Below are 71,021 nucleotides of genomic sequence, written 5' to 3' on the forward strand. Positions count from 1 at the left end.
AATTGTCTATCAGTTCGTATAGCATTCAGTTGCACGAGGTAACTAATCAATCTGAAAAAACTGAAGAGCTAGTTCAGACGAAAATATGTTATCAACGTCAAAGTTTGACATCCAATTCGACGAGATCCTCTGAAGTCGGTCTCCGTGACTGCTGCCGGCAGTCACTCCATCGCTGTCGTTCAATGCCATCCGACGGAGCAGCTGAGCCCAGGCAATACCTCCTTTTTGCACGTGCATGTTTTGGCCCAATAACACGGCCTGCTAAGCGGAAAAAGCAGCCGGCGGCGTTCCTCCTTTTTTGGCGTGACAGCTCGCTGTTTTGGCGCGAAGGCGGCTTGTTTTGGCGCGAGGGCGGGAGCCGGGAGGACCGAGGCGAGGCGGCAATCATCTACTGCTCGTGCTATGCTGCCATTGATGCGATCCATTGGTGGAGTACTCTGCACTCCTAGATCTTTCTCTCTCCTAAGATTTTTCTGTTAATCTAATCTAGTTATCGTTGGCATCCCTAGATGTGTTGATATGGGTTGAAAGAAGTTCTTTGTCTGCGTGAAAACAAAACCTGCATGTTTCAGATGGCAGAAAATAGGTGTGTAATCATGATTGTTTATTTGCATCATTAGATTAGATTAGTGGCTTCACACAAGTATAGAGTCTCCATTTTAGTTGCTTAGTTTAGCACCAAATCATTTTTTTTTGTTGTAGGGAGAGTTTGATTCCTGGTTTATTACCTCAAGTTGGCATGGAGTTCAGTACCATAGAAGCGGCCTGGATGTTTTGGGTTATCTTTGGAGGTCAAAAAGGCTTTGAGGTTAAAAAAAAGTATGCAAACAAAAGAAAATCTGATGAAAAAGTTAGATCTTGTAGATATATTTGTGCAAATAAAGGTCATAGAGTGCAAGATAAAAGAGATCATCTCACAAAGTGTTCAAGAGCTGAAACTAGAACTGATTGTCAAGTCCGCATAGGTCTCATACTAGACCGAGAGAAGGAAAATTATAAAGTAATTGATCTGATTTTGGAACACGATCACACCCTTCAATTGCCGCAAACCTCACACTTGATGGACACGGAAAGCACGCAGTGGGACAATACAAGACAACCAAGGCCGAAACATAATAGAGAATCCAAAATTAGATGATATGCTTCGCTACAAAAAATATGACTCAAATTTCTCAATTTGGCTCGTCGAGTTGCTAGTCATCCAAGATGCACCTTATTAGTGAACAACACACTTAACATGCTTAGCAAGCAAGCCGAAGAAGAAATCAATGGTTTTTCTAGTGCCATGGATCCAGTCACTGTCCCCACAAATGTTGCTCCCACATTGATTTGGTGAGTACAACAAGCCTAAAGAAAAAGAAGGTCGAAACAAAAACCTCGAAGCGCAAAAGAAATTGGCTTGACAAGAAGCACAAGGTAGCAAAAAGGGAGACAATAAAAAGGAAAAAGGTTGAAAGGTATGTAATAACACAAAATATAATTGATTATCTTCAGTTGTATTCAATTGAAACATGTTTAGTTTTTTTTATTTGAAGGAACAAGAAACTGAAAAAATGCCAGAGAACAGCAAAACAATAGTCGATGATGGCGTAATGGTTCAAAATATTTCTCCTAGTACTTCTTTGCCCAAGGAAGGAATGTTTGAACCATACATGGCCATCAATACCTTCTCTCAACTATTCACGATAATATTTCAAAGTAATAGACTGTTTCTCCAATCACAGATGTCTGAACCATACATGTCTGAAACATACATGTCTAAACCTTTTATTTTGCAGGGGACAATCACAAATGATGTCATTGCTGAATTCTAGTAGTATGAGTATTTGTAGTAGGAAGAATATTTTTTGCCTCCTGAAACATAGATTGTTTTGGAGTAGCTTTTGCATCTATGGTTGAAGTATAAAGTAGAGGGAATTGTAAAGCTCATATGACCAGCATCAAGGTCATATACACATGCCGGATGCCAGAGAACAACAGAACATTTTATGCATCTTTGAATTTGCACCACTCAGCAATACTTTTTATTCAATTTTAGGACAATTTACAACAAAATGACAATCTATAAATTTTGCATGATTTTGATGCTTTGGATACAACCACAAAGTTACACAGTTAGCTCTTACACAAAATACTGCAGACTGTACTTAGAGCATTAGAGATTGAGAGAGCTTCTGGATAATAGTTGTGCTGCAGCTAGTTGAGCTCCTGGACAGCTCCTGGACGAGGTGGAAACGTTGCAGGCCGGCAACGTCTAGGACGACGACGGCGCTCGGCAAGGGACGGCGACAGGGAGACGCGCGGCTCTGGGCGAGGGGATGGCGACGGCGCGGCTCTCCACGATGGGATGGCGACGGCACGACGCTCGAGCAGAAGACGGCGGACGCGATATTCCTATCCATGGGGAGCTCTCGGTAGGGGCTGCCCGTTGCTTTTTAGGCTTAACAGGCCGTGTTATTGGACCACCCCAACGTGCGAACGAGGCAGAGTGCTTGGACTCAGCTGCTCCATTGGATGGCAACGGACGGTTGCGATGGAGTGACTACCGGGAGCTGTCGCAAAGACTGACTTCCGACGATCTCGTTCCTCCAATTCATTGCTCGGTGAGCTCTTTACGCTGTAAGACTGCCCACAATGTATCGTTTTACCGGTGCTTGAAGAGGAGAGAGAAGGTCCAAGCACCGGTGCCGACCATTGCGAGCGATGCCGAGTTCCCAGAAAAATTGGTCACCGAGTCATGTAGAAGCATCGATGCTTCAAACCTCTCTCTGGCAACATGCATGTACATGAGAGAGAGAAATGTGCACAAAGAGAGAGGAAAGCTGTCTACAGTTGTTGCTTTTTACTGTTTAGTGGGTCCTACACGATGCCTGCCTATTGCAGCTTGTCTCCACCGATGCTGAGTTTCTGCTTTTAGTTTTGGGCATCGATGCACACACTGTGGCCAGTCTAAGGGGAGAGCATGAAAAATCTACACCTAAAATAGCACCAACTTTTTTACTCAAAGATTGGAGGACTCAACCTGAAATTTGCCAGTTTCCAGGGGACAATTTCGAAATATACGCTTGTCTAGCGACCAATCTGACAGGTGCACGGTTCAATTTGGCATTGCCACTACGGCACTGCCCAACGTGGCCATCACTTGAGCAGTTGAGATGACATGGCATGCTCTGACACGGGGCAAATATCATCACTAAACATACCTTAACAGCCTTCAAAATGTAGCATTTCTTAACTAGGACTGCAATCTGGGTGGTCCTGCACTACAAGTTCAACCAATAGAATAGTTTGGCTGCACATTATTTTAGAACAAAACAATGGCACTTATCTTCGACTAAAGGAGAACATCATATTTTAAAAAAGAAAATGTGTAGTACTTGTACTTCTCATACATTTTCTTTTATTTGTTGATGAACTGCACTGCACGAGTTGCTCTCATCTGTACCCGCCGTTTTCGGCTGCTGAGGTATCATTTTTCCGAAGCTGCTGATGACACATCATGCGCACATCAACCAGAGACGGTCGCATTACCTTGCATTGCACTCATCGCCATGGCTCGTCACCACTCACCACCATAATCGTACAAAGACACGCCGATCTCGACGTGCTGTCTCTCCACGACAGTACACACAAACAACCACCCCCCCTGCATCTACATTGCATTTGCATGGCTTCAGTTTAGCTTAACCTATGGCGCCTATTGTCGTCTCGTCTAGGGGGGCCAAAAACGGCCGGTTTCCTGCAGGAAGAAAGCGTGTAGTTGGCTGCAGCAAGGCATCAGCAGACGTGCGGCCAATCACCGATTCACCGGCGGACCAGGCGCGGCCAGTGATTAGCTCCCGCGTCGCTGTTGGTGTAGGCTGTGAGGCAGGGGAAGGGAACAACACCAGCCCACCAACCGTTGGAGACTAGCCCAGCCAGCCCAACGTGCTCGTCGCGTCCCTCTTCCTTTTTTCGGCAGCTTCTCCAGGGGATTTCAGAGCAGAACTACCTGGCCGCCGTGCTGCGTGGGTTAAAGGGTTCGCAGCTGGAGGCTGGAGCTGGTCAAGTCACTGCGCCCGGACAGCAATGGTCGTCAGGGAAAAAAGGGCAGTGTTGTTTTGTTGTGTTCACATTGTAGACTTCAGCCCCATTTGGCACGGCTCATCCAAAATGGCTTCACCGGTGAAGCCAAAGCCGGTGAAGCAGAAAAACTGGCTTTTTCCGGCTTCTAGTTCATTTTAACCCTAACTTACAAAACGGCTTCACGCTACAGTACCTTAATTTGCGTAAAATAGATGAAGCCGAAGCCGGCATAAGCCGTGCCGAAGAGGCCCTTCTAGTCTACTCTTCATGTCCAGAACAGGGAAAAAAACGATCCATTTCTACTTCTGGAGACCAGAACGACGACATGTGTGTTGCGGTCGGTTGCACTGCATTGTTGCAACCTCTGAAGGATGGCCGATCGCAGTCTTGACTGCAAGTCTGATCTGCACTGCACCAAGTGATCCGCCAAAAATGCTCCACCTCTGATCTCGAACGCGAATGACATATGCTCTGCTGTAGCCTGTAGTGGTGCCTCTGAAGATGGTCCAGCAGAGTCTTGTAATGCAAATGCAAATGCCCATCCTAAACCTGGGAGAGCTTCAAGATTGCCCGCTGGTGAACAGTCACCACTGGCCTAGAGTTGCTGTTCACCATTCACCAGCCAGGAGATGAGAAGTGCCAGGACCATTACCTGCCAATTAGTACCTCTATTTTTTTTTTTGAAAACAATGGCAGGAGCTCTGCCTTTCAGTTAAGACGAATGAAGTTTATATACAAGCAAATGTAGCCAAGCGTGGCGCCAAACACCACGAAAGGCTAGCCCACGCACGCAACGCGGTAGAGTACACACTACCATAAGTCATCGTTGCCGAGCATGGTTGCAAGGTAGCCAGCAGCTCCGACTTCCCATGGCAAAACACCAACGACCCATCCTAAGATGTCAGACCAACGGGCCCGAAGCAGGAGGCAGCAACAGATCATCGTTGCTGAGCTCAACGGCTTCGCGAAGAGGAGCTCTGACTTCCTGCCTTGATCCCACGCCCCGCCCGCAGCGATTGCCGAGGCCTCTAAAGCTAAAACCCAGCCATCGGAGAAGGAGGGTTCGACCCGCGTCATCGTTGCCGAGCTACATCCCCTGATGCAGCAGCTCCGACTTCACGATGCAGAACTTGTCGTCTCGCGTCAACCGGGTCCCGAGAGGCGGGGGACATCCGCCAAAGGAGACATCACGTCCAAGATGAATTTCTACAGTGACGCCAAAGGGTACGACGACTTGACTATAACCTCTATTATTGCTCACACTTCCCTTTTAACTCGACAGTTTCTCAGGTTTCTTCACATGAGTGAACAATACTAGTTCAATAGTAAAAAAAAACACAACTGCAGTCTCAATCCTGCTGCTCTTCCCAAGTGGGTCATTAAGGAGAAGTCAAGGTGAAGCTGCCTCCTGTCCCCATTTTTTTACTGTCAAAAAAGTTGCCACTAACACTGCAATCAAGCAGTAATTAAATTGAAAGTCAGCAAGTCAGTGGGTCAGTGGCGAGGAGGGGGGAGCCACGAGTAAATAAAGAAGGTAACGTGGGAGCAATTGGACAAGGGACTTCATCTGTACCTATATCTAACTCCAGCCCTGCACCTTTCCACCTTCCCTCCTCTCACCCCCCTCCCCTCCCTCTCCGAAAACTGGAGAGGAAGGAGATCCATTGCTTGCGATGGGTGCCTCCCGTCTCTGACCTCCGACCTCTGCTGCCTTCTCCCCACTACCTGACAGCTACTCCTGATCGGATTCAGGCTAGGTCACAGCCCTCCTCTGAAACTCAGGTACTTAGTTTCTGCTCCTCTGTTCCCTGGTCCTGGGCTTCCTTCCCTTCTTCTTCTTGGTCTGGTTCTGCTCTGGGTTTACGAGGGGTGCCTGCTTTCTCTGTCCTCCGATGGATGAACAGAGGATTCGATGAGCAGCCATGGGCTTTTTCCCCTGGGGTTTGGTCTTCTTGGTCAGGTTAGAAGGAGAAAGCCGCAACCTTTCTTGCAGGAACCTTACCAGTTGTGAAAGATTTCAGAGGGTTCTTGAGTTCCGTTTTATTACTCATCTTTTCGATTTAACTTGGGTGTCCATTCTTGTTCAATTTGACCAAGTGCCTGTCTCAATACGGTTTTCTGGAGATTGTCACCAAAAGAAAGTTCATGTCTCATGGTTATTAGTAATTTTCTTGTAGATATTCAGAATCAGAAATACTTTGACTGCTTGTTTACTTCAAGAAGTTTTTGCTTTTTTACTCAAGGCATAGAATCAGAGTTTTAGAGAGATTCAGAACGAGGCTCTAGACTTGCTTCATCTGTAATTATTTTCTGCGCTGTGACTGTGGTCAACGCATGTTGCACCATCACGTGGAGTCATTATTCTTTTGAAAAAAATTTAAACAAAACATACTAGCTAATTTATTCCCCTTCGTTTTCCTTGTGATCTAAGCAAGCGGACCTGAATACGAATTGATCTCTGTGGTGCAACCAGCAACCCCGTTGAAGCCATGGGGTCTGGGGACTGGTTCAAGACGATCATCAGCAAGAAAAAATCGAAACGGGCAAAGTCAAAGCACGCAAAGGTACACTCCATCATCCTCCTTCCTTTCTTTGCCAGACTCGAGAAATTAAAAAAAAGGTAGCCTTTCTAACCCATTTTCCAAGCCCCTCCTGTCCTGGATGTCCTGTACACCAGCTTGCCTTGCATGCCCTCCAAGCAACCTGAAAAGTGATGCCATTCATTCCATTCCATCATTAGGAATGGCCAGGGCAAGTGGACACACTATCATCTGAGCCAACTAGGTGTACTGTTGCTGTGCTTGTGCTAATCATAATTAGAAAGTTGGGCTGTAAGGAAAGCTTGGTTTGTTGGTACTTGGTAGCAATAATGGAAGGTTAATGATGCTGACTTGTTAGAGTTAGCCAGTTAGGTGCTACCTTCAGGATAAGACCTTTCTGCATATATGGATGTACTTGGTTGCTCCTAATTGGGCCCATCAACTGACAGCAGGAAATCATAAATCTTCTACTTGGAATGACTAATTGTATATGCTAAATATCAAAGCATTCTTTTTCCTTGAATAGTTGAATTGTTTACTAGGCAGTGCCATAACCCATTGCTTGTTTTCTCCGGTATTGCTTTAGGATGTGATCTGGCATTTGACAACGTTTTCGGTTTGATTCAGTTGCTGAAATTCAGTAAGATGTGTTATCTTTAAGTCTCACCTTTGAATCTGAATTGGCCATTCGGAATAATTTGACTAATGAATCGATCTGTGATGCAATTTCTAATTGTCATTTTTTCCTACATAAAAATTTGGAGATCAGAAATTTTTACTTGGGTAATGATTAATTGAATATGCTAAATATATTTTCTCTTTGAATAGTTGAGTTGTTTACTGGTTATGTCACGGTTTCTTGTTTTCTTCTATGTTGCTTTGTGTGGTCTGCATGGCACCCTATAAGAACCCGTGTTTATCATTTATTAGGAATGTCTGCAGTTTTTGTTTGATTCTACCAAAGTCCACTGAGAGTTGTTATGTTCAACTCTTTTTGGACTTGGACTGGCTAGCCAAAGTAATTTTTACAACTGAACTGATCCTTCATGACTCTTTCTGCCTATATCAATATTCAGAGGTCAGGTGACCTAATGAAACTTTACTAGTCCTACTAGTTGACACGATGGTTTATTTTTTGTTGCTACCTAAGAATTATATGCACCCATAGCTACATTAACTGACGAATATTGTTCAATGAGTGTGTTGAGAGAATATTGTGCCAATGATTATTAACTTCCAGCCGTTTTGTTCCATCAAAAAAAAAACTTCCAGCCGTTTTCATATATTTCCTTTTGCCAATGAAGCTCTCTGGTCACGTAACAAATGGAGGCAACCAGACAAATCAGAAGTTAAATGGCCCTTCTTCCAGTAGTGACGACCATGAAGACAATGCAGCACTAGAGGAATGGGCTGCTACTCGCATTCAGAATGCGTTTCGGAAATACAGGGTAACATGAATCATGGATAATATGGATTGCACTACCGTTACATTGACTACTGAATTGAGATATTTTGCAAACAAATTGTTTACCTTTTATGGTACTGCTCATTACTTACATGCAGGCAAGGAAGACCCTGCGTTGTCTCAGGGGAGTCAAAAGATTGCGTGTTGTCGGTCAGGCGAAACCGGTTAAGAAGCAGACTGCTGCCACGCTGAGTTACATACAGTCTTGGAACAAGTTGCAGTCAGAGATAAGAAACCAGCGTGCTTTCATGGTCACCGAAGGGCGCAACAGGAAGAAGAAGCAGGAGAACCAAATGAAACTTGAGGCAAAACTCCATAATTTGCAGGTGAGTTTTAAGTTTTAAGCCCAAGAGCCATTTTCCTTGTAAATTATTTTTGCTTACCCTTTCATCAAGTAACTATACTAGAGAAACTAATCATTTTTATCTGATGACATTGCATTTTATTCGTTTGTTCCCATCTTTTATTAGGTTGAATGGAATGGAGGTTCAGATACTATGGATGAAATACTTGCTAGGATACAACAACGGGAAGAAGCAGCAGTGAAACGTGAGCGAGCCATGGCGTACGCGTTCAACCATCAGGTTTAAACTTACTAATTCAGTAATTCTGGTGTTGTAACTCATTCTATTATAGAAAACCACATTTAAGATTCAAATTAATATATAATAATCAATTTTCCATTTAAAATGTGGACGCATGGCTTAACTCTGAACCCATTCATAATTTGTTAAGAGAAGAGCAGCATTATGAGTGCACCTAACAGTGTGAAGACAATGATGTACTTTACCCTTTGACAGTGGAGAGCAAGGTCTGCCACAAGTCTTGGAAACTTCAGCTATGAAGTCGGCAAGGGTGGCTGGGGCTGGAGTTGGATGGACCGCTGGATCGCAGCACGACCATGGGAGCCGCGATCCTTGGTCCATCCTGAGAACCCGAAGAAAGCGCAGGCAAAGAAGGAGAACAGCAGCACAAACCCATCAGCTCTCAAGCTGCAAGGCTCTATTACCCTAAGCAACAATATCAATGACCGGAAAGCCCCTAAAAAGAAGCCATTGCCTTCACCTTCTCCTACTGATCAGAAGAAGCCATCACCGTCGCCTCCTTCTGATCAGAAGAAACCAGTACCGAAGGAGCATAGAGCAAAGGCAGGTGGCACTCCTCCAAAACCAAAGCCCAAGGATATGAAGGGGAGCCAAGAGAAAAAGCCGCAGCAGAAAGTGGCTCCTTCGGTCAGCGCATGAAGCTTGCTGCTGTGAAAATGGTTAGTGATCATGTAAGATACTACATCTTGTGAAGTCCTCTCGTGTTTATCACTCATACTTGTATGTCTTCGTTTTTGTTTTATGGTGATATGGGACGAGGAGTGTCCAATCTAGAATGTGCTTGGTTTGAGCGATTGCGCACATACAACATATCTGATGAGAATTGTTTTGGTTAGGACTAGGATCTCTGTTATTCATTGTTGTGCTGTTGTAATAAGACTTGCCTGGCTATCTGCTTGAATGGAAGGTCTTGTTGGAACAAAATGTAAGTTCGTTCTCTGTCCATAACATTAGGATCAAATGGAAATCAGTCGTATGTATATTTGATAACTATTTATTCAATCCAGATTAGGATTAAATTCAAATTTGATGCAGATAATTATGTTTCCCGTATCTCTAACAAGTTCACAGCTTTCCCGCTGAGCTCTGCTGCTGCGGCTGCAACAGCAGCTCCTGCATTTCCTCTCTGAAACCAGCTACCGCCGTGCGTTGCAGCGCGATGAACACCTTGAACCCTCCCCGCCGCCGCTCATCCCCCGCGCCGTAGGGCAGCAGGAAACATGGCTCCGTGCTTCCGAGGATCCTCCACGAGAGCGGCAGCACGGAGTCGGGCCCGCCCCACCCGAAGTCCACCTCCCCGTGGCCGAGCCGCCGCCAGTCCGTGAACGCACTCACGGTGCCCGCCGTGATCCCGTCGTGGCGGTGCAGCTCCTGGAAGTCGACGTAGGATCGCACGTACTCGTCGTCCACGTCCTGCTTGCTCTTCCTTATCAGGGCGGCGGTTGCCGCCAGTGGCTGGGCGACGAGGTCGCAGGCGGCCAGGGCGACGTACACCGGGACGCACACGTTGCCCCAGTACCCGTCGGGGAGCGGCGGGTCGACGAGCTTGCTGATGTTCATGGAGTACACCATCTTCACCACCTCGCCAGAGCTGGTACCGTTTGCCTTGACCCTGGTCGCCGATCCACGAGCACGGTGAGCATCTTGCTGCGATCTGAATTCTCCGACAGGTGGTGGAGGTGTGCTTACCTGGCGCGCCAGATGAACGCGGCGACAACCTCGAAGGTCGTCAGCTTGACGCCAGCCTCGTCGGCGATCCGCGCTCTGAGCGCCTCCACGCGCGCGTCGCTCACGTGGAAGCATTCCCTCGTGAGCTGCCGCTGCTGTTCGCGCCACTCCCCCTCGGCTCCGTACGGCCCACACCGCGCGACGCCACCGTCGAGCGCGAGGACGCGGTCGAACACCTGCGTCGCGACGCGCGGCGGGTGCCTCGGCCCCAGCAGCTCCCGCCGCTCCCACACCGGCGCGACCTCCGGCGGCCCCTGCCCCCGCGCGAACAGCGCCGCGGCGGCGAGGAACTTGGTGGCGCCCACGCCGTCGCAGAGCGCGTGCGCCACCCTCATCCCTAGCGCGACGCCGCCGCACGCGAACCGCGTGGCCTGGAGCGCGAGCGCCGGGGTACCCGCGGCGCCGTCCTCCGGCGGCGCGAGGCGGTCGAGCAGCGGCGAGCCGGGGCAGTCGGTGTCGACGTCGGCCGCCGACAGACCGGACTCCGCGAGGACGATGGGCACGGTGCCAGCGCCGACCACGACGTGGCCATCGCGGAGGCGGCCCGCGAGGGCCGGGAAGAGACCGAGCGCGGCCTCGAACGCGGGCGGGAGGACCGCGTGGGGGTCGATGGACGGCGGGGGAGGTGGGAAGAAGCGGAGCGTGCGGAAGGTGACGTCGAGCGCGTTGCGGTCGGCGTCGAGGCCGGAGAGCGGGAGGGCCGCGTGCTGCGCCGGGGCCGGTGGCGGCGACAGGCACACGGTGTCCAGAATTCGCAGTCGCAGTTGCTGTGGCTCCATGGGAGGAGCGCGCTTGAGCCGCCGTTCGAGCTGGAGAGCGACTGCGTCAGTGCAGCGACAGACTGACGAGTGCTGTACGGTTCGGCGGCCGTGTGAGAGTTGGATCGTGCGCCGCGGCAATGAAGACGACGACGAGCAGCAGGAGCTGTCGATGTTTAAAGCTGTCAAAACATGGAGGAAGTAGTAGGTGGCATGGCAGATTGGCAAGATTTTGGTGAAATGTTTTGCGGTTTCACAAGGAGAAGCGACGTGGAAGCACAAGCGCCAGTAGTCCAACAGCAATGGCGGACCTCAGGCAATTCGTTTCCATGCGTTCTCTGTCCCCTCGATCTCGGTACAGTGTCGAAGGAAAAGGGAAAAAAATCCATTTTACTTAAGTACTATTGTCATTTTTTTCCCTTAGAAGAGACCGCAAAAGCTTTGCCGTGATTTATATTAGACGAAGAAAATAAAAAACAAAAGTTATCCTCTTTTTTTTAGCGAAGACAGGACCCAAAAAACACCAACTGAAAAAGTGCACCACTCGACTACATGCTCAACCTTGAGCCAACTTGATAAAAAAAGACCCTACTAGCAACTTGACTATCTGACAACTTCAGCAACTACTATAATGCTCAGGGACGGGGCGTTCATCCGATGGGACGCCGCCTTCCTAGGCCTATGTGGCCCACCAAGCCAGCCTCTTCCTCCTTACGTCTCACTCTCTCAAAAATATCTACCAACTTCTGAAAGGTCCTAATGGCTAGTGGGGAGGTGAATAGCCTAATAAAATTTCTATAACAACATTTAACAAAATAGTTAGACAATTATAAGACGAAGCAAATGTTGCGTTAGCCTACTCAAAATGCAAGCCACCTACCACAATTCTAGTTTAGATAGTGTCGAATCACACAAGAGCTATGACACTACCCTATGTTAGTGTGCTCTCAAACGCTAACTAAAGAGCCACACCAACCAAGCAAGCAAACTCTCATAACTAGCTACACTAAAGAGCTTGTCAACTAGTTTGCGGTAAAGTAAAGAGAGTGATCAAGAGGGTTATACCGTCGTGTAGATGAAAGAACCAATCAATCACAAGGATGAATAACAATGAAGACCAATCACCTCGGAATCAATGATGAACATAATGATTTTTACCGAGGTTCACTTGCTTGCCAGCAAGCTAGTCCTCGTTATGGCGATTCACTCACTTGGAGGTTCACGCGCTAATTGGCTTCACACGTCAAACCCTCAATAGGGTGCCGCACAACCAACACAAGATGAGGATCACACAAACCACGAGCAATCCACTAGAGTACCTTTTGGCTCTCCGCCGGGGAAAGGTCAAGAACCCCTCACAATCACCACGATCAGAGCCGAAGACAATCACCACCCTCCTCTCAACGATCCTCGCTACTCTAAGCCGTCTAGGTGACAGCAACCACCAAGAATAACAAGCGAAATCCACAGCGAAACACAAACACCAAGTGCCTCTAGATGCAAACACTCAAGCAATGCACTTGGATTCTCTCCCAATCTCACAAAGATGATGAATCAATGATGGAGATGAGTGGAAGGGCTTTGGCTAAGCTCACAGGTTTCTATGTCAATGAAAATAGCCAAAGGTGTGAGCTTCAACCGGCCATAGGGCTTAAATAGACGTCCCCATGAAATAGAGCCGTTGTACTCCTTCACTGGACACAACACGGGCTGACCGGACGCTGAGCCCCCAGCGTCCGGTCGCTCGCAGTCAGCCACGTGTCCTGACTTCAACGGTCATCAGTCTTGACCGGACATAGCGCTTGAGTTGACTGGACGCTGAACACCAGTGTCCGGTCATTTACAGTAAGGTTCCAAAACCAACTTTTACTGACCGGACGCGTCCGGTCATGCTCGACCGGACCCTGCCAGCGTTCGGTCACACTGTGACTACTTACTGTGTTGACCGACAATACGACCGGACGTAGCCCTTCAGCGTCCGTCGCTGAGCGACCCAGCGTTCGGTCAGTTGACCGACGCCAGCATCTTTGTGACCAACTCCATTTCACCTCTAACTTCTTCACCCTTGCTCAAATGTGTCAACCACCAAATGTATCACCTTGTGCACATGTATTAGCATATTTTCACAAATATTTTTAAGGGTGTTAGTTCTCCACTAGATCCTAAATGCATATGTAATGAGTTAAAGCATCTAGTGGCACTTTGATAACCGCATTCCGACACGAGTTTCACTCCTCCTAATAGTACGGCTATCAAACCTAAATGTGATCATACTCTCTAAGTGTTTTGATCACTAAAACAAAATAGCTCCTATGGTTTATACCTTTGCCTTGAGCTTTTTGTTTTTCTCTTTCTTCTATCCAAGTCCAAGCACTTGATCATCACCATGGCATCATCTTCATCATGCTATGATCTTTGTTTGCTTCGCAACTTGGAGTGTGCTACCTATCTCATGATCACTTGATAAATTAGGTTAGCACTTAGGGTTTCATCAATTCACCAAAACCAAACTAGAGTTTTCAATCTCCTCTTTTTAGGTAATTGATGACAACCCTTATACAAAGATATGAATTGAAATTGAATTGAATCCATGTTGCTTTCCCAAGCATATTTACCATATGTAAAAGGATATGGACAAGTTTCATAAACCCCAAATGGTAGCAATTGCTCCCCCTACACATGTGCTAAGAGTTTGAATTATAGCTTGCACATATGCTTAGATAGGAAATATAGGAGTCAATGTCTACCACATGATGCTAAGGTATAAAAGATGGACATTTGAAGCGTGATACCAATCGGAGTGCACCAATATACCATCTTTAGCACCATGGTTAGCTCAATACCACTTAGAAATATTTGGAAATAAAATCACTAGATATCCTATGCATGCTAGTTTTCATTTCATTATTCAAACCGACAACTAGCATACACCACATAAGCATAGATATGGAATTTTAAGACTTGTGCCATGCAAACAAACATATGAAATGCACATTCAAATACACCATACAAGTTCATGAGCTTGCTCCCCCTACTTGTGTGCTCAAAATTTTAGTTGATCCATTTCTTTTGTCATATCTCTTCCTTTATGATATTTCTCCTCCTTTTTCACTATCTTTACTACTATCTTTGTTTCTCTCCCCCTTTGTCATCAATGACCATAAAGGTTCAAAATATAGATAGTATTACTTGTAGGGTCGAGATTATCAATGTCAATCAATGGGGTGAGGAGCAAAGTTCCGAATTTGGTTCAAACTAGAATATATGCCAAAGATATTTAACTCGGTTTGATCCAAGGACAAGATTCTTCATACCTCCAAATGAGGGTTATCTTATACCATGTTGAGTTAAATATTTAGAGCTCATTTTCTAGATTAAACACTAGGTTTACAAGCCCATTAACATGACATATGCTATCACTAGATCAAGTCAAACATAGAAGCAATAGTGATATCATATAAACATCAAATTCATTTGATTTTCATGAATGGGCCTAATAAAATAGAGAGATGTCTAGATGCACTAAACATGTCCTTAGTAAGGATATATGCCATGCCAATCAACTTTTACCTTGGATAGCTCGAAGGAGAGGCATGTCATATAAGTGGGGGGGTGCATCAACACATAGTTGAGAAATCAAATATGTTCAACTCATTCCTTAGCTTGCAAAACCTTTTCTCATCCAATGGCTTGGTGAATATATCGGCAAGTTGATCTTTGGTGCCTACACTCTCAATGCAAGTGTCCCCTTTTTATTGGTGATCTCTTATAAAATAGTGGCGAACATATATGTGCTTAGTTCTTGCATGTTGAACTGAATTGTTGGTTAGCTTGATTGCACTCTCATTGTCACATAGCAATGGTACTTTCTTGAATTTGATTTCAAAGTCACCCAAAGTGGCCTTCATCCAAAGTATTTGTGCACAACAACTACCGGCGGATATGTATTCGGCTTCGGCGGTTGATAATGCAACACTATTTTGCTTCTTTGATGACCATGAAACAAGTGATCTTTCCAACAATTAACATGTGCCCGAGGTGCTCTTCCTTTCAACCTTCCATCCCGCATAATCTGAGTCAGAGTAACCAACTAGCTCAAACTTTGCTCCTTTGGGATACCACAAACCAACATTTGGTGTATGCTTCAAGTACATCAATATTCTCTTTGTAGCCTTCAAATGACTTTCTCTTGGTGAGGTTTGAAATCTTGCACACATGCATACACTAAATATGACATCCGGCCTTGATGCGGTCACTAGAGTAGGCTTCCAATCATAGACCGATATAATTTTTGATCCACCATATTGCCACTTGCATCACTATCCAAGTTGTCATTTGTTCCCATTGGTGTGCTGATGACTTTGCTATCAATCATGCTAAACTTCTTGATCATGTCCTTGATATACTTGCCTTGACTCACAAATGTACCATTCTTTAATTGCTTGATTTGAAGACCAAGGAAGTGACTCAATTCTCCAATCATGGACATCTCAAACTCATTAGCCATCATCTTTCCAAACTCATCACAAAATTCTTGATTTGTTGATCCAAATATGATGTCATCAACATAGATTTGCAATATAAATAGATCTTTTCCAATCTTCTTGATAAAAAGAGTGGTGTCAACTTTGCCCATTGTGAACCCTTTAGAGAGTAGGAAATCCCTCAATATCTTATATCATGCTCTAGGTGCTTGCTTTAAGCCATACAATGCCTTTTTCAACTTGTACACATGGTTGGGCTTCTTATCATCTTCAAAACCGAGAGGTTGCTCAACATATACTTCTTCATTGATGTAGCCATTGAGAAATACACTCTTAACATCCATTTGATAGAGCTTAATGTTGTGGGCACAAGCATAGGCTAGCAAGATTCTAATTGCTTCCAATCTAGCAACCGGGGTATATGTTTCTCCAAAGTCAAGATCTTCAACTTGAGTATAGCCTTGTGCTACCAATCTTGCTTTGTTCCTTACTACTATCCCATCTTGATCTTGCTTGTTTCTAAAGACCCATTTGGTTCCAATCACATTGTGTCCCTTTGGTCTTTCTACTAATTCCCATACTTAATTTTTTGTGAAGTTATTCAATTCTTCATGCATAGCATTCACCCAATCAACATCCTTCAATGCTTCATCTATCTTCTTTGGTTCAATGGATGACACAAATGAGAAGTGTTCACAAAATAATACCAATCTTGATCTTATTTGTACACCTCTAGAAATATCACCTATGATAGTGTCCAATGGGTGATCTCTTGCAATATTGGTTGGTTAGAGTATTGGAACTTGATTGCTTGCACTTGCTTGATCATTAGGTTGAGATGATGTACTAGCCACTTGATCTTGTTCATTGTCATGAGATCCACTTGCACTAACTTGATTTGTATCATCTTGCACATTTGAATTAGAGAGCACTTGCACTTGATCATCTTTATCATCATTCACTTGCCTAGGCCTCAATTCATCAACATCCATGTTCTTTATGGCATTTGAAAGTTGAATGCCTCTAACATCTTTTAAGTTCTCATTCTCTATTTGTGAACCCTTGGTTTTATCAAATTCAACATCATGAACTTCCTCAAGAGTACCATTATTTAAATTCCAAACTCAATATGCTTTGCTTGTGGTGGAATAGCCAAGTAGGAATCATTCATCACATTTCTTGTCAAACTTGCCCAATCTTGTGCCTTTCTTCAAGATATAGCATTTATAACCAAATACCCGAAAATATGCAATGTTGGGCTTTCTACCATTCAAGAGCTCATATGGTGTCTTCTCTTTCAATGGGTGACAATAGAGGCGGTTGCTACAATAGCAAGCCGTGTTGATAGCTTCGGCCCAAAAGGATTGACTCATATTGTACTCACTAAGCATAGACCTTGCCATATCAATGAGTGTTCTATTCTTCCTCTCAACAAGGCCATTTGATTGTGGAGTGTACTTGGCTGAGAATTGATGTCTGATTCCAAATTCATCACATAACTCATCAATTCTAGTGTTCTTGAACTCACTACCATTGTCACATCTAACTCTCTTGATGGTTGTTTCAAACTCATTGTGAATGCCCTTGACAAATGATTTGAATATTGCAAATACATCACTTTTGTCCACTAGAAAGAATGCCCATGTGTATCTAGTGTAATCATCCACTATCACAAAGCCATATTTATTTCCACCAATGCTAGTGTATTATGTTGGCCTAAACAAGTCCATGTGCAATAACTCAAATGCTTTACTAGTGCTCATCATGCTTTTCTTAGGATGGGTGTTTTCAACTTGTTTGCCGGCTTGACAAGAGCTATAAAGTTTATCCTTCTCAAACACATCTTTCAAGCCTTTAACTAAGTCATGCTTAACCAATCTATTCAATTGTTTTATTCCAACATAACCAAGCCTTCTATGCCATAACCAACCTATGCTAGACTTAGTGAATAAGCATGTGGACAATCTAGCTTCACTAGCATTGAAATCAACCAAGTATAGATTCTCATATCTAAAGCCTTTGAAGATCAAATTAGAGCCATCTACACTTATGATTTCTACATCATCTACCCCAAATATATATTTGAATCCAAGATCACATAATTGAGCCACGGATAGCAAGCAAATTGAAATTCAAGCTCTCTACTAGCAACACATTAGATATGCTCATGTCATTAGATATTGCAATCTTACCAAGCCCCTTAACCTTGCCTTTGTCATTGTCACCAAATGTGATACTATCATAACCATCATTGCCATTGGTGTTGATTGAGTTGAACATTCTTCCATCACTGGTCATGTGTTGAGTGCACCCACTATCAAGAACCCAATGTCTTCCTCTAGCTTTGTAATTGACCTACAAAAGAAGATTAATTCTTTTTAGGTACCCAAACTTGTTTGGGTCCTTAAAGGTTAGTCACTAAGCTCTTTGGTACCTAAATGGCTTTCTTCTTTGAGCCCATCTATGGTTTACCAATGAACTTAGCCTTCACACCATTTGTACTCTTAGTAAGCATATAGCATGAATCAAGCTTAAGGGAGGATACATTAGTATTTTTGCTCTTGTTTTTGCACTCTTGCTCTTTATGACCAACTTGCTTGCAACTAGTGCAAAACTGACCATTGTTCTTCACAAAACTAGTCTTGTGAGAAGTAAAGGCCGTCTTGTCTTTCTTGGGGTTATAGCCCAATTCCTCTTTATAGAGAGAAGCTCTTTGGCTATCCAAGCACATAAGCAAGCGGTCCTCACCACCATAGGCTTTAGCCAAAGTGTGAGTGGGCTTAGTGACCTCTTTCTTGAGGTTCTCATTCTCAACCATTAGTGAGGCATCACAAGTGAGACCATCACTACTAGATGAGGTGGAAGTAGATGTACTACAAGAAGGGTTAGTAGGAGCAACAATGATAGACATAGATAGTGATTCATCAATTATGTCATAAGTTAAACCTACATTGCAAGTTTTAACATGCTTCTTTTTATTTTGCTCATCAAGCAAAGATGAATAAGCCTTTTCAAGCTTTTTGTGAGCTTTTCCAAGCTTCTCATTGGCTTCCTCTAGCCTCTCATGAGATGCATTGAGCTCATCAAAGGCTTGCTTAAGGGCTATAAGTTCCTTACGCAAGCTTTTGTATTCCCTTTCTCTTGATGTCAAAGTGTTCTTTAGCATCTTCTAGCATGTCAATTAATTCATCCTTAGTAGATTCATCATCATCACTATCACTATCATTTTCATTTTCATTTTCATGTTCATTATCATCAACATGTTCTTCATCACTTTCATCACCACAAGATTGTACCTTAGTGGCCTTAGCCATGAAGCATGATGAAGATTTGAAGAGAGAAGGCTTCTCATTGATAGCAATGCTTGCAAGAACCTTCTTCTTGTTGGTCTTGTTATCATCACTATCATCATCATCATCACTTGAGGAAGCATCACTATCCCAAGTGACTACATATGAACCACCCTTCTTCTTGAATGCCATCTTGTCCTTCTTCTCTTTCTTTTCCTTCTTGTCCTTCTTTTTGTTCTTCTTGTTGTCATCATCATTGTCGCTATTGTATGGGCATTGAGCAACAAGATGATCTTTGCTTCCACACTTGAAGCACCTTCTTGACTCTTCTTTTTTCTTGGATGAAGACTTCTTCCTTCTATCATGGTAGCCCTTCTTCACCATGAACTTGCCAAATCTCTTGACAAAGAGAGCCATCTTCTCATCATCATCATCATCATCCCAAGATTCATCTTCTTCACTTGATGTCTCTAGCTTAGCTTTGCCCTTTGATGATGTGGCTTTGAATGCCATGCTCTTCTTCTTGTCATCCTTCTTGCCTTCTTTCTTCTCCTTCTTTTCTTCCTTCTCATCATCATCTCTATAAGTATCATCGGTCATTATATCTCTCAATACTTGGTTTGGTGCCATGGTGTCCAAATCGCTTCTTACTAGAATAGTGACCAATGTGCCAAATCTTAAAGGTAAGCACCTCAAGAACTTATGGGAGAAGTCCTTGTCCTTCACCTCTTCTCCAAGTGCTTTGAGATCATTGACAAGCACTTAAAGCCTATGGAACATCTATAGCACACTCTCATCCTCCTTCATCTTAAAGCTTGTAAACTTTTCTTTGAGGATGTATGCCTTAGCACCCTTTACGGCTTGAGTGCCCTCAAATGATTCTTCCAACTTCTTCCAAGCTTCATGTGCCATCTCAATATTCTTGATTTGCTCAAATGTTCTTTCATCAATTGCATCATGAATAACACTTAGAGCAATATCATTGTTTTAGAGAAGCACTTCTTCGGCCATGGTGGGATTCTCCAGATCTTCAATCTCAATTTTGGTTTCTACCACCTTCCACACTCTTCTATTATTTGACTTGATATGTATGGTCATCTTTGACTTCCAATATGGATAATTTATGCCATCAAATTGAGGTGGCTTCTTGGTGTTGTTGATTTAAGTCATTTTAACACCGAAGGTTGTTAAGCCTCAAATAACGATGACCTCGACTCTGATACCACTTGAAAGGTCCTAATGGCTAGAGGGGGGGGGGTAAATAGCCTAATAAAATTTCTACAACAACACTTAACAAATTAGTTAGATAATTATGAGGTGAAGCAAGTGTTGCGCTAGCCTACTCAAAATGCAAGCCACCTACCACAATTCTAGTTTAGATAGTGTTGAATCACACAAGAGCTATGACACTACCCTATGTTAGTGTGCTCTCAAACGCCAACTAAAGAGCCACACCAACCAAGCAAGGAAGCTCTCACAACTAGCTACACTAAAGAGCTTGTCAACTAGTTTGCGGTAAAGTAAAAAGAGTGATCAAGAGGGTTATACCGCCGTGTAGATGAAAGAACCAATCAATCATAAGGATGAATAATAATGAAGACCAATCACCTCGGAATCAATGATGAACACAATGATTTTTACCGAGGTTTACTTGCTTGCCGACAAGCTAGTCCTCGTTGTGGTGATTCACTCACTTGGAGGTTCACGCGCTAATTGGCTTCACACGCCAAACCCTCAATAGAGTGCCATACAACCAACACAAGATGAGGATCACACAAGCTACGAGCAATCCACTAGAGTACATTTTGGCTCTTCGCCGGGGAAAGGTCAAGAACCCCTCACAATCACCACGATTGGAGCCGAAGACAGTTACCACCCTCCGCTCAACGATTCTCGCTGCTCCAAGCCGTCTAGGTGGCGGCAACCACCAAGAATAACAAGCAAAATACACAGCGAAACACAAACACCAAGTGCCTCTAGATGCAAACACTCAAGTAATGCACTTGGATTCTCTCCCAATCTCACAAAGATGATGAATCAATGATGGAGATGAGTGGGAGGGCTTTGGCTAAGCTCACAAGGTTGCTATGTCAATGAAAATAGTCAAAGGTGTAAGCTTCAACTGGCCATGGGGCTTAAATAGTTGTCCCCACGAAATAGAGTCGTTGTACCCCTTCACTAGGCACAACGCGGGCTGATCGGACGCTCCGGTCAGTTGACCGGACGCTGAGCCCCCAATGTCTGGTCGCTCGCAGTCTGCCATGTGTCCTAACTTCAACGATCATCAGCCTTAACCGGACACAGCGCTTGAGTTGACCAGACGCTGAACACCAGCGTCCGGTCATTTACAGTAAGGTTCCAAAACCAACTTTTGCTGACCGGACATGTCCGGTCATGCTCAACCGGACCCTGCCAGCGTCCGGTCACACTGTGACTACTTACTGTGCTGACCAACAATACGACCGGACATAGCCCTTCAGCGTCCGGTCAGTTGATCGACGCCAGCATCTTTGCGACCAACTCCATTTCACCTCTAACTTCTTCACCCTTGCTCAAATGTGCCAACCACCAAGTGTATCACCTTATGCACATGTGTTAGCATATTTTCACAAACATTTTCAAGGGTGTTAGTTCTTCACTAGATCCTAAATGTATATTGCAATGAGTTAAAGCATCTAGTGGCACTTTGATAACCGTATTTCGACACGAGTTTCACTCCTCCTAATAGTATGGCTATCAAACCTAAATGTGATCACACTCTCTAAGTGTCTTGATCACTAAAACAAAATAGCTCCTATGGTTTATACCTTTGCCTTGAGCTTTTTGTTTTTCTCTTTCTTCTATCCAAGTCCAAGCACTTGATCATCATCATGGCATCATCTTCATCATGCTATGATCTTTGTTTGCTTCGCAACTTGGAGTGTGCTACCTATCTCATGATCACTTGATAAACTAGGTTAGCACTTAGGGTTTCATCAATTCACCAAAACCAAACTAGAGCTTTCAACTTCCTCGCCATTGCATGCTTCACGGTGTCGCGCGCCTGTCCCTCTGCTCCACTCCACATTTGCCACCGGAGCCATCTCGTTGCACACGGGCCACCCCGTGTTGTTCGTTTCTCGCTCTTGCTTATCGCACGCACCCACCCGCACCTCTCGCTCCTTGCTCTCGCAGTCCCACCCGTGCTACTCACTCCTGCACCATCGGGTGCACCACCTGTCTGTTGGTGCTCATGGTACCGTCACGCGCCTCAGGTCGATCCTAGGCTGAGCCAAGGGCACCCATGAGCGTGACTCGTACTGGTGGTGCTCATACCCCAATGCCAGAATCAACCAGCCCCAATCTCCCCTCTTATATGTTGCAAATATATGTTTCAAGTGTTTCACATGTTTCAGAGGTATGTTGTAGGTGTTTCGTATGGATGTTGTAAAAGTAGATCGTTGCAAATGTTTCAAGTGTTTTAGAGACATGTTGCAAGTGTTTTATAGACATGTTGCAAGCGTTTGTTCGAAATGTTTTATTTGTTTCAGACTTATGTTGCAAGCATTTTTTTATCTGGATGTTATACATGTTTCACACCTACGTTGTAAGAGTATGTTCAAAATGTTGCAGTTGTTTTAGTCTTATGTTGGAATAAGTGTTTTCATGTTGCAATTTGCAAGTGTTTTATCTGGATGTTATATATGTTTTACACACATATTGCAATTTTATGTTCCAAATGTTTCATGTTTCAGAGGTGGAGAGTCCTTGGCACCGGGGGATGGGGCGAGGCGAGCCGTGGGCCGCTGGTCGGGGTGCACAGCGCATCTAAGATCCTATGAACGGGGTGTGCCTGTCCTCATGCCGTCTCTCGGGTCCCGCCCGCCCAGAGATAGAGGAGAGGATCAGGGGCAAGGAACGATGAGCGTGATGTTTCCCGCAAGTGCGTAGGCGTCTAGACTCATGGTCGCGAAGAGAGGGGAAAGGGGGCCAGACGAAGGAGCAACAGGCGCGGCCTTTTTGCGGACGCGCATGATAAAGGTGGCGTGGGCATCCGGACACGCGCTTTGGTCTGGACGTCCGGGCGCTAGTTGTAACACCCTGGTGTTACATTGTAATGTTTTGCTGAAACATTTCGTAAGCATCTGAATTATGTGCATTTGTGTATGATAGGCTTTATAAGCAATGTTTGGCATTGAAACATTTTTACGAAATGGGAAAGCAAATGTTATGTTTCGTGTCACATAACATGTTTATTATCTTAATCGAATTCTTGTTAAAACAAAATGTTATTAAACGTTTTGTGAACGGCGATAAGAATGTGCGGTCGAGGATAGGGATGGCTAGCGAGTACGTCCCGGAGGTCGGGTTTGGGATTCAACGCGAAACCATTCAAATCGACGTCTTTCGCGTAATGTTTTAGAAGAGGTCGACGGAGCCACCTTTGGCAATATTTGTAGAACGATTGGCTTAAGGAGTAGAACAATGTCGCGACTGTGGGTGATGGCTCGGTGTACCCCTTTTCGCATCGAGCAATTAGCTTAGCGTTTGGAGCATGGCGTACACGTTTTCTAGCTGCTTTAAATATCATGCATGCCACCTGGCTGAGCACTGGGCGCGGTCACCACCCCCCTGGTTGGCTTGCCAACGCGCTCTGCCGCGCGGGCCAGAGCCCACTGCCGCGCCGTGCACGCGCATGACCTGCGTGTCTTGGCCGCCTGCCCCGCTGTTGCCCGCTTGCGACCTCTGCCCCGCTGCTGCTCGCCTCGCCAGCTGACGCGTGCGCCCTGGCCGCCAGCCATGCTCTGCCAGCGCCTTGCCCTACCCCACTGTGGCCATTGTCGCCACCAGGTCCCGCGTTCGCATCGCCAACGGCTACACCGATACCGTGCCTTTGACTTCCTTGGCCGCTTGCGCGCTGGACAACTGCCTGCTTCGCCGTCACCTCGTCATCATGTCGCGGTGCCCGTTGGCTAGCACTACCCGCTGCGGCGCCATGACGCGTCTCGTTGTTTGCTGCAGCGGCCGTGCGGACGGCTGTCTGGAGCACGTCCTGATGCTCCCCATGGCCAAGCATGTCGGTACCTTGCGTTGACATCCGCAGACGAGCCATGCCACGCCGTGAGTTCCCCTGTCTCTGCTGTCACCGTGACTGGCGGGGCTAGTTCTCTAATTCGCCGTGGTAAATGAACCGTGCCTCAATTGGCCATGCCCACAGCTCCATTGGGTAGCCGGTCACCCATCCCGCCCCACATAGCCGCTGGTAGCTCAGTCCTGTGCGCCAATTTTGAAGGGCCAAGCTTTCGGGTCCTTAAGACCAGGAGTGCCTGCGCCGTCGGCTATCCTCGCCACGAAAGCAGCTCGGTCAAATTCCTCGCGCCACTAGCCTCCCCTTCAGTCGGTTGTCACCATGCTCGCCACATCCTAGACCCTACCGCCGTAGAGCAGTCCCTGACACAGCCGTGCCTTTGTCGTGCTCCGCCGCACCGCATCGCGCGCTCGTGGCCGGCTCGGTCTAAGCCATCTCCGGTCGATTCATCGCGCCTCTCGGTTACGTGGTGAGTCGCTAGTGCTCGTATGATACTTGATTTACCCCGACCATGCTGACGTTCACCGGAACGACGTCGCCGTACTTGCAGGGTGTCCACCGTCGTGGTCCAAAACCGCTGCGATGTCCCGGTGCGTGTGTCTCCGCTCTGCACTTCGCGTTCGCGCATAGGTGAGTGTCGGCTCGTTGTTTTGGGATAGGGAGGCCTGGGATGGCCGGCGTGGGTCGCCGGTGCCACACCATCGCGTCTGTGTGCGCACGAGTGATGGGAGGGACTTCGCCATGGTGAAGGAGGAGAAAGGGGGGGGTGCTTCTGTAAAAGAGTAGACTGACGAAATAGTGACCTTGAGCTTGATGCGAATTCATTATAGAACGGGGGTGTCTGTGCATAACTACCATCACGCGCGGGCCTCTCCCGTCGTGGGCTATGGTCGGCTGGGCCGCGCGTGCGCGCATGGGCCACGCTGCTCGGGTGTGTGTGCCGCATAGTCGTGGGCCGAGGCCGCGCGTTTTGGGCCGCGAAGCCAAGTTTCGGTTTCCTCTATTTTAGTGTATTGGAATTTGTTTATTTATTTAGGTTGTGAACTGAACTTCAATAATTAGTAGTAAATTGCATGGTTGTCCAAATATAGCGAAACTAAGTTTGTTAGGTTCACAAAAATGTCATCTACCTGTTAGTACAGTTAGTTCACCATTAACTGTTAGGATGGTAGGCTCATAAGATTGAAGTAGAGAGCTTAGCGGTATATCGATCTTTAATTGCAGGATTTGTTGTGGTAAACCGACAATAGTTTTAGCTTCGAAATTGTTATGGTAGGGTCCTTAGACCTTTACATACTTGCTGTAAAATGGGTATCCGTAGAGTGAGTCGCTTAATGGCGTAGTTATTATCCTTACTTTAGGGTATGTATCGTAAACTGGCATTAGGAGTAGGAATATCCGTAGTCACCGCAAGAATATATGACACGTTCATACTTGTTAGTAGTGCTGGTACGTAGCTTAGACTTTAGTGGGTAAATCTCACTTAGTAATTTAATAGGGGTACTTTTGCATTGAGAATTGCTGTTGCTATAGTGTTAATCATTGCATCGTCATTTCATGTAGATCACGAATAGGTAGACTTCGTACCCGTCGGTGATCCGGAGTACGATGAGGTGATTGAGTACGAGGAGGAGCTCTTTGCATAGGAGGGAGCCCAGGAGCCTGTTGGTACTGACCTTGCTGACCCGGCATCTGCCTAAGGCAAGCCCCGGTGCATAACCCCTATTTTTAAATGATCACTGAATATATTTATATGATATACATTTACGTTACAGGCATTTTATGGAAACTACATGCATAAATATATCCACAATGAGTCCTACTAGTACAGGTCGAGTAGCTGCTATGCTCAGGATGTCGGTAGCGTGAGTAACCTATCGTTACTCGCAAATAGGTGATTAAACTATGATATCATGATGAAATAATGGAAAGGAAAATGGTGACCGGATAGGGATATGGATTTGGTACTGGTGGGTGTGAGGGGTTGTGTCCTGCGGCCAACAGGGCATAGCCCGGTTACACTTTTTTCCCTGTCTGTGTCGATTAAGGACCGGTCGTTGCATATGACTCTAGGCAAGTCACAGATTATTGTCCCGAGCACATACTTGGATATGGACACAGGGAAGACTTGCTGCTCTCTTGTCGTGGATCTGGCTCTTTTCGGACCGACTGATGGGAAGAGGAGGTGGTGGAGGTCCTTGCACCGCACTGAGTCCGGAACTCAGAGGCGGGGGCTTAGAGTCCAAGTTTGGACGGGGACCTGGACACCCGGGACAGGAGAGTGGTGGGTTAGTCCTACTTGTGCCTGGGGTACAAGCGGGGCGTGTGTCTTCGGGGCACCCAGCTAGGCACATTGATTCACGAATCGCCAGGTTATCCGGTACGGCTTGTCTGCGGTTTAGCACCGTAGTAAGAACTGGAAGTGGAAAAGGAGAAGGAACAGTATCGATTGCTCAACCCTTGCTTGAAAGTAGAACAGGTGCTTATATAGATTGACTAGATGAAAACTTAATACAGCTGATGATAATAATGTATCAATAAGGACTCACTTTTAGTATTGCTTTTTGCTAAAAAGAGAACCAGCAAACCATAAAGCCTAGCATATTCCTTGGAGTCGGGAAAGTATTCCCACTGGTCGGATAAGTCTTGCGAGTACATTGTGTACTCAGGGTTTATTTACCCCTGTTGCAGGTGATACTTGAGGAGTATCTTGTGTGGAGGATTCTTCTAGTGGGCTCAGACGAAATCCTCGTTATCTTATCGCTAGATGTTATCTTTTAATATTCCGCCGTTTATCATTCCGCACTCTGTATTTGGTATTGTAATAATGTACTTTTTAAGAAACTCTAATGTATGAGATGGACTTGTGTTGTAACTCGTTTTCATTATTGGATCCTTGAGAAAAATGTGGATCTTTTGGGTTCTCCCTCGGGGTGTGTCCGACGGACATTGCTCGTTGTAGTTGCTTTCGGGGTGCTCAGTGTTTGGTGGAAGACGAGCGCCTCCGTAAGTACGCTATTTCGGGTGGTTCTGCCACACTAGTATCTCTCGAGCAACTAAGTAAGGCTCCAACTAAGGAGGGAAATGACTTGGAGCACCGAGCACCGCCACCCTTGGAGAAGCGCCATGGTAGACGACAAAAGATCAACAATGGAAACTGGATAGCCTAGTAGAGCCTTTAATAAGGAAACAACCCCAAGAGCGTCGACAAGCTAGCCCGACGAGGGAATGTTTTCACCTGCAAAATCGGTAGGAGGAGAGGTACAAAAGGACACCTCCAAGAAGGGAACATCGTTCGCAGACGTCCTCATCGAAGATTTTGTCCCCACCACATGCAACCTCCACACTACCGCCATCGGAGACCAACCCTACCAGGGAGGTAGGATGCGGCGAGGGGTCAGCAGTAGCCCCACCCCGCCGCCGCGCCTAGGAACACCGTCCGGGAGAAGTCTGGCGGAGAGTGCGCCCCTCTGCCGGAACCGGTAAATTTTGTCATGTTCTAATTTCCGTCGGCATTTTGACCTTCATTTACTTCAATCTTGTGCAGAGTCGCTTGCACAGAGTCAACTCTCGACGGATCACGAGTCACGACTATTAGCAAATCAAAGCATAGTCGTAGTTCAGAAAATGCCAGAAGTCACGACTTGGTTCACACAATATGGTTCACGAGACATCAATTGGCGGTGGGGTTGCTTCCTTCGATAGTTCTTAAGCTTTTAGGCACAGTTTCTTGTGACTCTAGTTCCTCTTGCAACAACAATTGTAACAACACTAATAACTGTTTTTCTCTTTTTTCACCAAATGAATTTATAAGTTAGAAGAAGCCATGTTTTGTAGCTCTTTCGTCTCCAACTCTGGCTACTAATGTAGGATGAAACCTGAGAGGAAGTCCTACCTAAAAGTACCGCAAATAACTTATACAAAATGGTATAATTTCGGTATGATTGTACGCGATTCCCACAGGCCACACACGTGATGACTCCAATCAAGAAGACGCCTGGCGACGTAGGCCTTCTTTGGATGCATGTGTATTCAACTTAATTCACATGTACTGGGGTGGAATGGAATGAAATTTAGTCCAATTCCACTCCAATCCACTTCAACATATATGAATTGAGACGAATACGTGCGCATCCAAACAAGGGAAAATTAGCATTCAACTGTTTTGCCGTGGCGTGATCTAACCCGTCCAGTCACGCAATCGAACGGTGGCGATCGAGGAGCGAGGTGTAGCTGCGGCTCTGATAACGGTATTTTTCTCGCACAACCAGTCAGCATCATCATTACTCATTAGCATTTTTCAGCCATCCGAACATGCCGCAAACTGAAACCGAAACAACGGCTCCCCATCGCAAACGCTCTCCCTCCACTCCGTCCCGTCGTCCGCTCCGGCCGCGCCCCACGCCGATGCCGCCCCCGCCGCCGCTCCACCTCCGCCTCCGTCTCTCCCTTGTTCCGCCCCACCCTATCTCTCCTTCTCGCCGCTATGCCTCCCGCTCACCCTCGGTCGCGTCCTGCCCTCTTGCGGTGCGCCCCCTAGCCCAACGCCGCGGTGGGCGCCCACGCCCCCTCTGCGCCGCGCGGGGCGAGGCCGAGGCGTGGCCGGATGGGTCCGAGGAGGAGCTGCGGCGGCTCCTGGAGCTGCTCCCTGGGGAGCTGAGGCGGCGGGTGGAGACCCACCCGGAGCTCCCGGCGCTCGTGGAGGTGGTCATGGACCTTGGCCGGCCCCCGCTCGCGCGCTTCCCGTCCGGAGACTTCCTCCTCTCCCACCGCCCCATCTCCTTTGACGACCTCCGCCATGCCACCTCCCAGGTCCAGCCCAAACCACTGCGCTTATAATCTGTTAAGCGTGGCGAGTTAGCTTGCTTGATTAGAGTGATAATGTGCCTTGTGCTAGGTTGGGGACTTTGGAGCGGATAATCGTGCTGGAATCAGCCAGACGCTACACCGGATCAGCGCTATTCGGAACCGGAAGGGCGTCATTGTAGGCCTCACTTGCCGTGTTGGGCGTGCAGTGCCCGGGAGCGCCAATTTGCTTCAGGATTTGGTTAACGATGGTGGCTCATTGCTGCTCATTGGCCCACCTGGGGTGGGGAAGACTACTGTCATAAGGTAGGATCGGGCCGGCAAACTGGATTTCGATGTTGATTGAGTAGTTGTGATTGAGAAATACTATACGATCACAGAGGTTTTATGTGACAGAGTACCAGACTACCAGTATCTACCCATTTTAGCATCATGTTGTTGTCTTGTCATGCAGAGAAATTGCCCGAATGTTAGCTGATGACTATAAGAAGCGGGTTATGATTGTCGACACATCTAATGAGATTGGTGGGGATGGTGATATTCCTCACCCTGGAATAGGCAATGCACGCAGGTTGCAAGTGCCTAACCAAGACATGCAGCATAAGGTCTGTTACCTGTACCTGAAATAAGCTGTTTGGTCCTATATATACAGGATGAATAAAACTGTAGGCCTATAAATTAGTATTCTTCTTAACTGTGCTTCCAGTCAAGTAAGTTATATATTCTGTATTGTATATGCCATAGTGTAACTCAAAAGTCTGTCTCTGTCACCCACCCCAGATGCAAAAGGGGTTTTACAGTGCCTGGCAATATTTGAAAATCTATCCATACTCCTATAAGGATTAGGGAATACCCCCTCCCGGCGGCTTTTGCTTGTATAATCAGAACTCGTCTATGGTTTAAGAGGGTCACTGGACCAATTTATTTGTGCATTAGACACTGGCGTGCTTTTTAGTTCAACACTTACCGTGTGTGCTGATTCGTTTATTCAATATCAATCAGGTACTGATAGAAGCTGTGGAAAACCATATGCCTCAGGCAATTGTTATTGATGAAATTGGAACTAAACTAGAGGCCATGGCTGCAAGCACCATTGCACAGAGGGGCATACAGCTTGTTGCAACTGCCCATGGGGTAACAATAGAGAATCTGATCATGAACCCATCACTAGAGATGCTTGTGGGAGGAATACAGGTAAGGATGTTCTGCATCATCCTATTTCCTGTTCCCAAAATATTGTCTTTGCATGCCACAGTAAAAATTAACAGTTCTACTAGGTGAGAAGACAAGAGGATAGGATCATCTTAGTTAAACTTGTCATTAGTGATATGGTCTTAAATGTAATTAGTGCGTATGCCCCCAAAGTAGGCCATGATGAGAGTGCTAAGCGGCTTTTCTGGGAAGACTTAGATCGCTTGGTTAGAGCTGTCCCTAGTAGCGAGAAGCTCTTTACAGGAGGTGATCTTAATGGCCATGTAGGTACATCAAGTGCAAGTTTCGAGGCGGTTCATGGGGGTTTCGGATATGGTAGTAGGAACCAAGAGGGAGAGGAAGTCTTAGACTTCGCCATAGCTTTTGATCTGATGATAGCTAACACTTTCTTTCGTAAGAGACAGTCTCATTTAGTGACCTTTAGTAGCGGCCAGTACTCTAGTCAAATCGACTTTGTCCTTACAAAGAGGGATAGACGAACATGCGAGGACTGTAAGGTAATACCTAGAGAATGTGTGGTCGCTCAACACAAGCTAGTGGTAGCTGACTTCCGCTTTCTGGTGCAAGCTCGTGGGAACAAACAAGCTAGGGTTGTTAGAACAAAGTGGTGGAAATTAGAAGGGGAGGCATTAAAGGTCTTTAAGGAAAAGGTCATTGAAGAGGGCCCTTGGAAGGATGAAGACGATGCAAACAGCATGTGGGAGAAGATGGCAACATGCGTTCGGAAGGTTGCTTCAGAGGTGCTTGGAGTGACCAAAGAGAGCGGATGCGACTCGAAAGACACTTGGTGGTGGAATGAAGATGTGCAAAAGGCTATTAAGGAAAAGAAGGAGTGCTATAAACGCTTGTATTATGACAGGTGTGCAGACAACATAGAGAAGAACAAGGTGGCAAAGAAGACTGCAAAACGAGCGGTGAGTGAGGCAAAGGGGCGGGCCTATGAGGACCTTTACCGACGTTTGAGTATGAAGGAAGGAGAGAAGGACATTTATAGGATGGCTAGGGCTCGCGATAGGAAGACAAGGGACTTCAACCAAGTCAAGTGCATAAAGGATGAGAGGGAGCAGCTCTTGGTGAAGGAGGATGAGATCAGACATAGATGGCAAGAGTATTTTGATAAATTGTTCAATGGTGAGAACGAGAACACCACCGTTCATCTGGACGACTCGTTCGATGACACGAACAGGCGCTTTATGCAGAGGATTCAAGAATCGAAGGTCAGAGAAGCCTTGAAAAGGATGAAAGGGGCAAAGCGATGGACCCTGATGGTATCCCAATCAAGGTGTGGAGATTTCTCGGGGATATAGCTATAGTATGGCTAACCAAGATATTCAACAATATCTTCCGATCGAACAAGATGCCTGAGCAGTGGATAAGAAGCATATTGGTACCAATCTACAAGAACAAGAGAGATATCCAAAATTGTACTAATTATCGGGGAATTAAGTTGATGAGCCACACTATATAGTTATGGGAGAGAGTCATCGAGCAGCGCCTGCGAGGAACGACGCAGATATTAACAAACCAATTTGGTTTCATGCCCGAAAGGTCAACCATAGAAGCAATCTTCTTAATAAGACAAGTTATGGAGCGGTTTAGAGAGCGGAGGAATGACCTCCACATGGTTTTCATTGACATGGAGAAGGCTTATGACAAGATACCAAAAAATGTTATGTGGTGGGCTTTAGACAAACATAAAGTTCCATCAAAGTACGTGATCCTCATCAAGGACATGTACAACAATATTGTGACTAGTGTTCGAACAAACGATGGTAGCATAGATTACTTCCCGATTAAAATTGGACTTCATCAAGGGCTAGCCTTAAGCCCGCATCTCTTTGCCCTGGTAATGGATGAGGTTACCAGGAACATTCAAGGGGATATCTCTTGGTGTATATTGTTCGCTGATGATGTAGTGTTAGTGGAAGAAAGCCAGACGGTAGTAAATAGGAAACTAGAGTTATGGCGGCAGACCCTGTCTAAAGGTTTTAAATTGAGCAGAACTAAAACCGAATACATGAGATGCGACTTTGGTGAAGCTGCACAAGAGGAAGGAGATGTGAGTTTGGAAGGTCAAGTAGTGCCTAAGAATGATACATTTCGGTATCTGGGATCGATGCTTCAGAGGGATGGAGATATTGATGTGGACGTTAGCCATAGAATCAAAGTAGGGTGGATCAAGTGGCGACAAGCTTTTGGCACTCTCTGTGACAAGAGGGTACCATAAAAGTTAAAAAACAAGTTTTATAGACCGGCTATGTTGTATGGAGCAGAATGTTGGCCTACAAAGATTCGACATGTTCAACAATTGAGTGTTGCAAAAATGCGTATGTTGCGATGGATTTGTGGTCACACAAGAATGGACCGAGTTCAGAACGATGATATACGTGATCGCCTAGGAGTAGCACCAATTGAAGAAAAGCTTGTACAACATCGGTTGAGGTGGTTTGGCCATGTCCAAAGGAGACCTCCAAAGACACCTATGCATTGTGGAGTCCTAAGCCAAGCTAATAATATGAGGAGAGATAGAGGAAGACCGAAATTGACATGGGGGAGGCAATAAAAAGAGATTTGAAAGCTTGGGATATACCTAGAGATCTATGTTTGAATAGGAGTGCTTGGAAATCAGCTATTGAAGTGCCTGAACCGTGACTTGGGGCTCTTGGTGGGTTTAACTCTAGCCTACCTCAACTTGTTTGGGACTGAAAGGCTATGTTGTTGTTGTATTAGGTAAAAACAATGAAAAATAACAGTGTACCTCTATAACTGCATTACCTGACTCGATTATTGACTTGGAAATCTTTCAGAAATCCATTCAAAGATGTAGTTCTGCTGTTTCCTGGCTCTTGCTGCTTGAAATGGCACATCGAATTATTCAATCAAACATTGCTTGTAACAATTCCATGATCCAATATAAGAGATGAACACATGGCAAGATTGTTATTAATCGGCATATCACTGCTTTCTTGATGACAAGAAAGTTTTCAGAAATAGTTGCTGAGTACTAGAAATGGAATAGGTAAAAAATATTGAGAGAAACTTGACTTTATTCGTAAATTAAGTTGTGTGCCTTGTGTACTCATTATTGATCATGACATAGGCCATGTACTGATTTATCTGTACCGTGTCTGAGTACGTGTGACTTTTCAGTTCTTAAAGTTTGCTTTGCTGAAGGTTTTTTCTATGCTTCCCAAAGGAAGATTTCATATAGAGAGAAAAAAAATTGTCAAATGGTTGAGTGCAACCTAGCAACTAATTGTTATAGCAGAAGCCTAGCTTTCTTCTCGGAAAGCACAGAAGCACCTTATGTGCAGTTTTTGTGTGTCTCTTTACTTTTTGGTCAAAAGAAAAAAGAAGATTTCTAATCATTCCCTTTCTTATCTAAAAGAGTGTCACACTTGGTGATGAAGAAGCTAACCGGAGAGGAGTTCAAAAAACTGTCCTAGAGCGCAAGGGCCCATCAACATTTACATGTGCTGCAGAGATCGTCTCGAAAAAAGAATTACGTGTCCATCGTAGTCTGGAAGCCACAGTAGATGCTCTACTCGCAGGTTCTCACCGATTTCTCTATTACATAGCTGCATTATCATGTTAAATTTGATGATGTTATTTATGATATTGAACATGGAAATGTGTAGATCTGATGTCACAATGATTCATCTTGCACTTTTGTTGGTGCAGGCAAGCTGCCTAATGTTGAAATTCGGAAGTTGGGTTCAAAGGGATTGATGCAGGAAGTTTCTGTGCAAAAGGAACAATCACATCTTGGTATCTATGATGCAACTGAATTTGACGGTGACTCTCTAAGGAATGCCAGAAGAAGCTTGGACACTGCATTTAATCTTGACTCTGCTGAAGGGCATATAGAGAGGACAGATGGAGCTGATTCAAGCTTGAATCTATATGCATATGGGGTACGGATGTCTTCAATAGCTCATTCTTTTGATGTCCTAGTTTTCTGAGCAGTGCGCCCCTTTACATCATGTAGTTTCTCTGCATTATGATTTTGTATACAAAGTGCTGAGTGCGGCAAAGTGCTACCCCCTCCCCCCTTACTATAGTTGCATCATTTGATATGAACCATTAGGGTATGGTAGGTATGTTGGTTATATAAAACAGAACTATTAAGGTACGGTAAGTATCTACCACTCAAAAGTATGATTATCTGGTCAGTTACTTCAAGGCCTGTATGATATGGATCTTTGCTGTTTTGTTATGTGTAGTAGCACTATTAGGGTAAGGTAGGTATGTTCCATTGAAAAGGATTCTGAACTGGTGAGTTGCCCATAAGCCTCTATGATATTTAATCATCCCTGAACCCTGATGATCTTTTTTCTGGAATGGTGTGGGAAGCCAAGTTGTCTTGTTACTTACTATAATCTGCATGCCTACATTTTAAAATTTGTGATTCCTTTTATTTGGGTACACAGAATTGCAAATACCTAATTCAGTAACTTACTATAATCTGTTTGCATACCCGCTCCTGTCACTGCAACAATAGTGGTTATAGCATTTGGCCACAGAGTTTTGTTCCAAAGCTTTTTTTGTTAAGTTTTCCGAACTTAGTCTGTAACTTATTGGATAGGCTGTTCTAGATCTCCGAGTCGACTGCCTTGCAAGCCATTCAACAGCTGGAGTTGGAGGACATTGTTACCTTAACTTATAATATCAGTGAAGCTGATGCAGTGATCGCGTTACATTCAAAGCTCAAGAAGAATTCTCAGATTCAGGCTGTGGTGAAATCTCAAGATATACCGGTTTTCTTCGTGAAGGTTTGCCTCCACACTTGCCATTTACAGGACACTGTTAATATTCAAGTTCCAGGAATTCTTATTCATTGTATTGGCTCTCTGTTCTTCGCAGACAAACTCCCTGTCTCAAATCACCCGGGCACTTCGTGCTCTTGTTGACGATCACATGGACGAAGTGATAGACTACGATGGACACGATGGTAAGGAAGAAGCAAGATCATCAGAGGAAACTGATGCTCTGGAGGTACGCTATCATCCCTGCGCATCTACACTCCTTTTCTTTTCGGCATATTCCTGACCGCCTTCACCGTAACATCGTTACTCGTCCTGAACGAGGCATCCAATGGTTGTTTCCCGATGTTCAGGAGGCAAGGCTGGCAATCGAGCAAGTAGTGATCCCGAAAGGCGAGAGCGTGCAGCTACTGCCGAGGCCATCAAGCATCATCTCATCCCAAGTGGATCTCGTCGAAAGCTTCAGCCTCCAGTGGGAGGTCATCGGCCAGGAGCCTAACGCGTACGTGAGGATCCTTCCGCACTTCGCGCCAAAAGAAGCTGAAGCTACTATCCAGAAAGAAACCCCAGCGGGGCTCGCCGATTCAGAGAGCTCCGATGACTTGGATCATACCCAGAATGGCATCACGAGGCTACCTTTCCTACCCGATTAGCGCCTGGCCTATCATTTCGGTTCTTCGTGCCCCTGCCGTTGTACCTGCCTGTGTATATATATTTCATTTATTTATCTGGGTAACTTTCACCAGAAAGCACTTGCGAGGTTGCGTCTACAAAAGTGGCTAGTGCTCTTCTTCGCGTACAGTGGTCTGTTGTGGACGGTACAGTCATATTCATGGATGTCTGTTCCACCTTTTTACATGCTCTGCCAATTCACAAAGTACATGTCCGTTCTAATCTACTGAACAAGATAAGCATGCGTAATCCGATCGTTGCATTTCTGCCGTTAACTAGTGTGTACCAGGTCACTGGTCGTGCATGCCTTTTCATTTCCTCCTCGTTCCATAAAACATAGTACTCCGTACGTGCAGCATTTTGTGGGTACGAGCCATGACGGCAGAAACAAAAGCTGCCAATGGCCGGCGACGTTGGTGGCCGCCTGGCCGGCCGGATGTGACGCATTGGGGGTCCACATGATGGTAGTTGAGCATAGACGACGATCGAGTCGAGGAGCCACGCATGCGTAGGGACCATGGCGCGGTCACGCACCAAGAGTCGAGGCGCCATTGCTCCGTCCGTCCGGCGAATAGGATGTGATGCAGAAGGCAGTGGAAACTGACACGGATCGCGGCCTAATGAAGCCATCGTGCGTGCATGAACGAATATACAATAATAACCATTAGGGCTGGATATCGAGGGAACTCGGTTCGGCTCGATCCAACTCGAGCTGGCTCGTTAGGCTAACAAGCCAGCTCAGCTCAGCTCGTTATATTATGAGCTAGAGGGACAGCTTAGCTCGGCTCGTTAGCGAGCTCGAGCTGGCTCGTTTAGCTCGTGAGCTACTACAAAAAAAAAATAGGACACACATATTTATAATGTTTATGCTACATTAATTCTAGAAGGTCACGTCCACTATTATGCAACATAGTTAGTCCATCCATGATCCATGTAGTTTCAACATACTTACTAGTTGCTTGCCACCACAGACTTAGAAAAGTCCATAAATTCAATATCAGCATCATCATCTTCTCCCTGAAAAATAATCCATAAATCAACATTTAAGTACGACGACAATTATAAAATCACAATCCATATGAAACAGCTGAAAATATGGATTACATACTAATAAAATCGGTTGACATTTTTAGGTCAGCATCATTATATTTTGGATTCATGGTCATGGACTGATAGGCCTCAGCTCGTGAGTTCATGAGCTGACTCGTTAAAACAGCGAGCTAGACTTCTAGCTCAGCTCGTGAAAAAATTAAAACGAACCGAGTCGAACCGAGCCCGCCTCAAGTCGAGCAAGTTGGCAAACCGAGTATTTTGTCCAGCACTAATAACAATGGCGCAGGAGAAGGTAGAAAGGCATGGAATCTTCAAAGAGGTAGAAAGGCATGCAGAGCGGAGGAGGAGAGGAGCTAGCCCAACGGTATGTGCGTAGGTACCACTACTGTACTCGATCGCCTACAAGGCTGTCACTGTAGCTAGCTATAGGTTGCTTACTTTTTGTTGCATCGCCACCTTTGCCGTACGCCAGAGGGAGTAGAAACGAAACGAACGAACTAGCATTACTAGAAAGTGCCTCTTTTCCAAAGGGAGTTCGTTCGACACTTCGACATGAGATCTCCTTCGACAACGAAAAGGCAATGCCGAATTGGTCACGTCCTTGTTAAGAAGTTAGCCAGTTAATGGTGCATCGGAATACGTGGAGGGCTCTTGTGTTACTCGTTAGCAAATGATCGTAGAGCAGGACCACACATAAAGTTCATATATGTCCAGATTACGGTGCCTGTTAATTCGTCCGAGGTGATCTCCGATCTGGCTACCAGTTAGCTCCATAACTGTCTCCAACAGGAGGATCCAAACCCAAAATACGTCCCTTATAGTGCTTTGTCTACCTCAAAACACCCTCTAACGGGTGACCCAAACACAAGACTCATTTTGCGTACCAGCCCAAACAATACGCAAAAAAGTATCGCCTCTCTCCTCGCCACGCAAATCTCCGATGGGGGTGCGCATGCCTCCGCCTCTCACCCGCGCACGCCTCTTGTCGGTTCAGAAAGTGACCAACTAGTAAATATTTATAGTTTTGTTGTACATTGTGATCGGATGTGACCTAGCACTCAATGACACAGGATTTATACTGGTTCGGGCAACGTGCCCTACGTCAAGTCAGGGTCGGTTGGTGACTTTATTCCTGAGTCTAGGTGCTCGAAGTCTATAGTGGGGTTACAAACGAGAAGGAGAAAGGTGAGGGTATACAAGAAGTTCGGTTGGCTCCGACCGAAAGGGTTGGAGTTGGAACTTGGTGGTCCTACGGTTGTAAGGTGTTGATGTCGATCTAGTAAGTCTGAGCTTCGTGAAGTTGATCCCCCTCTCGTTGGAGGGAGCGCATCCCCTTTTATAGATGAAGGGGATGACTTTACAGGTGAGAGAGGGAGAGTACAGATATTTCTAAGCCTCGCTGCCTACGGTGATGAAAACTAGATAATGGTTGACGTCCCCCAATACTGTCGATGTCGCTGTAGGATGTCAGATGTGCACGGGGGGTCGAGCTATCTTCTTCAGAAAGGATGGACGCTGGTACCTGCAAATACTTCTTGATGCCTAGTGGTATGTGAGGAGCCATGCTATGTTCATCCGGTATGGCAAATCATGAAGCCCATACTGCGATCGATGTCCAGAGACACGCGGGGGCTTACCATATGGGAGTTTCTAGCGACCCCTAAAATACTTTGTGTCAGGGTGGCTGCAGAGCACTGTTTCGCGTAGGGTATGGTACCTGGTACAGTGGTTTTGACTTATGAGCCATGCCTTGCCTTTCTCCGCACGTCTTCTGGTTTCTTCTGAACGGAGAGCCCCCGGTTGGATGGCTCTAGTCGGCTCTTAGTGCGCCGGTTGGAGAAGAGCGGTGAGCAGGCTTCCTACGAGCCCCGGTCGCGGGGTCAGAGTAAGAAGCAGCGTTTTTGGTCAAGCCTTCCGATTGGAGAGACTGCTTGGAGACGGCTCATGCTGAAGCGAGTGCTCCGGTCGGTGAGGTGGCCTGAAGAAGTTGAAGAGCGGGTGCCTGCTTTTAAGGGTAGACCTTTCGGTCAACGACCGGACACCCTACCGGCCCGCTGCGTTTTTAGTTTTTTTGGGACGGCCCATGAAATATATGTTGTTTTCCTGGGTCAAGCCCGGTCGTGGAAGCCAATCCTCAAGGGACCCTAGGTTTATGAACCCGACAGGAGCCCCCGAGCCCCCGGACGATTCGAGCCGAATTGTTTGGGGGATTTTTTGTCTCGCTGGCGGGTGCGCGCGAGCGCATCCGCGGGTGTAGCCCCTGAGCCCCCGGGTGGTTTGGGTGGAACTGGCTAGGGGGTTCTTTGTGTTGTGTCTATGGGTGCGCGTGCTTCGAGTTTTAAGACATAATTTTATTTAACCATGGCGTCGTTGTGCAGTCGAGGTGTTTTTTGAGACGGATTTTTGTTTAACCACGGTGCCGTTGCGCGCCGTGGGATTGGGCGAGTCAGAGTTGTGAATGGACCATGGCGTCGGTGCGTGCCGTGGATAGGATCGAGGTGGAATTGCGAGTAGACCTAGGCGTCAGTGCGCGCCGTGGATCAAGAGAGTTAGTTTTAGTTAGTGAAGCCGTTATGCAAGTTTAGGAGTCGCGGTCCCAGAAGCCATAGCCGGATGTCGCCGATCCTGTCGACGTGAGTTTGGGGTCACGGTCCCAGGGTTTCTTTGGAGCACAGTGAAGCCGTCTGAAGCCGTTTATGAAGACGTTGTTAGTTTAGTTAAAGATTGGACGAGGCGGTGCTCGCGGGTCCATGCGTCGGTGCGCGCCGAGAACCGGGCGAGTCATAGTCATGGATCTAGCGAGTTCAAGGTCGCCGTCCTTGGCATTTTTCTTGAGCCCCCAAGCCCTGTCGGGCCTTCGTAGGGGTCGATGTGAGTTTATGTGCGTTTACCCCATTGAAAGGTCCTTGTTTGGTTTTGGTAATTGAGTGACAACCTAGGTGGACTAATTGTGTTTATGTGAGATACACAGGTGATTAGTCCACATGTACATGTGTATGAGCAACATATGCCATGAAGGTGAAAATGGCTTGGAGATGTTGCAAAGCTCACACATGTGATGATGAAGGAGCTCATTACACATGAGACATGACATTGAGTCATGTGATCAAGGTGGAGAAGATCAAGACAAGACTTGGCTTGATGGACCGGTTGCAAGCGTGAAGGGCAAGTCGGAGGCTTTGGAGCGATGGACCGTGTGGCGGTGAAGCTTGAGCAAGACTTGGCGCCTATGGACGAAGGCAATGGTGAAAAGCAAGTGATGTCAAGATCGATGAACCAATATGATCACGTGATGATATGAAGTGGATCATATCATTGTTGATCATGTTGGTGCCTGTGTTGCATCAACATTGGAGATAGAATGGAATATGCAAGGCAAAGGTATAACCTAGGGCATTTCATTTCACCAGTCATAGGTGTGTAGAGAAGTTTGTGACCGGGTTTAGGATAGATGGCCGTACTATCAAGAGGAGCAAACTTGTTTGCATATCGGTCATCTATGTGCCACTCGAGTGATCTAACTTTGCATCGTCGCTAGGATTGAGTGGCGTGACAAGTTGAGTGGCTAACCCTTTGGGAAATGATTGTGAAAAGCTAACACACATACACATGGTGGTGTACACTTGGTGGTGTTGGCACATTTACAAAGGAGATGAAGTTGGAGTTGATGTGGATCAACTCAGTGAAGAAACGGAGATGAGAAAGGTCCCACAGAGTGGATCGGACTCTGGTCACGTAGTGACCGGATGCTAAGGCTCAGCGTCCGGTCAGTTGTGGCAGTCAGCGTGCAGCGTCGGTCAGTCGACCGGACGCTGGCTCTGAAAGTGACCGGACGCTGGAGGCAGTGTCCGGTCCTGTTGTCGGACGAAGCAGTGTCACTGGAGAGTGACCGGACACTGGGGCTGCGTCCGATCACGTACGACCAGATGCGTCCGGTCAGGGTCGGTACCTTACTGTAAACGACCGGACGCTGAGGGTCCAGCGTCCGGTCAGTTGAAGCTACTGCGTTCGGTCGACAGATGACCATTGAGATCGGAAGAATGCCGTTGAACGCTGGTGACACGTGGCTATCATCGAGCGACCGGACGCTGTGGTCCAGCGTCCGGTCAACACGACCGGAGCGTCCGGTCGGCCTGATTTTTGCCCAGTGAAGGGGTAACAGCTAGTTTAGCCCTTGGGGCTATAAATAGAAGTGGCCTTCGGCCATGGCTGGTGCTGAGCACCTTGGGGGACTTTGTGTCCATGCTTGAGAGTGCTTAGGAGCCCTCCATCTCACACATACTTGATAGTGATCATCTGATTGTGTGAGTGAGCGATTCTAGTGCGATTGCATCGTGAGGTTGCATCGAGTGGCACTAGGTGATCGAGTTGCAAGCCAGTGGTGCTTGTTACTCTTGGAGGTTGCCACCTCCTAGACGGCTTGGTGGTGGTCTCCGTGGAAGCCCGCAAGAAGCTTATGTGGCGCTCTGGAGAAGAGCTTGTGAGGGGCATTGTGCTCGCCCCATGGGAGTCGCGAAGAGCAACTTTAGTAAAGCGTGTCATTGAGCTACCCTCACCTTTGGGGTAGGTTCTTGCGGCGCCCGACGTGCAGGCTTGGCGGGTGATGCCAATTAGCCGCTGAATCACCAAGTGAGCGGTCAACACAACGGGGACTAGCGTGTTGGCAAACACATGAACCTTAGGAGAAAAATCATCATGTCAACCTTGTTCTTCCCGTTGGTGTGCATTCCTGTTACACAAGCTTGCGATTACTTTCATATACATTGAGCTTGTGTTGTTGCTTTTGTAATTAGTTAGCTTGTATAGCTTGCTAGTTACCTTCTTGCTTGTGTGGCATAGAAGTAGCTCCCTTACGTGGCTAATTTGGTTTGTGTAACCTTGTTAGTCATATTGCTTAGTTTGTATAGCTAAGTAATTGCGCTCTCTAATTTAGTATTGGTTGCCTTGTTATTGAGCATTGCTAGTGAGTATTAGGTGGCTTTGTGCTTTTGCTTACTAGCATGTCTAGGAGCTTCCTTGTTGCTTAAAGTACTAGTGGCATAGGTTTGTGTGACCTTGCTCCTAGAATTGGTTAGGTGAGCTTTAGCTAGCCCGACACCTTTGTTGCTTGATTAGTATCTTTAGAAGGTGCTAGAGAACATAGATAGAGGGGTGTAGTCTTAGCTAGACCGATAGTTATAATTTCGCACTTGTTTTGGTTAGCCGACGCAATTAATTTTAGAAGGGACTATTCACCCCCCTCTAGTTGCCATCTCGACCCTTTCACCCATCCTTGGTTCCTCACAACCAGAGGGGCTGAGTTTCGTCTCCTATCCCGATCGCTCAGGCTCAAAAGACTAGCTCGGTGAGTTGTTAATGGGTGTGATCGAGTGGAATCTGGGTCCGTCGTTCGTGATGGGGTCGGCATAGCCCTCTTGTGACATTCCACTACTCCTTTACATGCAACCCGACAGATGCCTAGGTCATTCTGAAGACCAACCTGGGTGGCCTTTTGACCTCCCCTCGATGGAGATTCTGTGGGCTTGGCGAGAGGTTTAGGATTGAATGAGAAGGTTGAGATGACCTAGTCTGCCAAACCTGGTGAGGGCCACACGGGGCTCATCTGTGGTTTTCTCCCCTGGCTCTGTTTTGGTTGCTCATATCGAATGAGGCAACCACCGCTTCGTGACGCAATCACAGAACGTTTTGATGCATTTCGCTGCATGTGCGATGCTTAGTTCCCGAGCCCCCGGGCGGTTCATGCCCTAATTGTCCGGGGTGTTCAGGCATATGGTATGAAATGCGCGTATGGATGTATGAAATGATTATGAAGAAATAGAGGGGGTTTTATAGTGTTTACCTTTGATAGTTTTGAGTGATAGGGCTCGGAGAGCTTCAGTCAAAAATGTTCGACTGGGACCCACGCTCGTCGTTCATGATGGAGTCAGCATGGCCCACATGGGGCATCCCTTTGCTTCCTACCTATGTCCCAGTGCTTATCCTGAGTGAATCAATCGACATAGGAGGCCGGTTGATCTCTCTTGGTGGAGATCTCACTGTTGGATCTCTCCAGGTCTGGCCTTGACGACTAGAGTGATGGGGTTTAGAGAGCTCTAGTCAGAGACGTCTGATCGGGACCTGCGCTTGTCAATCGTAGGTTAGCCCTTGTGTGAACTATTTGTATTAATGAACACATGCTCACCTTGGTGACCTGAGAGACGGGGTTTAGATAGCTTCAGTCGAAAAAGTCCAACCGAGACCTGTATCTCAGGTGTTTATTCTGAGTGAATTGATCGACTCAGAAGGCCGGTTGGTCTCTTAGCGAAGATTTCGTGTGGTGGTGCCTCCAGCCAGGGGCTCCATGTTCTTCTGCTGAGGACGCCCTGAAGGTTTTTATCACGTTCGTCAAAGTGGAAGGAGCGGAGATGAGCAGGTCCCCGGTGGTTGCATCTGGTTTCTTCTTTGGCCACCAAGCGACGTCGTTGAGCGACCGTGGTAGTATTTGTAGCAGCAGAGAATGCAATAGTTTAGGTTTGTGGGTGAATCCCCGTGTGAATAGTTTTCCATATTAACGAATACATCCGTGCTGTCCTTGTGACATCACCACAATATTTGTTCCCTATGTTTATCTTAGCAAAACTTTTGTTTTTTATCCTTTCTTTCTCGTACCTGCCTATTTGTTCCGTAGGCTGCGACCTTGTGAGCCCGGGGCGTGGCCTGTGAGGCTCAGCTGTTCGTAACCGTAGGAAAAGGTGGGGTGCGTTTGGTTGGGAACAAGAACAGAGTTACGTAAGGAAAACACAGGGAATGGAATGTGCTTCTGTTTGGGGATACAGTTGCTTTATCATGTGATAGTAAAAGAGAGAGGTAATATTTTAGTATTGTACATGGAGCCCCCGAGCGACCCGGGCTGAAAGTGTTTCAGGCAGGGGTGCTCTTACGGGAGCGTGTTCTAACAAAAAAGTGGTTTAGACCAAATTTAGGGGAAAACGACGTAGTTGTTCAATGTTCCAAGTATTGTTGAGAAGGTTGCCGTCATTGTCGTCCAGTCGGTAGGTGCCTGGTCGGACTACTTTGGTTACCGTATAGGGTCCTTCCCATGGTGGAGAGGGCTTGTGTTTTTCCTTCATTGATTGGGTCCTACGGAGTACGAGGTCACCAACTTCGAGAATCCTTCCTCTGATCTTCCTTTCATGGTACCTGCGGAGGGTTTGTTGGTAGCGAGCGGAGCGGATGACGGTTGCTTCACGGGCCTCTTCGAGTAGGTCGACTACGTCTTGTTGGGCCTCCACGGCTCGGTCGTGGTCGAAAGCCTTCACTCTTGGTGCGCTATGGTCGAGGTCGGAGGGCAACACGGCCTCGACTCCGTAGGCTAGGAAGAAGGGTGTGAATCCCGTGGATCGGTTTGGGATCATTCGTAGGCTCCAGAGGATCGCTGGGACCTCCGCAACCCATCTCCCGACATATTAGTTGAGTCGGTTGAAGATGCGTGACTTAAGTCCTTGGAGGACCATGCCATTGGCGTGTTCGACCTAACCATTGGTTCATGGATGTCCGACCGAGGCCCAGTCGATCCTGATGCTGTATCCGACGCTGAAGTATAGGAACTTTTTCCCGGTGAAGTTAGTCCTGTGGTCAGTGATGATACAGTTGGGAACGTCGAATCGGTAGATGATGTCAAGGAAGAACTTGACTGCTTCTTCCGACTGGATGTTGGTGATGGGTTTGGCCTCTATCCACTTGGTGAATTTGTTGACTGCTACGAGTAGGTGAGTGAAACCGCCCGAGGCCTTTTTGAGGGGTCCTACCATGTCGAGGCCCCAGACCGTGAATGGCCAGGTGATAGGGATGGTTTAGAGCTCTTGTGCCAGCAAATGGGTTTGCCAGGCGTAGAGCTGGCATCCCTCACACCTGCAAACGACTTCCTCTGCATCTCGTAGTGCGGTGGGCTAGTAAAAATCTTGGCGGAAGGCTTTTCCAACCAATGACCTTGGGGCCGCGTGATGCCCGCAAATGTCGGCATGAACCTCGAGGAGGAGATCCTTCCCTTGGCTAGTGAGGATACACTTCATGAGTACCCCTGATGGGCTCTGCTTGTAGAGCTCGTCACCGAGTGCGATGAAGGTTTTGGTGCGTCGAGCGATTCATCGGGCCTCTGTCCTTTCGGGCGGGAGAACCTCTTCGAGGATGTAGGTGAGTAGTGGTACTCGCTAATCGGTTTGATCGGGCGCTAATACAGCGACGCTTGCTGGTGGTGTAGAGGTACTGGGGTCGGAGCCCCCAGGCGCTGGTTGGGCGTTGGGGTGCGTCCGGGTTGGATCTTCCAAGATGCGAGCGGATGGCTCATGGATGTCATTGATGAAGACCCCTCTTGGGGTCAGATCCCTCCTAGCGGCCAGTTTTGCGAGGAAATCAGCGACATCGTTGTCCCTTTGAGGTATGTGATGCAGTTCGATCCCCTAGAATTTGTCCTCGAGCTTGCGCACCTCTTGACAGTATGCCGTCATGAGGGGGCTTTTGCAGGAGGACTCTTTCATGACCTGAACAACGACTAGTTCTGAGTCACCACGGACGTAGAGTCGCATAGCGCCGAGCTCGATGGCGATGCGGAGTCCATTGATAAGGGCCTCGTATTCCGTGGTGTTGTTTGAAGCTAAGAAATGTAGGCAGATGGCGTAATGGAGCCTACTCCCATCTAGGGAGATCAGAACCACTCTAGCTCCCGAGCCGAGCGCCATTACGGACCCGTCGAAGTACATTGTCCAGTATTCGTGGGTGACGTCCAGAATTGGTAGCTGGACCTCCATCAATTCGGTGACAAAGTCCATGAGAGCCTGAGACTTAATAGCGGTGCGGGGAGTATATCTGATGTCATGGCCCATGAGTTCAAGAGCCCACTTGGAGATTTGTCCCACGGTGTCACGGTTGTGGACGATGTCTCCAAGGGGGTATGAAGTGATGACTGTGACTTTGTGATCGGTGAAGTAGTGTAGGAGCTTCCTGGTTGCCATTAGTACGGCGTATAGGAGTTTCTACACCTGGGGGTACCGGACCTTAGGGTCGGTAAGCACTTTGAAAGCATCTAGGCCCCTAGTTGAGTTTCGGTGATTAATGACAATACAAGATTACTATGACTAATGTGTGTTTTGTAGATGCAATTAAGTTAGGTCATGGTAATGAAGATCGATCGGGCAATCAAAGTTGTCATGCCCCTACGATGGAAATCGTTTCGGTTTTCAAAGGATTGACGACAAGGTTAAGGATGACTAGTTCTAAGTGTCGATTGGAGTTGGAGAGACACTTAGAGTAGTTTAGGACTTTGTTTTTCCTTTGGCCATACTATTAAGGGGGGTATGAACGGGTAGCTTGACCTAGTTAAGACTAGTGAGTTAGGTGTGGTGCACACTTGTTAAAACTAGCTCTAGGTAGCTCCTATGAATGCCTAAGATCCTTTGGAGCAAACTTCGTTCACATATGTTCGAGAGTTGTAAGTGAATGGAGGGTCAAATACTAACCGGACGCTGGCTCCGGTGCGACCGGACGCTGGCCGCAGGGTTCGGTCAGTTCATTTGATCAAGAAGACAGCGTTCGGTGTGACCGAACGCTGGATCGGTTAAGTGACCGGACGCTGAGAGGCAGCGTCCGGTCGACTCCAGTAAGGTTCTAGAGAAGGGAATCTTCGACCGGACGTGTCCGGTCAGTACTGACCGGACCTTGAGTATCCAGCGTCCGGTCAAGTCCAGTAAGGTTCCAGTAAGGGTTTTATGCGACTGGACACGTCCGGTCAGAGCTGACCGGACCCTGCCAGCGTCCGGTCAACTCATTACTACTGGTTCATGGGTTGAACTGACCGAAGCATCCGATCAACACGACCGGAGCGTCCGGTCACCCCGTAGAAGCTCATAACGGTTCGTTTTTCAGGCTGCCTTATAAATAGAAGCTTCACTCGTGTGTGCAGTTACTTTTGCTCATTCCAATAGCTGAGAAACACGTTTGTGAGTGCCAAGAAGAGCAAGGTCCTAGTGAGGTGTTTGTGATTTGAGAATCCAAGAGTGTAGCCTCACTAGCAAATCAAGAGTAGCAAAGTGTGCATCCATCTTCTCATTAGGCTTCGCGTGGTCAAGTGAGAGTTCATGCTTGTTACTCTTGGTGATCACCATCACCTAGACGGCTTGGTGGTGATTGGGAGCTTGGTGTTCACCCGGCGGAGCTTGTGGGTGACCCAACTCAAGTTGTGAGCGGCTTTGGGTGATTCGCCGCGATGGAGTGTCGAAGAATCAACCCATAGAGAGCACTTGATCCTTGCGCAGATCAAGGGGGAGCTACACCCTTGCGTGGGTGCTCCAACGAGAACTAGTGGGGAGTGGTGACTCTCTGATACCTCGGCAAAACATCGCCGCGTTCCTCTCTCCATTTACTTTGAGCATTTACTTTAAGTATTTACTTTGAGCAATTCAATACTTGTCTTTATATTCATAGAATTGCCATGCTAGAGTAAGTTTGGAACATAGGTTGCAAGTCTTTTGTGCGTTAATATGATAGAAACACTTTTCTAGGCACAAGGGGTTAATTGGGCTATCCATAGGATTTAATTATTGCAAGTAAAATTAAAATTAGCCCAATTCACCCCCCCTCTTGGGTATCTTGATCCTTTCAATTAGTATCAGAGCCTCGTGCTCATGTTTTTAAGCTTAACCGCTTAGAGTAAGATGTCTCATGGGATGGACCTCCTCCTATCTTCGAGGGGGATGATTTTCCATATTGGAAATTTCGCATGGAGGCTTACCTAGAAGCTCTAGACGTTGGAATACTTAGAGCCGCCTCTCAAGGGTTCCCAACACCTAAGAATGCCGCACAACTTCAAGGCGATGAAGTAAACTATGAAAAATGGAATGCAAAGGCTCGCAACACCATCTTTAGAGGCCTTTGCAAAGATGTGTTCAATCGTGTAAGGAACCACAAAGACGCCCATGCACTATGGTCGGACGTTTGTGCGCTCCATGAGGGAACTAAGAGTGAGTGTGAGGAACGCTATCATCTTGTAATTAAAAAGCTAAATTCTTTTGAGATGCTTCCCAAAGAAAGTGCTAATGAAATGTATTCTCGTTTAAATATTCTTGTAGAGAAAGTCAATGGGCTTGGACTTACTCAAATGTCACCATCCGACGTTGTGAGAAAGATCTTGAGTGTCCTCCCCATTGACAAATATGGGCACATTGTGACCGTGCTGCATCAAGGTGATCTTTCTGCTACTACACCAACACAAATCTTGGGAAAGATCAATGCTCATGAGATGTATATGCACATCACGCCACAAGATGGCTCATCCTCTACAAAGAAGAAAGAGAAAGACTTAGCATTCAAAGCTAGCCAAGATAAGGGCAAGGCAAGACTTGAGTATGAGAGCTCAAGTGATGAAGATGATGAAGAAAGTCTTGCTCTCATGGTGAAGAAGACCGCCAAGATGCTAAAAAAGCTAAACAAGAGTGGCATCAAGTTTGATGGCAAAAAGAAGAAGTTCTTCACTAGCTCAAGAAGAAAGCCAATCTCCAAGATGGATTGCTACAATTGTGGCAAACTTGGCCATCTAGCTCATCAATGTACAAAGCCCAAGAAAGACAAGTTCAAGAACAAGGGCAAGAAAGATGATTCAAGCAATGAAGATGAAGATGAGAAGAAAAAGAACAAGCCATACAAGAAAAGAGATGGCAAAAAGAGAGACTTCTACAAGAAGAAGAAGAGTGGCAAGGCCTACATTGTTGGTGATTGGCTCACGGATATTGATTCATCAAGTGGATCATCCGATGATGATAGTGACAATGAGAAGGTGGCCGCCATTGCTATTGATCTTGCATCCTCACCGCCACCATCGCCATCATCCTCTACACACCTATGCCTTATGGCCAAGGGTGAACGCAAGGTAACTAAGAGTGATGATAGTAGTGATGATGAACATGCCAGTGATGATGATAGTGATAGCGATGATGATGACTCACCTACATATGATGATCTTGTCAAAATACTAAGAAAATACACTAAGATCATTAGAAAGAGTAGAGCTACAAATGAAAAACTTGATGCTAAAAATGATTCACTCTTAGCTAAGTGTGATACATTGGAAAAGGCTAATGATGAGCTCAAAGAAACAAATGATTCTATATCATCCAAACTCAAGGAGCTCAAATCTTCTAAGAAAGAGCTTAAAGATAAACATGATAGACTTGAGTGGGTGCACAATGAGCTTATCACTAGTCACAACAAGCTAAAAGATGAATATACAACTCTAAAGATCAATTATGATACCCTTGTTATTGCACAAGAATTCTTACCAAATGAGCCACATGATGCTACTAACCATGTTGTTAAGATTGATATAGCTACCTCATGTGACGATTTAATTGATGAAAGCATTGAGCATGGATCTAGTAGCAAAGGCAAGCAAGTGGTTGAGTGCAATGACTATGATGAGTATGTCAAGCTCAAGAGTGACAATGAGAAGCTCATGAAAGATCTTGAAGAGATGAAAAGTCACAACACTATTGTGCTAGAAATTCTTGACCATGACAAAGAATTGATCCTTGAGAATGAGAAGCTCAAAGAAGAAAACAAGAAACTCAAGGAAGAGAAGAACAATGATATTCTCAAGGAAGAGAACAAGAAGCTCAAGATGGAGAAAGAGCATCTCAAGGTGGGATTGAGCAAGTTTGCTAGAGGCAAGCATCTCCAAAATGAGCTACTCATGAATACCATCATGAAGATGGATAGAAGTGGCATTGGATATATGGCAAGTGTAGAGAAGAAGAAGGCCCAAGCTCAACACCAACAATCAAAGCCAAAACCAAAGCCAAAGAGATGTTTTGAGTGTGGACAAGAAGGTCACTTTGCTCATGAGTGTCAAACTCCACCACCACAACCCTTGCCCAAGCATGCTAGACCCTTTGCTTTCAATGCTCACTACATGCTTAGAAAAGATTCTAGTGGAAAGATGAAAGTCATGTTCTTAGGACCCCCCAACAAGAGTAAGCCTTAGAAGATTTGGGTGGCTAAGTCACTTGTTGAGAAGGTGAAGGGCCCTCAACAAGTTTGGATTCCTAAAGTTTGAATCTCATGTATGTAGGTGAACTACAAGACTAGTGGAAGTCATTGGGTTATTGATAATGATTGCACTCAACATATGACCAGTGATCCTCGTATGTTCACCTCACTAGATGAAGAGGTAGATGGACAAGAGAAAATAACATTTGGAGATAATTCAAAGGGCAAGGTTAAAGGATTGGGCAAAGTGGCAATATCAAATGATCATTCTATCTCCAATGTGCTCTATGTTGCTTCATTGAGCTTCAACTTGCTATCCGTTGGGCAATTGTGTGATCTTGGCTTTCAATGCTTATTCACTGAGAAGGAGGTTGTTGTATCCAAGGTATATGGCAATCAAGTGATATTCAATGGATTTAGATACAACAACTTATATCTAGTTGACTTCACCTCCGAAGATGTAAACTTGAAGACTTGCCTATTCACCAAAACAACACTTGGGTGGCTATGGCATAGAAGACTTGCTCATGTTGGGATGAGCTCACTCAAGAAGCTTATGAAGAATGATTTGGTGAGAGGGTTGAAGGATGTGAAGTTTGAGAAGGACAAGCTTTGTAGTGCATGTCAAGCCGGCAAGCAAGTAGCAAACACTCATCCAACCAAAGCTTTAATGTCAACCACAAGAGTGCTAGAACTCCTACATATGGATTTATTTGGACCAACAACATACAAGAGTTTGGGAGGAAATCTCTATTGTCTTGTGATTGTGGATGACTATTCAAGGTATACATGGGTGTTCTTCCTTCATGATAAATCCAAAGTTGCATCTTGCTTCAAGAAGTTTGCCAAGAGAGCTCAAAATTAATTTGAAGTGAAGCTCAAGAAGATAAGAAGTGACAATGGCAAAGAGTTTGACAACACAAACATAGAAGCTTATTGTGATGAAGTTGGAATCAAACATGAAGTCTCCGCAACTTATACTCCTCAACAAAATGGTGTAGTTGAGAGGAAGAATCAGACTTTGATCACTCTTGCAAGGACAATGCTAGATGAGTACAACACCCCCGAAGCTCTATGGGCGGAAGCAATCAACACCGCATGTTATGCATCCAACCGCCTATTTCTTCAAAAGTTCCTTGGCAAGACACCTTATGAGTTGCTCAATGGGAAGAAGCCGGACGTCTCATTCTTTAGGGTGTTTGGTTGCAAATGCTACATCTACAAGAAGCAGCAACACCTAGGGAAGTTTCAAAGATGTTGTGATATAGGTTTTCTTGTTGGTTACTCATTGAAGTCCAAAGCATATAGAGTATTTAATCATGCCACTGGCTTGGTTGAAGAAACATATGATGTGGAATTTGATGAATCTAACGGCTCCCAAGGAGCACATGAGAATCTTGATGATGTAGGTGATGAACCATTGAGGGAGACTATGAAAAATATTCCAGTGGGAGACATCAAGCCAAAAGATGATGAAGATGACGTACACGTCATTAACCAACCTTCTTCATCAAATGTACCACAAGATGGTGAAAAAGATGGGAGAGTGGAAAATAAAGATACTCATATTTCCCATGAGCAAATGGTGGTACAAGCACAAGATGTTGATGCTCCACAATCTCCTCCTCAAGTGGTCAATAGAAGAAATACACCTCTCCTATAAGATCATCCACAAGATCTCATCATAGGGAGTCCATCAAAGGGTGTAATGACTATATCTCAAAAACTTACTTCATTTATTGCTCATCACTCTTTTGTCTCTTGCTATGAGCCTACCAAGGTAGAAGAAGCTCTTAAAGATCCGGATTGCATCAATGCCATGCATGAAGAGTTGAACAACTTCACTCGCAATGAAGTTTGGACTCTTGAAGAGCGACCAAAAGGTGCAAGAGTCATTGGAACGAAGTGGGTGTTCTGCAACAAGCAAGATGATCAAGGTATTGTTGTGAGGAACAAGGCAAGACTAGTTGCAAAGGGGTTCTCTCAAGTTGAAGGTTTGGATTTTGGAGAGACCTTTGCACCGGTTGCAAGATTAGAAGCCATCCGTATCCTTCTTGCATATGCATCACATCATGAAATGAAACTATATCAAATGGATGTGAAAAGTACATTTTTAAATGGCTTTATTAATGAACTAGTCTATGTTGATCAACCTCCTAGGTTTGAAGACCCTAGATATCCTAATCATGTTTATAGGTTGTCTAAGGCACTATATGGGCTTAAGCAAGCCCCAAGAGCTTGGTATGAGCGCCTTCGGGACTTCCTCATTGAGAAGGGCTTCACCATTGGGAAGGTCGACATCACACTATTCACCAAGAAGCTTGATGGGCATATCTTCATTTGTCAAGTATATGTTGATGATATCATCTTTGGATCATCAAATGAAGACTCATGCAAATAATTTGGTGAATTGATGTCAAAGGAGTTCGAGATGTCAATGATTGGTGAGCTTACATTCTTTCTTGGTTTTCAAGTCAAGCAAATGAAAGAAGGCATCTTCATCTCTCAAGAGAAATACACAAAAGATCTTCTCAAGAGATTCAAGATGGATGAATGTAAGCCAATCAAGACACCAATGCCTACCAATGGACATCTCGACCTAGATGAGGGAGGTAACCCGGTTGATCAAACTCTCTACCGTTCTATGATTGGTAGCTTGTTATATTTAACCGCATCTAGGCCTAATATCATGTTTAGTGTGTGTATGTGTGCTAGATTTCAAGCTAGTCCTAAGGAAACACATTTAATTGCCATAAAAAGAATCCTTAGGTATCTTAAGCACACACCAAGCATTGGCCTTTGGTATCCCAAAGGAGCTTTATTTGAATTAATTGGGTATTCCGATTCGGATTACACCGGATGCAAAGTTGATAGAAAAAACACATCCGGAGGGTGCCATTTGCTTGGTAGATCACTTGTGTCTTGGTCCTCCAAGAAACAAAATAGTGTGGCGTTGTCCATCGCCGAAGCGGAATACATTGCCGCGGGTGCTTGTTGTGCACAAATATTATATATGAAACAAACTTTGCTAGACTATGGAGTAGTTCTAGAGAAAGTACCTCTTTTGTGCGACAATGAAAGTGTGGTAAAACTTGCAAATAATCCGGTTCAACACTCTCGCACCAAGCATATAGATATCCGCCATCACTTTCTAAGAGATCATGTGGCTAAAAATGATATATCACTAGAAGGTGTAAGATCCGAAGATCAATTAGCGGATATTTTCACTAAACCGCTAGATGAGGCTACTTTTTGTAGATTACGGAATGAGCTCAATGTACTTGATTTTAGTAACTTTATTAAAAATTGAGCTTGTGTTGTCCCTTGCATTCATTGTAATATACAACATGCTTAATTTGTGGCAATGCATATAGGGCTTGTCTAACATGGTTAAGATAACCGCCGAAAAGCGTGTGAAGAAGCTTAACCTTGGATCAAACTTGACAAGCAACTAGATTTACTTACAAGTATTGCATATGCATGAATGTTGTGTTGTCGTTTTGTTCCATTTGCCCTCTTGTTGCCTATTTTCTTAAAAAGAATTATAGCCTAAGGCAAAATATTTTGAAAAATATGAGGGTTTGAGAGAGGTCACTCACATCAGTCCCAATTGGTATTTATTTGGATCTTATTCAAGTTGGGACTTGATTGGGAATAGGCAGCGCGAAGGAAGTTTGAAGATTTGCTAGAAAAAGTGCACCGGACGCTGCTATCTAGCGTCCGGTCAGTTCATAGGAGGTGAACTGCTGCCGAAGGAGTGACCGGACGCTGCGTCTGTGCGTCCGGTCAGGAGGACCTTCAGTGTCCGGTCGATCGAAGGAAGGAAAGGCAGTACTGACCGGACCCTGTCTGCGTCCGGTCATGGTCCACCAGACGCGTCCAGTCTCGATTCCAGAGGAATTGGACCTCTCTAGAATCGACCGGACGCTGGGTGGTAGCGTCCGGTCGATACCACCGGAGCGTCCGGTCAGTGGATCTCACACGGCTTTAGGACTCTTTTCTCCGTTTCCTTTTCTGTCGCGTGTGGGGAATCTATTTAACCATAGCCGTACCCTTTTTTTGCCCCTCACCTCGCCTTTGCCCTAGCCCGAGCCACCACCAAATCACCGCCGCTTTACTCACCGCGCCACCGCAACCCTACGCCGGCCACCTCACGCCCAAGCCTCCACGCCCAAGCTCACCACGCCACCGGAACTCGCCGAGCCGACCGCCTTGCACTCGCCTCGCAAGCCACCATGCCTGCCCTACCCTGCCAGCACTTGTCCCTATGCCGCGCCAACCCTAGCCCGCGCGTCTGACTCATGCGGCTCTCAGTGACAGCGCCGCCATCATTTCCTCTGGCACTAAGTCTCATTCAAATCGATTTCAGTGCCTTTGGTCTACCTCCTCTCGGTAAGGCTAGCTCCCTAATTCAATTTCGATTTGCTTAGATCAAATTGCATTACAATGCGCTGATTTCACAAAATTCTAGGGCCACCTGTTCATCGCTGTTCCTCGCAACCCTAGCCCCTACCGGTTCCAAGGGTTCCCCCGTGTGTCGCCTTTCCTTTTCTTGGATCGCCAGATCGTCAGGTAGCTTGCCCATCGTCTCAATTTTGTACCTATATTGCTTGCTTTCTAGGGTTTCGCATCTATTAGATATATCGTATTTATTCATATATCCATCTATTCTATCGTGTAGTGAGTCGGTGCTGTTGTGGTTCTTGTGGCAGTTGGCAGTCAACTCGAAGCCAAGCTCACGAGTAAGGATCGAGGCCAAGCCTTGAGAGTGTCAGTTTGTCTGTTGATCTTCATCAGCGTCAGTTCATCATCTTGATTAGTTCAGATGGCTCACACCAAGAACATTGGTGGTGGTCTAGGTGATGATGATCGGAGGCCCTCGCCTCGCCAGCTAACCGGATCTAAGGGCAAGTCAACCAAGCAGGTGACATCCAAGAAGCGGAAGTACCCCGATGCAGAGACAGCGAGAGTAGCAGCTATTGCAGAGGCCGCAGAGCGTGCCGAGAGAGGTGGTGCCCGCAACGGAGTTGTCATTGTAGATCAGCCGGTTTCACCAGCAGTGAGAGCAGTGCTTGAGGAGGTTGAGCGTCGTCACGGTAGTCCAGCTAGGACTGCCATGTTTGCAGGATGATGGGTTGCCATTGAGGAAGGCCCGTCAGCAGAGCAGGAGCCAATTCAGCAGACTTAGGAGGGCGAGCAGGCACAGTAGACCTAGGAGGCTGAGGAGATAGAGCCAGCACCCTAGCTTTGCCGCTCTAGATGGACCTGTGTACCAGTCTCGTCGAGGCCGCTGACATAGCGGAGGGGATCTCGTCCACCACCTAGACCACAGGATCCACCTCCAGTGGTTCACCTCGACTTGAGGGCCGCCACAGCCAGATAGGTTCAGTAGCTATGATTTGTAGAGTTTGAGGTTTGGTTTCCTCCGAGGAGGGATGAGAGAGCAGCTGAGGGTTTCTACACGCCACTGTAGGAAGATTTCTACAACGCTTATCTCAACAGTGGGGCACTGTTCAGATCTCAGAGAGTCTATCGGATAGAGTCTATTGTGGTAGCAGCCGGAGAGCACATTCGGCCTTACTTATCATATTTGCCATGGCTAACAGATTTGATTGGATGGACAGGAATATATGTACCATCTTGGGTTCGTCAGTTTTATGCTTCACTCTTCATCGATCCACATCACAGATTTATTCACTTTGCTTTCAGAGGCAAAGACTACAGAGTGACGAGTGGCAGGGCCAGAGAGATACTGAGGCTACAGTAACAGCCTGTCAAGATGCATGAGGTTTGTTATGGATAGCAAGAGCCTCCTAGGCATCCTCATGGAGGGCAGGTGCCCCCTACAGATTTAGTGCGACATTGCTTCAAGGAACCCCAGTGACTTGACTCCTATAGCGAGAGTGCTAGAGGCCATTATCAGGAGGACACTACTTCCCAGGTTGGGATACAGGGAGGGCCTGACTTGCTTATAGCTCTGGCTTCTCAATGCCCTGATGCAGCAGACAGTATTTGATATCTAGGACCTCCTTCTTTTAGAGATGGAGGATACTATAGCTGAGGGATTCAAGGGTCGCAGGCAGCTTCCCTATGCTCACTAGATCACATTCCTCATCCACAGAGTAGTGCTTGATAAGCCCCCTGGTATGATGGATGAGTATACAGGTGCCACCATAGAGTTCCCAGCTTACAACTTGTCCCAGAGGATCAGACACACCACTCCTCAGGCACCTAGATAGCCTAGCTGTCGTCCCAACATGCTAGAGTCCATAGCTCAGTAGGATGAGATTATCAGAGGGATTGCAGCCACTGAGGAGGAGGAGCTAGAGGCACATCAGGACGTGAGCGAGTATAGTGACAGCTCTGACAACGACTACCAGCCTATTCCTTAGATGCCTCCACGTAGACACGATGCAGAGGCCGGTAGCTCCAGTTCTGCTCCACCTGCTCCATAGACAGACCCCGCTCTCATTGCTATTCTTGAGCGGATGCAGCAGACATAGGATAGATAGGCACAAGAGATAGCTGCTTCTTTTGCCTAGTTTCAGGCTCGATAGGACGAGTTCCAGAGGCAGCAGCAGGTCATGCAGCAGCAGATGCATCAGTAGCAGATACTCTTGCAATAGCAGCTTATGGGTTTTATGCAGCATGTAGTGACAGCTATTAGGGCCCCATAGCCATAGCCTTTGCCCCAGCTTGCTCAGCCTCCTACCACTTTGATGACTCCAGCAGTATAGCCCAGTGGGCTCTAGAGTCAGGGACAGCCTCCAGCTCAGTTTGCTTCACCTCTTGTACAGGTGTCCCAGTGGTTAGCCTCACTCATGGTAGCCCCACAGTTCACTCCACTTCAGACGGGCTTCACACCAGAGCAATCTTCCTCGTTATTCGTGCCTGACACATCAGTCTCCAGGAGTCTTGGAGCATCCTTCGATGAGTTGACCGGCATGCCTACTCCACCTCATATGCATACCGCCAGTCCATCTACAGCAGCTCCAGTCACAGTGACTACTCAGAGGCTCCCCTCGTCTATCGCCTCATCAGATCCTATGATAGACATACTAGCAGCTTCATAGGCAGCACCAGCCCTAGCTCAGACCTAGACCGCTTCAGCGACACTTCCTACCATAGAGGGTCAGTTAGTTCAGAGCTCAGGGTCAGATGATGATGGCGCCCAGTTCCAGCTTGCCCCACGTTCTTCAGTGCCTGGCTCGTTCGCTGCAGCCCCACCGACCAACCCCTAGGTTTTGGTGTTTGACGCCAATGGGGGAGAGGGAGTTCGAGTATGTAGTCTCAGGGGGAGCTACATTTAGGAGGAGCTAGTTATCTAGTATTAGCTTATTATATACATTTGGAGTTCTATTTGTGTGATACACTATTACTTATGTATTCATGTGTTTACTTTCATGCATACTATTATATATATGTGATAGTGCTATCTATGTGATTGTGATATATGACATGTGTGCTTTCTACTTTGCATTATTTAAATGTCATATCACTTATGTCATGCTCATTTGCCTTTGCTTCTGTGTTCATACTCTGATGCAAATGAGCTTTGTTAATCATACTCATGCTTAACTCACATCCTTTGAGTACATTGTGTTGGCTTGGGTCATATAAGCTTGACTAACACTTTTGTTCTTATTGACAAAAGCTTATATGAACCAAGCCCGTCAAAAACCTCACTCTTTCACATACTCGAGGTGGTATTGTCATAAATCACCAAAAAGGGAGAGATTGAAAGCATCTAGGCCCCTAGTTGGGTTTTGGTGATTAATGACAATACAAGATTACTATGACTAACGTGTGTTTTGCAGATGCAATTAAGTTAGGTCATGGTAATGAAGATCGATCAGGCAATCAAAGTTGTCATGCCCCTACGATGGAAATCGTTTCGGTTTTCAAAAGATTGATGACAAGGTTAAGGATGACTAGTTCTAAGTGTCGATTGGAGTTGGAGAGACACTTAGAGTAGTTTAGGACTTTGTTTTTCCTTTGGCCATACTATTAAGGGGGGTATGAACGGGTAGCTTGACCTAGTTAAGACTAGTGAGTTAGGTGTGGTGCACACTTGTTAAAACTAGCTCTAGGTAGCTCCTATGAATGCCTAAGATCCTTTGGAGCAAACTTCGTTCACATATGTTCGAGAGTTGTAAGTGAATGGAGGGTCAAATACTAACCGGACGCTGGCTTCGGTGCGACCGGACGCTGGCCGCAGGGTCTGGTCAGTTCATTTGATCAAGAAGACAGTGTTCGGTGTGACCGGACGCTGGATCGGTTAAGTGACCGGACGCTGAGAGGCAGCGTTCGGTCGACTCCAGTAAGGTTCTAGAGAAGGGAATCTTTGACCAGACGCGTCCGGTCAGTACTGACCGGACCCTGAGTATCCAGCGTTCGGTCGAGTCCAGTAAGGGTTTTATGCAACCGAACGCGTCCGGTCAGAGCTGACCGGACCCTGCCAGCGTCCGGTCAACTCATTACTACTGGTTCATGGGTTGAACTGACCGGAGCGTCCGGTCACCCCGCAGAAGCTCATAACGGTTTGTTTTTTAGGCTGCCTTATAAATAGAAGCTCCACTCGTGTGTGCAGTTACTTTTGCTCATTCCAACAGCTGAGAAACATGTTTGTGAGTGCCAAGAAGAGCAAGGTCCTAGTGAGGTGTTTGTGATTTGAGAATCCAAGAGTGTAGCCTCACTAGCAAATCAAGAGTAGCAAAGTGTGCATCCATCTTCTCATTATGCTTCGTGTGGTCAAGTGAGAGTTCGTGCTTGTTACTCTTGGTGATCGCCATCACCTAGATGGCTTGGTGGTGATTGGGAGCTTGGTGTTCACCCGGCGGAGCTTGTGGGTGACCCAACTCAAGTTTTGAGCGGCTTTGGGTGATTCGCCGTGATGAAGTGTCGAAGAATCAACCCGTAGAGAGCACTTGATCCTTGCGCGGATCAAGGGGGAGCTACACCCTTGCGCGGGTGCTCCAACGAGGACTAGTGGGGAGTGGCGACTCTCCGATACCTCGGCAAAACATCACCGCGTTCCTCTCTCCATTTACTTTGAGCATTTACTTTAAGTATTTACTTTGAGCAATTCAATACTTGTCTTTACATTCATAGAATTACCATGCTAGAGTAAGTTTGGAACATAGGTTGCAAGTCTTTTGTGTGTTAATTTGATAGAAACACTTTTCTAGACACAAGGGGTTAATTGGGCTATCCATAGGATTTGATTATTGCAAGTAAAATTAAAATTAGCCCAATTCACTCCCCCTCTTGGGCATCTTGATCCTTTCACACTTCTCCGATGAAGTATATGGGTCGCTGCACTTTGAGCTGGTGTCCCGGTTCCTCCCTCTCTACAACCAGGGCGGCGCTCACCACATGGTTATTTGCCGTGATGTAAAGGAGGAGGGGTTTGTCGATGTTTGACCACCGATAGCCTGCCATGGGGGTCCTTGGGGCAGTACATTTGGGCTTCAGCGTATGCAAAACTCGATGGTAAATGCAAGAGACAGTCGATTTATCCTGGTTCAGACCCTCGATCTTTGATCGAGTAATACCCCTACGTCCAGTCGGCATTAGCCTTTGCGTTGGATTGATCGTCAAGTGTTGTGTTGTACAATTGTTCTCTAAACTCCTGATCTAAGGAGCCCTGCCCTCCTTTATATAGTCAGGAGGCTAGAGTCCTAGTCAGTTTACAATGAGAGTTCCTAGTAGGATTACAGAGTAATACTACTACTAAGATTACAGGGAAAGAATCCTAGTTAGACTAGTTCTCCCTTCCATGCGGGGTATCCCATGGGTCCCGCACCGATAGGGTTCTCCCCGCTCGGGAGCGACGAGGATTGGGGCTGACGTTAGGGATGTTTTGAGGCTTTTGAGAGCCTACTAGGCTTCCTTAGTCCAGACAAAGGCGTCCGTCCTTTTGAGGAGCTTGTAGAGCGACATCCCCGTTCACCAAGCTAGGAGATGAAGCGGCTTAGGGCAGCCAGGCAACCGATGAGCCTCTGCATGCCCTTGACATTGCATATGGGGCCCATGTTGGAGATGGCCACGATCTTTTCGGGGTTGGCTTCGATGCCGCGCTCTGATATGATGTATCCAAGCAGTTTCCCCTTTGGAACCTCGAAAACACATTTTTCAGGATTCAGCTTGATGTTGAACCTTCGGAGGTTTGCGAACATTGTGGCCAAGTTTGCGATTAGGTCACAAGCTTGAGCCGTTTTGAGCACTATGTCATCAACATAGACAGTGATCATTGGTTTTGGCCGCTCGGCCTGATCGGGCTGGTCGAGCGGGTCAATTTGGTCGGTGAAGCATTGCTGCATGCACCTTTGGTAGGTGGCGCCAGTGTTCTTCAGGCCAAAAGGCATGGTCACATAGCAGTACGAACCATACGGGGTGATGAACAAGGTTGCGAGCTGATCGGACTCTTTCATCATGATCTGGTGATAGCCTGAGTAGGCATCTAGAAAGGAGAGGATCTCGCAACCTGAGGTGGAGTCAACTATCTGGTCTATGCATGGTAATGGGAAATGATCCTTCGGGCACGCTTTATTAAGTCTAGTATAATCGACGCACATTCTCCATTTCCTGGTCTTCTTTCTGACCAGGACGGGATTGGCGAGCCAGTCGGAATGGAAGACCTCCCTGATGAACCTGGCTGCCAAGAGTTTGGCAATTTTCTCACCTATGGCCCTGTGCCTTTCATTATCGAAGCAACGTAGGCATTGTTTGGCGGGCTTAGAGCCTAGGGCAAGGCGTAGCGTGTGCTTGGCGACCTTCTGGGGTATCCACAGCATGTCAGACGGCTGCCATGCGAAGACATCACGATTATCGTGCAGGAAGTCGATGAGCTTGCCCTCCTATTTGGTCAAGAGCTGGGTCCTGATCCGAACTGTCTTGGTTGGGTTGGTGGGGTCGATTCCCACCATCTTGGTTTCTTTGAGCGGGCGAAAGGCCAACGAGGAAGTTGGTTGGTTATAGTCCAGGGCTGCCGGAGCCGATGACTCCCCAAGCCGTGGGAGTTCGGATGAGTTGATGACCACAGTGGCGAGCTTGTAGTGTTCACGGTCGCATGTAAAGGCGTGTAAGAACACGCTGCTCATAGTGATGATGCCATTTGGTCCCAACATCTTTAGCTTGAGGTAGGTGTAGTTGGGGATTGCCATGAATCTCATGTAGCATGGCCACCCCAAGATGGCGTGGTAGGACCCTAGAAAGTCCACCACCTCAAAGGTGAGGACCTCCGAGCAGAAGTTGGCTCAGCTGCCGAATGTGATGGGCAGATCAATCTACCCAAGCAGGTATGCCTATGCTCCTAGGATTACCCCATGGAATGGGGAGCCCACCGGGCAGAGTTCCGATTAGGGGATGCACATGGCATCGAGGGTGTCGATGTACAGGATGTTGAGGCCGCTGCCGCTGTCCATCAGCACCTTCACAAGCTACTTCTTCTGGACAATGGGGTCGACGAGGAGCGGATAGCGTCCTGGTCTTGCGACATGGGAGGGATGGTCCCTCTGATCATAGGTGATCGGAGACTCTGACCAGCTAAGGAAGGAGGGGATGGCCGACTCAGCGGCGCATGCCTCTTGATAGCGAACCTTATGCTATCGCTTGGTCCAGACAGCGTTGGATCCACCAAAGATCATGATACATTCATCAGCGTCGGGGAAGTCATCCATGTCTTTACCTACCATACCACCCTTCTTGGGTGCTGCCTCTTTGCCGTCTCCCTCCTTTGGCCCGCCGGCCTATCGGAGGAAATGTTTGAGGAGCTCACACTCCTTGTAGAGTTGTTTGATAGGGTAGGTGTGGTTGGGGCATGGGCCTTCCATGAGCTTGTTGAAGTGGTCAGGCAGTCCCTAAAGGGGCTGCTTGACCATGCGATCAGTCGTGGCGACTAGCGGGGCGTTGTCCGTCTGACGTCAATCCTTTTTATTTTTCTTGCCCCTCTGTGTGGAGGGGCCCTCGTCTGGGTCTGTGCATTTGGCTTTGACCTTGTCCTGGCCTCCGCTCAAGACTGCTCCAACCACCTCTTCACCGGAGGCATGGTTGGTGGCTATATCAAGCAGGTCATGGGTGGTATGGGGTTTTAAGCAGCCAAGCTTGTGGATAAGGGACTTGCAGTTTGTCCCAGAGAGGAACGTGCTGATGATGTCTGCGTCGATGATGTCAGGGAGGGAGTAGCATCGTTGGGAGAACCTATGGATGTAATCCTATAGGGACTCGCTGGGCTCTTGCTGATAGCTCTTGAGGTCCTAAGAGTTCCCTGGTTAGACGTACGTCCCCTAGAAATTCCCGACGAAGACCCTCTTGAGGTCCGCCCAGTCGCGGATGCTGTCATGCGGAAGGAATTCGAGCCACGCCTAGACATGTCCCCCCATGCAAATGGGAAGATATTGAATGATGAAGAAGTCATCATCAACTCCTCTGGCTCAATAGGTGAGCCGGAAGTCTTCGAGCCAAATGCCTAGGTTTGTCTCCCTAGTGTATTTGGTGATGTTGGTGGGCGGCTGGAAACACTGCGGGAATGGTGCTTTCTGGATGCGCTGACTGAAGGCCTGAGGCCCTGGGCCCTCGGGGCTAGGGCTTCGACCGTCCGGCCGGCGACTACGCCTAGGGCACATTTCGCTGGTTCCCTCGATGGTTTGGTCGGGATTTGTGGCACCTGTCGTCGTATGGTGGATATTGTTATTACGTTGGGACCGATGTCGGTCGCTAATGGCGCTACGGGCGTCCTGGTGTAGATCGGGCCGCTCATGTCCCAATGGTAGGTGCGGAGCAAGCATCCGGTCGGACTATGGCGTGACTACCGCACTCCAAGCCGGTGTCGGCGACTGTAGTGGCGAGTGAACGGAGCGATCCATCTGGTGTGTCCCCGTTCCCCTGGTTGGGAGAGAGGGCGTACGTCGGAGTTGTGACACGGAGCTTTTCACCTGTTGGATGGTGGTGGCTTCTACTAAAACATGGAGGTTCTGGTAGACTGCCCGCTCCTGAGGGTCGACGGGCTCGGGCACACCGCGTAGAAGCATCACAGCAGCAGCGATATTCTGGCTAGCCCGGGTGAATTGTGGGACATCGTTTCCCTCATTCATGATGTCATGTTGGACCTGATGGGCATGGCCCTGGGTGCCACCTGCTAGGCCATGTGCATGGGACGCGATGCGCTAGGCTGACTGAGCCGGCGCAGGCAGCGGCTAGTTCTGCCGCCGTCGTCGCAATTCCTCAGCGTGCGCTTGCGTAGACGCAAGGGCCTCCACACATGGGTCTAGAGGGGTGTGAGTTTGTGTAGATTCCATAACAACCGGTGGCTGTCCCAGAGCGTCCGCCATGGCACACTCCCAGGACGGGCAGTGGTGTGGTGCCACGTCACCAGCGCTAGAATTGTCGCTCACGCCCTCACCATCCAAGGGTTCATGGGAAGCGGCAGGAGCGTGGCCTGCCATTCCCACGAATTTGGATGTGAGGGGGAAAGGCGCCAGCACCCTTCGGAGTCCCCAAGCATACGTATCCACGGAGGATGCGAGGCCATAGGGGAACCGTTCGCGCGGTGTTTGTGGCATGGACGACACAGTCTCTTTGGGTGCTCGAGTGGGGACGGTAAATGAAGAGTAAGTAACAGTACGCGCATTACTTATAGCGGGGTTTGAGCAGAGAGTTTGCTCAGATAGAAGCGCAGATGCCGCGCCATCGATGTCGCGCGTCCCAGAGTCGATGGAGGGCGCTCCTTCGACAGGTGCCGGAACGTGCGCCTCCTCGCGGAGGTGGAGTATGCCGAGCTAGTCGGCGCCGAAGTCCAGGCTTCCAAAGTGGAAGGCCTAGGTAGGCTCGAAGACAGGTGGAGCCCGCATCCTGGTGGGCGAGAGTGCGGGAAATTCCATCGAGCCGAAGTGAATCGTATCGCCCGAGCCCACCATGATGGGGGTGGTGGAGAAATGGGCCATCCGATTACCAAAAAAGTGTTGAACATACAGCGTCTTCCCCACGGATGGCGCCAACTGTCGGTTCAGAAAGTGACCAACTAGTAAATATTTGTAGTTTTTTTGTACGTTGTGATCGGAGGTGGCCTAGCACTCAATGACATAGGATTTATATTAGTTCGGGCAACGTGCCCTATGTCCAGTCGGGGTCGGTTGGTGACTTTATTCCTAAGCCTAGGTGCTCAAAGTCTATAGTGGGGTTACAAACGAGAAGGAGAAAGGAGGGGGTATACAAGAGGTTCGGTTGGCTCCGACCGAAAGGGTTGGAGTCGGAACTTGGTGGTCCTGTGGTTGTAAGGTGTTGATGTCGATCTAGTAAGTCTAAGCTTCATGAAGTTGATCCCCCTCTCGTTGGAGGAAGCGCATCCCCTTTTATAGATGAAGGGGATGGCTTTACATGTGAGAGGGGGAGAGTACAGATATTTCTAAGCCTTGCTACCTATGGTGATGAAAACTGGATAATGGTTGACGCCCCCCAATACTGTCGATGTCGCTGTAGGATGTCAGATGTGCACGGGGGGTCGAGCTATCTTCTTCAGGAAGGATGGACATCGGTACCTGCAAATACTTCTTGATGCCTAGTGGTATGTGAGGAGCCATGCTATGTTCACCCGATATGGCAAATCATGGAGCCCATACTACGATCGATGTCCAGAGAGACGCGGGGGGCTTACCATATGGGAGTTTCTAGCGGCTCCTAAAATACTTTATGTCATGGTGGCTGCAGAGCACTGTTTCACATAGGGTATGGTCCCTGATACAATGGTTTTGACTTGTGAGCCATGCCTTGCCTTTCTCCACACCTCTTCTGTTTCCTTTCGAACGGGGAGCCCTTGGTCTTATGGCTCCAGTCGGCTCTTAGTGCGCTGGTCGGAGAAGAGCGGTGAGCAGGCTTCCTACGAGCCCTAGTCGCGGGGTCGGAGTCGCTGGGTCGAAGTAAGAAGCAGTGTTTTTGGCCAAGCCTTCCGATTGGAGAGACTGCTTGGAGGCGGCTGGTGTTGAAGCGAGTGCTCTGGTCGGTGAGGTGGGCTGAAGAAGTTGAAGAGCGGGTGCCTACTTTTAAGGGTAGACCTTCCGGTCGATGACCGGACCACCCTTCTGGCCCGCTGTGTTTTTAGTTTTTTGGGCCAGCCCATGAAATATATGTTGTTTTCCTAGGGCCGAGACTGGGCGTGGAAGCTAGCCCTCGAGGGACCCCGGTTTATGAACCTGACACCTCTACACCACCGAGGTGGCCCGCTCGCCGCTACGTCAGAGGAAGCGCCGGTGCCGACCACCATGGTGGCGGCGGCGGCGGCCGAGGCAGCGCTGCTAGAGTGGCATGCGGCATAGCTCATGAGCCTAGAGGAGCTGCGTGGAGTACTTCACCATCGAACTCGGATCCCCCGCCGACAGCGGCCAAGTACTTCACCGTCGGGGACTGCCATGGCCTCGTCTTCGTCTTCTCCACCGTGGAGGGATGAGGACCGGGGAGGAGGCGGACGGGACCATAGCTTGATGGCATCCTAGGCCGAGCGGTCATCCTCCGCTTTGGAATACGGGTCACTGCCGCGGCGGGCGAGGTAGGCAGCTCAGCGGCGTCCTCGGTCGTGCGGTCATCCTTCGCTTCAGGATGGGGCTCTGCTTTTGCGTTGCTATTGGAGAGGGCTGAGTTACGAGTGCGTGACCCTTTCCTGTGCATAACCCAAAACCTAGAATGGGTGTCGTGTTTAGGGCTTCCTTCTTGGAGACAGTCAAGGAGCTCCCAACCGATTGCTCCATCGTGCGTGCGTGTGACATCGTCTAGGCCGGTTATTCATGAATGAAATCAAGCAATCAGTAACGGTTTTCTTTCCACACTTATATAGAAACTAAATGCATGGCTGACTAGCCTCTATCAAGAAGCTGCTGGCTGGACCTATCATCGTCCACTTGGAGCATCAATAAGAATGCATATGTATGCACAACAATCGGCTAAAAATTCTGATCCAGATTCCAGAGGGCCAGTCTGGTGTAAAAGGAAATGGGAACCTACCTGCAACTTGGCTTAAACTAGGTCATCACTTCGCTGTCCTCAATCTCAAAAAGTCATTTCAATTTTTTCTGAGCTCTCTATCTATCATGACAGTGTGCGGCACAGAGGGACCTCCACCAATGTATTGCTATTGCATACAGCAATAACGCTAACAGGGATGCTATACAACACACATGTGTTTTACCACCAAAAAACACATGGATTTTGTGTCCGTCCATCATGCGTTGTGATTCGTGCTAGCGGCTCCTCCGCACACGGGCTGAGCTGCGGGCTGCGGCGGCCTTTTTATCTTTTTTTTAAATCTCATGAGTCGCGTTGTTTTGTATTCATTTCTCTCAAGGCTGGGAGTGGGGAACCTGTGCGGTGGATGGGGGGCGGATGGTCGCCCCCATCTCCCCGTCGGATGGTTGTCGGCTGCTCCCGTTGCCCCTCCCCATGTGACCGTGCCTCTCCCTTGCCGCACCGCTCCCTTCCCTTCCTGAGGTGAGATCCTGTGGCTGGTGCGCCGGCCCTCCTCGTGGGATTCGTCGATGGTGGAGGTGGGATCCAGTGAGCTACTCACCAATGCCATATCCATCGCCGTCGTCTGCTCCGGCGCCGGGCCCTCCCTCCTCTACCGCTACAACAGCTACAACAAGCCTGCTGCCACCATCGTCTGCCTCTGGGATGGCTCTATGGCACTCCATGCGGACCTCAACGCCACATAGGTTGTGCTCGCCACCGGATCCATTGACCTCGGGGACCTCCACGCCTACGTCCGCACCGCCAACGAGCTCCTCCAAACGCTCCTCCGCGACATGCAGGACAACTGTGGTCAGGACCTCTGGTGCGTGATTCATCCCTGTTCTTCCTCTTTGTTTTTGTGTTTCTCATCAGTTGCATGATTTATCCAATCCCCTTTCATGATGTGGTGTTGATTTGCTTGATCCCCTTTCCTGGTATGGTGCTTCATTCTTCCTCTGGTGCGAGGAGCTTGTTCTGTTGTGCTATTGGGATGTGATCTATGAGCAAGGAGAGGAGTTCGCCCTCTGCTGCAGAATCAATTTCTGAGTCAATTTCGGGTTGAGCAAATCTGGAGCCTAGGTTGTGGCAGTGCATGCATTGATTTGGGCAAATGGAACAAGAGTGCATTGGAGGGAGTGAGCATGGATTGGGCAAACCAGGAGGTCTCAGCAGCAAGGTTAAAGCACGACTCAAGCATGGCGTTGTTTCTGTTAGTGTTTGGTGTAGGAAAATATTTTCTGAAGGTAGGAGGACATGGGAGGGATCCACATTCTGTTAGTCCATGGAATTGTTGGAGGACATGGGAGCTTCGCTTCATTTAGTTACCTAAACAAGCTTCAATGCTTCATTCACCCATTACCTGTCAGTCTCTCACTCACCTCATTCTATCATGGCCTGTATTTTTCTCCAACACAAGTCATTGCTTGCCTGTCACTCTCCTCTCTTTGTTGGCATTCTAGGGGTGCTATCCAATTTGATTAATTGATTTTGGACACAACTACTGCATTTCCTACTATCTGTTGCACTCTGCCTTCACATTGTAGCCACCAAATAGATAGCCGAGTGAAATAATAAGGCAAAGCCATCAGTACAGAGTAAAAAATTATGTGCAACAAACTAACAGTAGTTCAATAAACTTATTTCCTGGTAGGAGACTAAGATTAAAAATAATTGTAAGCAATAAAATGCTGAGTTCGTGCTCATACTGGATAATTTGTTAAACTACTCTAGGAAAGTAAATACACAAATTATGTCTGTGTGGGTGGTGCATCTGTTGTTTGTAGGAATGTCTATGTGGCCAGGGGGCAGTGGCTTCTAGTGTTCTAGTTTCCTACGATTGGGATTAACATTACCTTACGTTTCTGAATTGCGGACCAAGAATGTTTGTGTTGATTTAACTAGATTTGTGGTCTTGGTGTTCCGTTTCCGTTCACAGACGTGTGTGCCACCAAAGGATTGCTGAAATGCCTAGCTTGGGATGAAAATGATACTGCCTAAAGTTTGCATGTGAAAGTATAGCTCCGTAGATTCCTAGGATCATACTTCTAGAGTTCTTGTGCAGTTTTGTATCAGAATTCATAACAATACCATTTTGTTGGCATCTTTGTTCATCTGTGTACTCATTTCTTGATTTGATATATGCATGTTATAATTTCAGTAATTTAAATATGTGTTCAACTATATAGAGAGAACGCTGCCAAAGGGAACTTGAAGCTCTACAAGCAAAGGGTTATCTAGAAACTAGTAACTAAACTCTCCTAGGTAAGAACAAGCTTCCCTCTGTTCTATATTTTTATTCATTTTGCCACATGCAAGAAACATGTTCTTATGAAATAACTAAACTCAGAACGTACCTCTTCCCTCACCATATAGACCATTCTTTTTGTTGTCTCAAGTATCAAGATGTTCCTTGCACAATCTATGGTAGTGCTCACTGCAATAGCCACTTCTTTATATAGAGAAAGTTTCTCCTATTATATCTTGTGATGATTTTAGATCTGTTAGGACCATTCTAATTTTCTCAATTTCATTGATAATAAATTGGCATCATTGTGTGTTCTGTCATATGGCTTACCTTATTATTAGATCTTGTTTCATGCTGTTTCCTCAAATGTGACATCTGTTTTTGTGCAAGCGCAACAAGAATAATCAGTAGTTTTCTGGAATATGCACTTGCCGAATCCCCATCCTATTGTTCCATCTCTAGAAGTAGTACATCTATCTTTCTCTATTCTTAAGTATGCATGGCCTTCAAATCACCTTCAATCAATAGCACAAAGTACACAATCATTCATGAACTAGTTCACAAAAGTAACTCCATTGCATTTCTGTACAGATGTACAAATTTGCTTGTTTTAGCTGCTATACACATTACACCCTTGCTGCTTCACCATAGGACTACCGTCTCAGCTCTTCTTGTTGGTCGTTGGCTCCGCACTAGCTGTCCCTTTCCTCATCATCGCCACAAACTCTGAATAATCTATCCTTCCGTCCTACATGTGCAAAAAGTAAATTTAGGACTTTTGATTTGATAAGAAACTAAAAACACATACACTCAGTACCTGGAACAATTAATCAAGACAAATTAATCATTTGATGTAGTGGATTCTATTTCTGCAACACCGACGCCTCACAAGTTGATATGATGCTGTGGTTTCTATAGTTTATTATGTCAACTAAAATTTACATAATGTTTGTTCCCTACATTGTCACAATCAGCATCTGAGATGACCTCTTTGATTTTATCGGCGTCATACAACCCTTTGCTGATGTTGTTAGGTAGAGGTGAAGCAATATTTTCTAGCATTTTATGTGTAGTTTTACCAAATAAATATTTCGCTCTAACCTGATTTATAGAAAATTAAAGCATTGTTTCTTCTTCTAATTGATGTTGTCATGTCCTTTTCAGTGTATTGTATTTCACGTTGTTCTCGGTCAAAGTTAGTAGCCTAAACCAAAACTTCTATCTAATAGCAGGCTGTAGGCTCAACTCTTAGACATACTCCTATATAATCCATTTGAAATAGTCCAACATTCTTTTTCTCGTGTCACTGTTATAATCTTTAGTAATCTGTTTTCTTCGTCCATCTTTTCTGCTAGCATGGCTACTTCTTCCGTCTCCATTGACTGCACATGTATGGCAAACGAAGCAAGGGTCAGCAACATTCAGTTTCAGTTATATTTTGAGCTTCCTTAAATTCGGATGCTGACATCTCTGATCTGATCTGCTACGTTCAGACTTAGAAGTCAATTGTTTCAATGTTCAGCGCCACTTATTTGTCTTTGAAAAAAATTTAAATATACACTAATTTGATAATCTCGATTGATGTTCACTGGTCCGTATAGATATATAAATACAGTAATACACTGCTCTTTTAATTTGTAGCTCCACATCTCCAATCCAACCAACCATTGCAAAGCAATATACTTTAACAATGGGCTACTCGAAGCTCATTGCAGCAGTACTTGCCCCGGCTCTTGTAGCCCTCTATGCCGTCCATGTCCCAATGGGTTACAGTTTCTGTGTGCAATATTTTTTAAGGTCATCAATGGTGTTTCCTTTGGATCTATAGATCTGGTTTTGCGTGCAGTGCTTATTCATGTTTTAGTTTGACATTGGGATGCGACTGTGCTTGTTTTTTTACTTGAAGTTGGAGCCTGCACCGCTTATGGTGTTTGTAGGTTCCACATGTTGTGGCTGAGACTGCTTTTTTAGCATATGCAATTTGTGTTGGCTATTGTAAAAACATTCAGATAATTAATTGCAAATAAGAATAATGTAAATTGCAGGTATACAACACTGCAATTGTAGTTCTGAGTATATGCAATTTGGTTGTATGAGCTCATTATATTATTTATTTCTCAATTTAGCCTGAAAAACATTAGATGATTCCCTGTAGGTTGTTTTTAGGTGCTATTGATAATTATTCTTAAGTGTTAACTTGCTTCTCTTGCTCTTAGGACTCCTGCAAATGGCAGCCTAGGTAAGGAATTATTAGAGCACACTGAGGATGCAATTGGAATGATCGACATTATTCTAACAAATCACTTACCAAGCAGTATGTAATTGTTTCATGTTATTCAGAAGGCATATTATACAAATATATTTTTGTATATTGTTGACAGTGGTTGGAGCGTAGCCATTCTCTTTGTTTTTAAGTGTGTCGCATTTTGCTTGTAGGGGTTGCCTATTAGTAAGTGGATCATTCTTCCACAACAATCCTTTCAACTTTGTTCACCTGGGTGGTGGTGTAGTGGGCTGTACAGGGTTTCATTCTAGTTTTAGAGCTAGAGCCACACAAACTGGACTTTCACTCAATATCGGTTTGTTCTTATCATCTACAAGCCCTTTGCTTTTTTCTTGGTGTATTTTTTCTGTTTGTTTTTTGTTTTCCAATAACCGAGGCAATACTGGTTACAACGGGTCAAAACTAGATATGTTTGTTTTCCAGATTTATTTACATGGGAAGTTGTGATTTGTACCACTCCTTTTTTCAAACTTTGAGCTACAATATTCATTTCCACATCTTGTCCTTTGTTTTTGTGATTTGTGCCAACAAACGCCACATTTTTGTCCTTGTCCTTCCATAGAAAAAAATTGTTTTTTTGTGATTTGTGCCAACACATACCAAATTTTTGTCCTTGTTTTTTATAGAAAAAATTATTTCTTATGATTTGTGCTAACATACCTTGTCCTTTGTTTATTGTGATTTGTGCTAGTGCACACCACATTTTTGTCCTTGTCTTCCTCTAGAAAAAAATTATTACTTGTGATTTGTGCCGACACATTTCAGATATTTGTGCTAGAATACACCGCATTTTTGTGATTCTGTTTTATTGTAATTTATGCAAATAAAGACCCCAGAAGCTAAGCTCGTCCTCGTTTGTTCTGTAGAAGTTTTTATGTTTTTGTGCATGATATTTTCTATACAGTGTTCTCATCTACGCTTGTGTTGGGCTATGTGAGAGGTTGTATTCAAAGACGAGCTGAACTGTAGGAGT

At 46.6% G+C, this 71,021-nt stretch overlaps 3 protein-coding genes across 5 annotated transcripts; 2 read left to right on the forward strand and 1 right to left on the reverse strand.

Annotated features, from left to right (window-relative positions):
- The first annotated feature begins 5,639 nt into the window (after positions 1-5,639).
- On the forward strand, positions 5,640-9,599 carry LOC136527795 (protein IQ-DOMAIN 9-like). Of its 2 annotated transcripts, none has more exons than XM_066520636.1 (6): positions 5,640-5,847; positions 6,497-6,629; positions 7,910-8,053; positions 8,169-8,396; positions 8,541-8,654; positions 8,871-9,599. In XM_066520636.1, exons 2-6 carry the CDS (start codon positions 6,555-6,557, stop codon positions 9,312-9,314), a joined length of 1,005 nt encoding a protein of 334 aa, XP_066376733.1. In that variant the 5' UTR covers positions 5,640-5,847; positions 6,497-6,554; the 3' UTR covers positions 9,315-9,599. The 2 variants fall into 2 exon arrangements, with proteins under 2 accessions (XP_066376733.1, XP_066376734.1); XM_066520637.1 differs by lacking the exon at positions 5,640-5,847 and adding an exon at positions 5,872-6,025.
- A 122-nt stretch (positions 9,600-9,721) lies between these two features.
- On the reverse strand, positions 9,722-11,471 carry LOC136527794 (3'-N-debenzoyl-2'-deoxytaxol N-benzoyltransferase-like). The gene is made up of 2 exons (XM_066520635.1): positions 10,365-11,471; positions 9,722-10,287 (listed from the first exon to the last, which is right to left on the reverse strand). The coding sequence occupies exons 1-2, from the start codon at positions 11,180-11,182 to the stop codon at positions 9,741-9,743; spliced, it is 1,365 nt and encodes a 454-aa protein (XP_066376732.1). The 5' UTR covers positions 11,183-11,471; the 3' UTR covers positions 9,722-9,740.
- Positions 11,472-28,325: 16,854 nt separating this feature from the next.
- LOC136527742 (protein SEEDLING PLASTID DEVELOPMENT 1-like) lies at positions 28,326-35,668 on the forward strand. 2 transcript variants are annotated; one of them, XM_066520559.1, is made up of 9 exons: positions 28,326-28,815; positions 28,901-29,115; positions 29,264-29,414; positions 29,812-30,003; positions 33,410-33,572; positions 33,703-33,935; positions 34,617-34,793; positions 34,885-35,016; positions 35,138-35,668. In XM_066520559.1, the coding sequence occupies exons 1-9, from the start codon at positions 28,411-28,413 to the stop codon at positions 35,435-35,437; spliced, it is 1,968 nt and encodes a 655-aa protein (XP_066376656.1). In that variant the 5' UTR covers positions 28,326-28,410; the 3' UTR covers positions 35,438-35,668. The 2 variants fall into 2 exon arrangements, with proteins under 2 accessions (XP_066376656.1, XP_066376657.1); XM_066520560.1 differs by lacking the exon at positions 29,812-30,003 and having other exon boundaries at positions 35,138-35,667.
- Positions 35,669-71,021: the final 35,353 nt, after the last annotated feature.

The sequence above is a fragment of the Miscanthus floridulus genome, chromosome 19, assembly GCF_019320115.1.
Source record: "Miscanthus floridulus cultivar M001 chromosome 19, ASM1932011v1, whole genome shotgun sequence".
In the NCBI taxonomy this organism is placed as follows: Eukaryota; Viridiplantae; Streptophyta; class Magnoliopsida; order Poales; family Poaceae; genus Miscanthus; species Miscanthus floridulus.

What these genes read in the sequence shown, in the direction of transcription:
- LOC136527795 (XM_066520636.1), top strand. Translation starts at nt 6,555, where the DNA reads ATGGGGTCTGGGGACTGGTTCAAGACGATCATCAGCAAGAAAAAATCG. An exon ending in ATGCGTTTCGGAAATACAGG is followed by an intron (nt 8,054 to 8,168) that starts GTAACATGAATC and finishes ACTTACATGCAG; the next exon opens with GCAAGGAAGACCCTGCGTTG. An exon ending in CAAAACTCCATAATTTGCAG is followed by an intron (nt 8,397 to 8,540) that starts GTGAGTTTTAAG and finishes ATCTTTTATTAG; the next exon opens with GTTGAATGGAATGGAGGTTC.
- LOC136527794 (XM_066520635.1), bottom strand. Translation starts at nt 11,182, where the DNA reads ATGGAGCCACAGCAACTGCGACTGCGAATTCTGGACACCGTGTGCCTG. An exon ending in GCGTTCATCTGGCGCGCCAG is followed by an intron (nt 10,288 to 10,364) that starts GTAAGCACACCT and finishes ATCGGCGACCAG; the next exon opens with GGTCAAGGCAAACGGTACCA.
- LOC136527742 (XM_066520559.1), top strand. Translation starts at nt 28,411, where the DNA reads ATGCCGCCCCCGCCGCCGCTCCACCTCCGCCTCCGTCTCTCCCTTGTT. An exon ending in ACCAAGACATGCAGCATAAG is followed by an intron (nt 29,415 to 29,811) that starts GTCTGTTACCTG and finishes AATATCAATCAG; the next exon opens with GTACTGATAGAAGCTGTGGA. An exon ending in TGCTTGTGGGAGGAATACAG is followed by an intron (nt 30,004 to 33,409) that starts GTAAGGATGTTC and finishes CTTATCTAAAAG; the next exon opens with AGTGTCACACTTGGTGATGA.